Genomic DNA, 72,089 nt, shown 5'->3' on the forward strand with positions numbered 1-72,089 from the left:
TATATAAGTAAACTTGTATGTGAATATATAATATAAACAGCAATATATATATATATATATATATATATATATATATTTATAAAACATGTTGTTTTATATATAGTTTTATGGTTAAAAGTAGTGTTAGGTTTAGGACTATACATGGTTTACATATAAATACTTATATGGTTGGGGCAATATTAAGATAGGACTATGTTTAGGGGTAGGGTCAGGGTATGAGCATATATATTTATTAAAAAAATACATATAGGCATATATATGTGAAAATATATATGAAAACTAATATACCTATATATAATTTAATATATGAAGATGTTTAAGGTTAGTTATATGATTACTGTTTGATTTAAAGATAGAGTATAAATATGGAAATGAATATATATGTGAATTTATATGAGAATATATAAATATAAAAATCAAAATATATATGAATATTATTATAAACATAAAAGGATTTATGTAAAAATAGTTTTGTGGTTAGAGGTAGTGTCAGGATTAGGACTAAGTTTGGGGTTAGAGTTAGGGTATGAATATATACATCCATGTATAAGAATATATGTAGAATATGTAAGTGAAGGGCTAGGTTTGTAGCTCAGTGGTAGAGTGCTTACCTCGCACATGGGAGGCACTAGATTAGATCCTCAGAGCCACATAAAAATGAAAAAAAAAGATATTGTGTCCTTCTACAACTAAAAAATATTAAAAAAAAGAATATATAAGTATATATATATATATAAATATATGGTTTAATATACAGAAAGATTATGTGGTTTTATATATGGATAGTTTAAGTGCTAGGTGATGGTTACAGTTTGGTTTAGAGATAGAATATGAATATATAAATGGATATTTGTGAATATATAAATATATATTTGAATATGTAAGATATATAGGAATATTCATATAAATATATATAATTTGTATAAAAATAGTTTTATGGTGAGGGTTTGTGTTAGGGTTAGGACTAAGGTTAGGGTTAGGGTATCAACATATAGATCCATATGTATGAATATATATATGACATTTGTGGAGCATTCTGAGAACTGATTTAACCCAGTCTTTGTCTGATTAGCTCTGGCATCTGAGGCCAGGACAGTGGATTCCTCACCTGTACAGCTAAAATATGGGATCAGGAGGTTTTCAGCTATCAGTTCTCATTTCAGGTGTGAGAACTTGCTGGCATTAAAAGGGTGATTGAAACCTTGATAAAATCAAAACTGGCCAAATCATGAATTACAGGGAATAGAAACTCCAGTTTTTATCAATAACTTGATGTAACCACACTTTTGAGTTTGAAAATTAAGTTGGCTGTTAAAAGGATTCTGCATATATTTTACACATTAACAAGCATTTTTCTTGGATAACACCAAACATTTTTTATAACTGTACATATTAATTTATTACCAGGATCAATTGTATTGGCATGCTAAATAAATTATCTGATAATTTCAGTTAGAAAAGAATATATATAGGAATATATATGTGAAAATATATATGAAAACCTAGTACATATATAGGGTTCATGTATGGATAAATTTAAGTTTAGTTATATGATTATGGTTTGGTTAAAATATAGGGTATGGCTATATAAAGGAATATATATGAATATATGTGTGAATTTGCATGTGAATACAAAAATATATACATCAAAATGTACATGAATACTAATAAATATATATGAGTTTGTATAAAATTGTTTTATGATTAGGGGTAGTGTCAGGGTTAGGAATAAGTTTAGGGAAAGAATTAGAGTTACAGTTAGGATTAGGGTATGAACATACCTGTTCATACATAAGATTATATATAGGAATATATATGTAAAAATATATTAAAACCTATATAGATATATATGGTTATATATATGGATAGGTTTAAATTTAGTTATATGATACAGTTTGGTCTAAAATTAAGTAAATTTATATAAATGAATATATGAATATATTCATTGATTTATATGTGAATATATAAATATATACATCAAAATAAATATGTATATTTATATAAGCATATAAGGATTTATATAAAATTAGCTTTATGGTTAGAGATTGTGTCAGGGATAGGACTAAGTTTACAGGTAGGATTAGGGTTAAATTATGAACATATGTAATCCATGCAGAAGAATATATATACAAATATATGTGTGTGTATGTATATATGAAAACCTAGATAAATATATATGATATATGACTTTTTATAGAAATAGTTTATATGTTAAATGTATGCTTATGGTGTGGTTAAGAGATAGGATATGAATATATAAATGTATATATATGAGTCTATATTTAAATATATAAATATGTATGTCAAATTTTATAGGAATTTTCACATAAATATATATGGTTTTATATAAAAATATTTTTAGGGTTGGGTAATGTTAGTATTAGTACTAGTGTTAGGGTTAGGATTAGGGTATGAATATATACATACATATGTATGAATATATATAAGAATATATGTAAAAATATATATGAAAACATATAAATATATTTGGTTTTATATACAGATAAGTTAAATGTTAGGTTATAGTTACCATTTAGTTCAGAGATAGGGTTTGAGTATATAATAAATATATATAAACATATTTATATGAATAGGTACTTAAATATATGAATATATAAAATATGAATATTCATATGAATATATATGGTTTTATATAGAAATACTTTTATTGTTGGTAGTGTTAGGTTGGGACTAGGTTTAGGGGTAGAGTTAGAGTTAGGGTTAGAATTAGAGTATGAACATATATATCCGTACATAAGAATATATATAGGAATATATGTTTAAATATATATGAAAACCTGTATACATATATACTATTTTATATAAGGATAGGTTTCAGTTTAGTTATATGATTACAGTTTGTTTTAAAGATAGGGTATGGATATATAAATGAATATATACAAATATATGTGAATTTTTATGTGAATATATATAAATACATTTCAATATTCATATAAGCATATATATATGATATTTTTATATTTGTATAAATATATTTTGCATATGTATTTTTAAATAAAAATAGTTTTATAATTAGGAATAGTGTCAGGGTTAGAACTAAATTCAGTGTAGGTTTAGGATTAGGGTTAGGATATGAACATTTATATTCATATATAAGAATACTTAGACAAATATATATGTGGAAATGTACATGAAACCTATATAAATATATATGATTTCATATATATACATGTTATATATTAGGTGTATGGTTACAGTTTGGTTGAGAAATAGGGTATGAATATATAAATGAATAACTCTGTGAAAATATATATGGAATCCTATATAAGTAAATACAGTTTTATATATGGTTAGGTTTAGTGGTAGTTATGTGATTACAGTTTGGTTTAAAGATGGGGTATGAATATATAAATAAATTTATATGAATATATACATGAATTTATATGTGAATACATAAATACATGTGTCAAAATATACATGAATATTCATGTAAATATACATATAAACAGATACATATATAAATATATATGGTTTTATACACAGATAGGTTAAGTGCTAAATGTATGGTTACAGTTAGGTTTAGAGCTAGGGTATGAATATATAAATTAATATATATGAATAGGTCTTCATATATATTTTCACACACATATATATAATCTTATGTATGTATATATATGTTCATACCCTAACTCTACTCCTAAAATTAGTCTTTATTCTAACAGGATCCCTAACCATAAAAATATTTTTATAAAAAACATATATATATATATATATATATATATATATATATAATTATTAATATATATTAACCTTTTATTTATATATTCACATATAAATTCATCTATATCCTCAGAGAGTGAGTAGCCTCATCTTGGCCTGTGGTTTTAACATTTACAGAGGGAGAGTAGCTTGCAGATGGAGTCAGGGTGGGGTTATGCAATTTCATGCCAGTTTTCCTTGCACATTGCCCTGGCATATTCTAATCATGCTACTTTCTACATTTCATGTCTCATTAGCATCTTAAATTTCTACCCAAGAATGTGGGTCTTACTATTTATAATGAGGCTGGGGTCATTTCTAGGTCTCCAAAGGCTTCAATGTGCATGTTCTTTAAAGGAGTGGTTCCTCAGGATTTCTTGTGGTAATTTTGTGGTTTTGTTGCTTTTCTATCAGCTAGTTGGCAAGCTGCTGTCAGGGATGTGGGCACAAGGACACAGGCTGGGTTGCTCACAAGTAATATGTTCTGCATTCCAATGACTTATGGGTATTTATCTGGAGACTCAGTTAAAAAAAAAAAGTAATGTGGAAAGCAGAAAAGTAACTTTAATAGGTATGACCATCCTGGGAAGACAAAGGGGACCAGCATTTCTAGTCCTTTCTTTGGGGTTACAGACAAGAACTTTCAGATAGTATAGACAAGGGTTGGGAGAGGGGGGAACCAGAAATATGCGTAGTAACCAGTCTTGATCAAATTGTGTCTGGTTGATCATTGTCTCAGGATTGGTCATCTGAAGTGATAAGAAAGTTACCTGGGGGTAGTTTTGACTCATCCCAAAGTGTTTGTCAATGAGACCTGTTGTTCTTGCCATCTGAGGTGACTCAGAGTAAAGGAGTCAAATGCAAAATGGAGACAGAGTTACTAGGTTTTTTACATTTGCAGGCCCAAGAGAAAAGTCAATATGTTTAGCAAAAGTAGCCTCTAAGTCCTTGTTACATGCCCTATGAGGTTCATAAGAGTGTGGCAACATGGTTGCACTGAAGGAGCAGAGGGCTTGTTTACAAACACACAGTTTGGAACTGGAAGCATTATGGAGCCTGCCAAGGCTTTACTCCACTTACATAGCTGATGACTCTCCAGGAGTCTAACCCATCCTACCTGACCAATCTAGTCGCTCTTCCATCAACTCAGCTCCTTTTTGCCACACAGCTCTTTTCATGAGCTCTGACATTGGAGAAAGGTGGGAACTGCAATTGGCCTGGGGACCATAAGCCCTCAAGTTCTCTGACTCCTATGTCCCATTACCTGAGGGCTGAGGAGGCTGACAGGGAAGGCTGGTCATCCTTGGTCACCAAAGGGGCAAGGAGGATCCCAGAGAGATGTGGCAACAGAGAAGCAGGGAAGTCTTTGTTTCTCAGTCTATCAACAGAGCCTTCTGCCAAGCATTCTGATCACCTCAATTCTCCAGAATCTGCTTGGTAGTAGGAAGGGTAGTGGGGGGGAGGGCAAGACACATTGTTTGTTTTTTTTTCCCCTCCTTTGTATTGCCTGTAAGGATTCATCATTTACATCTCATGGATTGTGTAGACTGGGGACTAAGGAAACTTCTAGGGAACAGAGTAAATTATCCTGGCCATATTATAAACAGAGGCTCCCTTGAAGTTGTTCTTTAGTCGAAGAGAAGCCTCACTTGGATGGTTCTATGCAAACAGCAGTTACTGTGTCACCAATTTACACAACCATATGAATTGAGTTGCAGAGCAGTTATATGTCGGTTTGAAAAGAAAATGCTAGAGCTGGGCCCAGGAAATTGAAATCAGTTGAAATGTTCTGGAGAAGACACCCACCCTAACTGATGAAGGACTAGCCCAGCCTGCAGCCTGTCTTATTTCTCTTCCCTATAAAATCCTGTCATGCCCCTGAGACTCCCTAGGGTAAAGCTTTGAAGTGAGCCCCTCTGTCTCCTTCAGGGTCAGCCAAAACTTCCAACAATTCCTGTTTCTTGAATTTTGCTCATTTTGAGTGGCAGTCAGCCTGGTAACAATACTCTGCCTCCAGAAGGCCCTCCCATAGCCCAGAAAGACATCTCCCTACGTGCCTAGTGGGTATCTAGTATCTAGTGTGTATCCTGTATCTAGTGGGTAGATTCTGGATGGAAACTGGAAGTAGGGATCACCTCACTCCACTGCCCCAAACCTTTTGCTCAACAAGATGGGATCACATAGGCTATTATTCTCCTGTCTTCTTTATATGAAATAATCTCCGATCCTTCTATTTTCGTTTGTGACCAAGACAACCTTAGAGTTTTTTTTTTTTTTTAACCTTAGAGTTTTCACTTAATCTTGCCACTAGAGGAAAGAGATTTCCTTCTGGATTCTAGGCTCTTGACCTCTCTTTGAGTATTTACTTTGGAAAACGTATTGCTAAGTCCTTTCTCTGTCCTTTTGAGTTGCAAATATCCTAGCCTCTTTTCAGCTTGACAACACCAAATGTCTTTTTCTAGGACCCTAGAACCTTCTATTTGAAAGGTAAGCATCAAGGAAGATAGAGCCCCAATCTCCCAGATTCGGTAGGAGCCTTGAGTGGGAGCTTGATGGAGTATCCCTCTGAGCTGTAGAACTATCTTCTCTCATGAAGCTAGAAGAAAGTTTATTTTTCCTTTGAATAAGTAAGGTCAATTAGTAAACACATATGGTCTAAAATTACCCTTAGTTCAGCACTTAAAAATTCTCCAGCCCTTTAAGTGCTGTGTCTAGCTACATAGAATTAAACCAAAATTTAGGGAATCTCTAAACTAGAAGTGTTGATTGAACTGTGACAGATGCTAGCCAGAAAAGGACCAGAAAAGAATGAGTTCTGTAATAAACAACAGGCTACTTAAGAGGATTTTTTTAAGGAAAAATTGGGGAAGGAAAGTATGGGTTGTTTACATCGAAACTTCATTGGCTATAAAGAAAAGAGGCCTGATAACATGAAACAGGTCGAGTTTTGGGGTAGGAGGATAGTCCATTAGTTGTTGCTTTCTGATTGACTGATTGAGAATGGCTGTAAGCAGGATGCTATTTTGCCAAGGGGATGGTTACCTGGGGTTCTGAGTAAAGATTTTAACATCCTTTGAAATGTGGACTGTTTTTTGTTGTTGTTGTTTGGACTAAGGTTAACTAATTAGCTCCCTTTCCCCTTCCCTCTTCCATCCTCCCCCTTATAATTAAATTTAGGACATCTCAGAATTTTTCTCTCATCACCAGGTATTCAGACTTAGTCTGTGCTCTCCCCACTATTGATGGCGGTGGTCTTAGAATAAAATAAATCTTCTGCTCATTCATGTCTGTGATTTTTTAAACTTTAGCTCTCATGGTTATGATTTCCTTCAAATTCCCTCAAATTCTTTTCTGCACTTTGCTTTCTTGCAACTTATTGAGCAATGAAGTAAAATGTTACTGAAAACATGTGTCTTGCCACTCCATTCTACTAGAATATTCTTGGAAGAAGAATGTGTTCAAAGTGCTCTATACCACACACTACCTGGCACAACCCTGTCTGTGCTCAATCTTTTTGTGGCTGAAACATATTCCCTCCAAAACAACTCACGACAGTCTACCTTTAAAAAACACAATTAAGAATATTTTTATTCGGATTGTTTTCTGCCAGCAGAAAATTTGCGATTTTTTTTTTTTTTGCAATGGCCAAGAGTAAGAACCCAGAATCCAACTCCTCTGTTTTCCTAGGAAGATACAAAATTTTAGATAGAGGGAGGAGCTGGATTCAAGGGGGAGGTGCCACATAGATCTCATCTGATAAGTCCTCATGAAGAAAAATAGGACTCTGGGGTTGTGGAAAATTTTATGGAAGTTAATTAGGAGCACATAGGGATAAGTGAAGTCCACAGGGAATTCCACTGTGCTTTGTACCAAGGTTTTAAAACCAGAAGGTGGGATTTCTCCTTCTTCTCTTAGCTTGAACCCTTTGAGAACATTTCACTAGCAAACCTTATGCCCCAAACTTAGTCATCCTTAAATCTTCTGCCTTCAGCAATGTCAGAGTTTGGGAGAAAATTATGTCTTTGTCCAGTTTATCACTGTCCATGTCATGTAGCTAAAACCTATCAAGTAGAAAAACCAACGTGCAGAACAATGAAGTTATGTGCCTGGGGTTCTTCTCTGAGCATGAAGTTTGCCACAGCATCAGGATGCAGAGTCCCGATCTCTCAGTGTGGTCTCCTTTCTCGTGCTCCAGCTTGTCTTTCCCCTGCTGAATTCAGGGGTTTGGAGTGCCAGGGAGCAGCGGCTGAATGTTGAGGGCATGGATGTAGAGGGCAAGAAGAGGTGGGAGTTAGGCTCTTCTGAGAAGCTACTGCTGTCGGAGCATGTGCTGCTGTGGTGGTGGAGAAAGCCTGTAGTGAGATTGAAAAGAAACACATGGTCATCTGTGAGACGACTGAGTGTACTGAGGCTGGTAGGTATTTTCATGCCGCACCTGAGGAAATATTTCTCAACATCATAAGTAATATTTAAGGTTATTAGAAGCAGTAGCCACAGCAAAAGATTATGAGACTTAGGGTTTCTGCTCTTCTCACATGAAATGACATTTCTGGAAGAATCAACCCCTTATTCTGTAATACTTATAAAAGTATATGTTTGTACTTGAAAGTATATTATTTTATGCTTATAAAAGCATATGTTTATTCTTTTGTTTTATGCTGCATTTAAATGATTATATTTAAGTGTATGTTTATACTTTTATTCTTATATTTTATCATCTATTTTGGATTGCTGAGCACTGATGGACAAAATCACAAAACTATCTTCAATTTACATTTTACATCATGAGCTGAACCTAACATTATTCACTTATACATCTTCCCTCCCTCCCTCCCTCCTTTCTTTCTTTCTTTTGCTGGGGATTGAACTCAAGGCCTTGCACGTGCTTGGCAAGCACTCTATCACTGTGCTACGATCTCAGCCTTTTTAAAATGTATTTTATTTTGAGATGTGGTCTTACTAAGTTGCCCAGGCTGGCCTTGAACTTGCAATCCTCTGGCTCATCCTCCTGCATAGCTGGTATGCATCATCATGCCTGGTTATATGTTTCTATTAATAAATATTTCTCTTGCCATTTCTCCATGTGACATTCTCAAATATTTACTACCCTTCTCCAATCTCCTGCCTCACACTCTTCAGTCATGCTCCCGTGGGGAAAAGATAAACCAATAGGTAGAAAGTTCTTTGACTTCCTCTCTGGATGACCAATATAATGGTGCTCACACCTATCATTTTTCTTTTTCTCTAATCTCAAAGATCTGTACTACCATTTCATAATTAAACCCTAAGAGTGCTTCAGATCTCAATTCATCCCAGTTCCCAGTGACCTCCACCTTTTGTTCTCCCCTTCCGTTCTAAGCCTTGGTCAAGACATTCTATTGATTCTTTCCCTTCAGCAAATATATGTGATAAACATTTCCTCTCTCAGAACAGCAGCAGCAAACATTCCCTGGAGTCTCTTGAGCCCTGTATCTACTTTCTTTTCATCATTTCCTATTTGCTTTTCACATCAATATTTTAAAGCCCTGCCACACAAATAAAAATACTCTCATCAAGGTTGCAAGTCACTATCAAGTTGTAAATGCATTGGTATCTTTGCATTCTCCTTCCTTACTGGATGTCTTATGACACATTACTGAAGACTATACCGTCCTTCTTGGACCAAATTTCTACTTGCAACTTTATGTTTCTGATCAATTTGGATGCTCCTTTTGTTTTTTCTTGATTGATCCATAAATATTCTAAGGTTTCTTTTTGGCTTCAGTGTCTGACTCTCGTACTTTTCCTGTATGAAATATTTTTTCTTAGGTCATCACTTATTATAATTAAGCCTTGAATTAAAGAAATCTCTATCCTTAAATGCATTTATCTAGTTGCCAAGTGGACTTCTCTGTTGTATTATTTTAGAAGTACTTCAGGTTTAAGGTTTACTGTGTCTAAATCCGAGTGCATCAAGTTGTTTTAAACTTGACAATAGCAAAAAAAAAAAAAAGTGTATCAGGACAGTGTTAGTCTTGACTTTCTATTTATGGGGTTATTTTACAACTCTGTAGGGTCGGAGCTTATATTACAGATTTATGTTGGGTAGAAATACAAATAATTTTTGTCCAGAGCCATCAATATGCTAGAGATTGTAATTTACAATGTTATTGAATATTAAACAGTTATATATCTAACCTGGCATTTTATTAGGTTGTCTTTATATACAAAGTAGCTTATCAAATACACTTTGAATCAGCTCAAATACTTTATTGATACCCTTATTAATGAAATAATTGAATAAAATCTCTGAATACCTTTTTGGAAATTATACTAAAAATATTTGCCTCCCAACTTGTTATTTCTGCTGTATTGTGTTCCTGATAAAAGGACATTAATATCCACTTAGTCATCTGAGATGAAGTCAACGTATTTTGTTTTTTCTTTCCCTCATCCTTTCTTCCTACCTAAACACAAGTTTATTTGACCTTAGGTTTGGCCATTGCTATGGTGTGCATGTGTCCCTTCCAAAATTCATGTTGAAAGTTAGTCTCCCATTGTGGTGGTATTGAGAGATGGGACCCTTTGGGAAGTGATTAAGTCTTGAGGCTTCTACCCCCATCAATGAATTAGTCTTATACAGGACTGGAGGAAACCAGTTTAGGACCCTTTTATTCTTCTGTTCCTTCAGCTCTGTGAGGAGCTATGCAAGAGATTTTTACAGACACCAGCCTGCTGGTGCCTTGATCTTGGATATCCCAGCTTCCAGAACCAGGAGAAATTATTTATAAATTTTTTATAAATTATCCAGTTTGGGGGCTGGGGATGTAGCTTGGGAGTAGAGTCTTTGCCTAGAATTTGTGAGGTCCTGGGTTCAATTCCCAGCACCAGAATGAATGAATGGATGAATGAACAACTTGGTCTCAAGAATTTGTTACAGCAGCACAGATTAAGACAGCCATTTTCTGTTTCAAATATCTCAGAGTCCCCTCTTCCTTCCTCCTGCCTCAGTGCTCCTACCTTACTTCTAATCATCACATTCTCCTCAAGGATCTGTGGTAGGTTCTGAAGTTGTTTTCCTTACTTCATGGCTCCCTACTCAGTTCATCTCTGCCAGAATGATATTTCCAAGACAAATCTAATCATTGACTTCCTTTGTAAAATTTCCAGTGACTTCATATTTTCTCAGACTAAATAAAAACAATTAAAATACAAGATTTTGTTTCAAAAATCTGATTTCTAATCATCTTTCTTATTCTTGATTTTGAATTCTTCCCCAGTAGGCACAAGGGGTATAGCTTCTGAAGAGCCTGAGAAATTCTCTTCCTTTCTGCCTTAGATATTCTCTTCCTCTCTGTCAGAAACATCAATTTTCTGTTTCCTTTTCTACTTCTCCCCAGCTCAGGCTTTACTCAGGTGCCCAGACTCGCCTAGAAAAGCCATCTTCCTGGAAGTGAACTCTGTGTCCCATGGGATTTAATGAATAGTAAATGTTGATTTTCTTGTCATATTATTCCCTACACTATAAGTTCAAAGTATCCTGTGGCTATTTCTGCTCAACCTGTGTGACACTCTTCTTGACAGTTTACAAGTCAAGATCCAGTGGTGATAAAGGTAGTGAGGACATTGCTCTCAGCTCTTAGGGCACAGCCAGGGCACACAGTTAATAAAATTCAGATCCAAGTACAGGTAGAGAGGCTTGCTCTGATCCCAGGAATAGCCTGCACAATCAAGGCCCTGTGCTTGGATGGAAAGAGCACTCACATGGGAGTCAGGAGCTTTGAGTTCAGTTCTGACTTGACTACTAACTGGTTGCACGATCTTGCCAAGTCATTTTCCTTTTCTGAATCTTTTCAAATACAAATACTTGTAACTCTCTGTATGATGATAAGATTTACACAGGATAATATCTCTGAAACTGCTATCTGAAAGATAGTATCTCTGAAAGAACTAGAGGCTCTTTTTTCCAGAAAGGCTGTGTAAGGTAGGAAGGATGGAGCCAGGGCGCTTGCTCTGTACATCTCCAGGAGCAATGCATGCATTGCATTCCATGTTGACACCTGAAGTTCTGTGGCTCGACAGCCTTGGACATCGTGTTGGTGATCCATTTAAACTACATTTAGAAAATGGGCACCATGCAATGTATATAGAGATTACCCTTCTGCCTTCTGCAGCCTACTGAGAAGCAAGCCAGGAGATACAGGTAAAGCTGAGGAAGAAATAAGAGAATACACAGAGGTGTAAAAAATTAAAAATAAGAAATAAAATAAAAATTAAAAATATTTTTTTTCCTGATGCAAAAATAGAAAGATACCTACCCCTCTTTTTCTTGGAACAGCTTCTTCTGAATACTCATAAATTCTTTCTCTGTGTCTTTGAAATGTATGCAAATCTTTTCAAAGGCTAAACAGTCTTGTTCCTCTTTTTTACAACCCAGGAATATCAAACTCTTTCTGTTTTTACTGTGGTAAAAACATTTAACATGATATCTACCCTCTTAATGAAATTTTAAATATATAATGTATTGTTGTTAATTGTAGACAATGTTGAGTAATAGATGACCAGACTGTAATCATCCTGCATAATTGAAATTTAATGTCAGTTGAATAGCAACTCCTGACCATCACTACACCCCAGCTACTGGGGAGCACCATGCTACTCTGTTTCTATGTGTTTGAGTATTTTATACAGCTCATACAGGTGGTATCAAACAGTATCTGTTGTTCTGTGTCTTATTTCACTCAGCTTGATGTTCACAGGGTTCATCTATGGATCACATATCATGGGATTTCCCTCCTTTTTAAAGCCAAATAATATTTCATTTTATATATGTCACATATTTTATTCATTCATTTTTCTATTGATGTGTAGACTGTTTCCACAGTTGATCATTGTGACAAATCTGCAATGAACATACAAGTACTAATATCTGTTTAAGATCTTGACTTTAATTTTTTTGGATAAATTCCCAGAAAAGGGATGGTTGGATTCTTTAGTAGTTTTACTTTTAATTTTTGAGGGATCTTCATACTATTTCTTGTAGCAATGGCACCCTTTTATTTTCCCTTCAACAATATACAGGAGTTCTAATTGCTCCACATCCTTGTCAACTCTCCTCTTTTTAAAAAATAATATTAGCCATCCTATTTTATTGTGATTTTGATTTGCATTTCCCTGTTGATTAGTGAAGTTGAGCCCTTTTTGATATGCCTGCCGGCCATTTGTATGTCTACCTTAGAGAAACAACTATTCAAAAATAAAAAAGAAACTTCTTCAACTTCATAGCTAAAAACCTCAAACAAACAAATTACCTTATTTTAATATGGGCAAATGTCTTGGAAGTATCTCTTTGAAATGGGAAGACAGCACCTCTGTCTCCTGGTCTCTAGTCTCTGTGAGAGCTTAGGAGCCTAACTTATGCAAGTTCCTCCTACTTCCAAAACTATCTCTGTCTTAGTTAAGAGAGTTTGATTTTTCTTTGGAATAAGCCAGTTAGCTAACACAGATGGCCACCCCAATTACCAGGTGAATCTGGGGTGAATCATGTGTTACAAATAGTACTGTCAAATCTTCTTACTTTAGGATCTGCTATTGTTTATTTAGACAATATGTATGTAATGAGTTGTATCTACTTGGTTCTATAAAAGGGAGAGATTCCTTTCTTCCTCCAATTTCTTCAGTAGATTTTCTGTGGTGTACATCAAATTCTAATTTAATGCTTATTCAAAAAAAACTGATTTATTTTTCTTACACATTTGTGGAGAGATTTGCTGGGATAGAAGAAAATTTAAAAATATTTTCACTTTGTGATGGTGTTGCTAAGTTGTTCAGGTTGACCTCGAACTTGTGATCCTCCTGCCTCAACCTCCCAAATAGCTGGTATTGCAAATGTGCGCCACCATGCCCAGCTAAAAATAGTGCTTTGAGTTATCTGCTATTTGTGGCTATCAAATACTAGTTTCCTTCTTTATCCTGTGCTCTGCACCAGCCTTCCCAGCTAATCCCTCTTGTCTCTTCCCACTATTATTAGCAGAGTTGATAGTAAAATGAAACCTCCCATCGCTAGATATGGCTACTTCATGAATAGAATGTATATATATATTGGCCTGATTATTTATATATATTTATATTTAGATTACATATATATATATATATATATTTATATTTAGATTACATATATATATATTTATATTTAGATTACATATATATTTATATTTAGAGTACATATATATATTTAGATTTAGATTTTATATATATATATATATATATATATATATATATATATATATATGCCTCAGATCTGGTAAAAGAAACAGAACAACAAAAACTAAACATGTTCCTTGGCCCTGTTTCTTATTTATGTGGTAAAGAACAGATAGTTTACATTTTAGCCATAGGGCATCAATAGAAAGGGCTGGAATGTGAAATTCTTGGGCAGGGTGGAGAATAGGAGGAATGATGAGAATCATGAGGAGTCTCAGGAACTTGGAGGAAGATTAAGACCTCTTCCTTGGCAAGGACTAAATGAGAAGGTGGAGAGGCTGGCTGGGGGATCAGGTCCTCTTTTAACAGACAAGCAATCCCTGTGCTGATTATAAAAAAGGCATTTACTTTATGTAGATGAATAAGAAAAAAGGAATTCCTTCTTAGAAGATGAAGTCCCTTGATTTCTTGTATGGCAAGCTCAGTAGGGCTGGATTCTAACCCCCATTCTCCTCCCAACCTGGGTATCTTTGGGCAATCACTGGGTATCTTTTGTCCAATTGAACACAGTGGCCAGTTTAAGGCTGCTACCATTTCCTACCCAAGCTCATACCCCTCCTACAGCTGATTGCAAGTCATACATCAATTACTGGGACTGGCACTATCACAGGAAATCATTAATTTTTAGCAGATAATTGCAGACTCCTGAAGAGGCAGATGCAGGGCTGCTTCTTCCCAGCCCCAGATACTACTTTTTGATGGAGTGTCAAAGTCATATTGTACAAGGGCATATGGAATGGATGGGATGTTGTGACCATATCTGAGGAACCCTCCCATCGAGCTCTGCCTCTGCAGCTCTGCCTTTGGAGCTGGTGAGTGAATTTCCCTCTTGTACCTTTAACACAGAGGTGCTAATTAGGGCAGCTGCTGAGATGTTTTCATAACTATCCCACCCTATTGTGGGATGATAGAGGAACTGGGTTGAGCAAGACAGTTTTCATCTTTGTGGGAAGATGGCAGACACACACACAGAACACTGAAGAGGCCTGGGAACCATTGGGATTCAAAGACTCAGCCAAAGACGGTATTAAAATAGATCTCTCATTCTCCTAGGTAATATTAGGAGGGAGAGCTACCAAATCGTTTGCTCATTTACTTGAGATACTAAGTGAATTTCACTTCTAAAGTTACTATATTTCGTTGAATCTGGTGAACTGCATTTTGTAAGGCTCATACTTATTTTATATTCCATGTAAGGAGGAAAAAAGATAACTCAATTGTCTGACACTATCAATTGTAAGACAAATGCTGATTCCAAGCATGTTAAAATGTGGAAAACTGTGTGCCTGAGAATCTCTGCAGAGATGAAATCTCATTACCTTGGCAGAAAATTAAATCTAGTATTTTACTTGAAATGTATAATTCTCTCATAAGTCAATTCTAATATTCTTAGATGCTGAAATTTAGTCGGAGTGGGGACAGGTTTATGAGGGGAACTGGTGCTCTGGGTGTTGCGTGGATTGCCTGGGAGGTACTCACACATGTCCTGCTCAGGGCCTGCTTTGGTGACCATCTTGGCATTTTTTTGTGTGATGCTGACATCTGCTGGACAAACAACACTTACGCAAAGCTCTGCATTTCCAAGTAAATTCAGTTCTTGGTATGGTTTGGTAACCTAGCCATGGGGTAGATAGTACACATTTTTATTTGAATTTGATGGGTCTGGGAGTTAATTTCCTTTTCAAATTTTGTATGCCATGTCTAAGTTTGAATGAGCTTTAGAATGAGAGCTTGCTCTCCGAGAGTCTTTAATATGTGAAGCATAATGCCCTTTAATTAAACTGATGGTTCTTATTGTCATTGCTAGACTGCTTATCAAGATGGTCACAACAGCCCATCCATTCCATATGCCCTTGTACAATATGACTTTGTTATTCCATTAAAAAGTAGTGTCTGGGACTGGAAATGTGGCTCAGTGATAGAGTGCCTGTCTCATGTGCAAAGCCCTAGGTGTGATCCTTAGCACTGTAGAAAAGAAAAAGAAAAAATAAGATACTAGAAAAATGTTAGGTAATGAAAATGTTGGAAAAAAAAATGCTTGTGTGTGGTACACACCTATAATCCCATCTACTCAGGAGGCTGAAGCAGGAAGATAGCGAGTTCGAGGCCAGCCTGGGCAACTTAGTGAGGCTCTGTCTCAAAATAAAATGAAAAGGCCTGGGAATATAACTCAATGGCGGAGCACTTGCCTAGCATGTGCAAGACCCTGGGATGGATTTCCAGTACCAAGGAAGAAAATAAAACAAAAACCAAATAGCATACATATTTTCCATCCCTTTGAATTTAGATTGGGTTTATTATTTGCCTTGACCAATACTTTGTAGAAGAGGGAATTTAGTACAAGTTTCAAAAGAATCATTGCAGCTTCATTTTTTGGGGGTCCAATTTGCATGTAAGAAACACAGGCTAGAAAATCTGTGTTTCTTATATGTAAATTTCAAGTTGTGCTGCATTTGTGTATAATGAATCAAAATGCATTCTGCTGTCATATATACCTAATTAGAATAAATAAATAAATAAATAAATAAATAAAATAAAAAAAGAAACACAGGCTAGATACTGAAAGACAACACATCCCATGGAGAGAGCATCTAACTGACATTTAGGATCCCACACATATGGGTGAGCCCATTTGACCTTCCAATCCAGACACTGGCCAAATGCTGTAACTGTGTAAATGAATCTAAGTGAGAGGAGGGGAAAAAAAAAGAAAGAAAGAAAAAAAGAAACCAACCTATTAGTCAATCCAGAAAACAATGTTTTCTTTAACACACTACAGTTCTGGGGGCTGTAAGTAACAATAGGTAGGAAGCACATGAGCAAAGCTTCAAAAGAACCAACAGCACGGCCCAGATCTTGACCTAACAGATTTGTATTTAATTCTACTGGGTCAACCTCATGGAATAGTTATTTTTAAAAAAAAGCTCACCAGGACTGAGAACTACTGACCAAAGTATTTTATGCCCATGATTACTTTCATAAAATTCAGTACAATCAGCAACATCATTATATTTATTCCAAGATGTTACATTTCCTTCACACACTCATTATAGGGGTTTAAAGTGCAGTGAATGTATAATCCATATACAGGTACTTGTGCATACATAGAAACTGTCACTATTCTCCTTTTACATAGGACAAAACTGAAGTGATTTTCCCAAGATCACTGAATTAGTACAGAGTAGGTAACTTGACTGCACATCATAAACTCTTTTAATAAAGTACATTTATTTTTTAGAGAAGTTTTATGTTCACTGCAAAGTTGAGCAGAGGGACTGAGGTGTCCTGTGAATACTCTGCCTCCACAATGGTGCAGTTCTCCCCGTTGTGAACAACTCCCACAGGAGCTGTACATTTGTTTTTATGATGAACCTGCATGGTCATGTTGAAGTCAGAATTAGACAGGCAGTCAGTATAGATAGGTAAATTGAATCAGGTCTGATCCAGGAGGCCAATTTGAGTGAGTCCTGGATGTTGGAGACTGCCCTCTGAGGGACTGAAATGTTACTTCCTTCAGAGCCCTTCCTCCACTTTTATCAAAAACCTGTCCCTGCTCCAACCTGTTGCCAAGGTAACCTGTCCCAGGAATTGCCCCTCCCTACAGGGAACTATAAGGTTGTTTCTTAATGTGTGCTGTGCTGCTCCATCCTCCCCTTACCCCTTCAGCTCACCTGTTTCCCACCTTTTGGCCGTCCCACCTAGCATTCTTGGGCCTATGGGGGAAGGAGAGAGATAAGGGGAAGAGAGCAGGAGAACAAAGGAAGCCTAGGACATATAAAAGGACAGAACACCTCGCTTCTTGGGATATAAGGATACCAGCTACGGCCCCCTTCTCTCTCCTGGGACAAGTCTATGTTACCCCTTTTTAAATAAACCCTGATTTATATGCTTGCCTTGGCTTGCTTCTCTAATGTTATACTTTAACATGTGAGGGAGCAGAACTTGTCACCAATAACCAGAGATGTCAACATCATCCCCCAGAGTCCAGAGTTTATATTAGGGTCCACTCTGGGAGCTGACCTCTGTGGGTGTGGACAAATGTATGATGATATGTATCCACCACTGTGGTACAACTCAGAGTAATTTCACAGCCATAGATATCCTCTGTGCTCCGCCTGTTCATCACTCCCTCCCCTCTGTCCCCTTTTTACTGTCTCATAATAATTTATTTTCCAGAATGTCATAAAAATGGAATCATACAGCATGTGGCCTTTTCAGATTGACTTCTTTCATTTAGTAATATATACTTAAGTCTCCTCCTTAATAACTTATTTCTCCTTAATACTAAATAAGATTCAGCTGTCTGATGTTCCGGTTTCTTAATCCATTCATCTACTGAAGGACATCTTGGTTGCTTTCAAGTTTTGGTAATTATGAATGAAGATGCTGTCAACATCCATGTGCAGGTTTTTGTATGTACATTAAGTCTTCAGTTCTTGGGGGTGAACAGGTAAGAGTTTGTTTAGATTTTTAAGAAACTGCCAAGCTGTCTTCCAGGGTGGCTATACCATTTTTTGTTTCCACCAGCAACAAATGAAGAGTTCTTACTGTTTTATGTCCTCACCTCATTTAGTGGGGTAAGTGCTCCAGATTTTGGTCATTATAAAAGATGTATGGGGCATCTCACTGTGTTGATTTGCATTTCCCTGGTGACATATGATACGGAGCATTTTGTCATATCCTTATTTTCTATTTATCTTTGATGAGGTGTCTGTTAAGGTTGTTGATCTTCTTCTTATTCTTTGCCTCCTTCTCCTCCCCACCCCCCTTCTCCTTCTTCTTTTTTGGTGATTGAACCTAGGGCTTTGTGCATGTTGGGTGTGTGTCACCATTCCCAGCTTCCTTTGTTTCTAATTTAGCATTTTATATCATTCCATTTTCTTTTTTTTGGGGGGGTGGGGTGGGGCGTGAGTTATATCTCATTTTTTCACTTTATAGCAGTTTCCCTAGATTGTATGATATACATTTGTAATGAATCCAACTCCATTCAAGAAACACTCTATTACTTAAAGGGTAGTGTAAGTACCCCATTATAATAAAATAATCCTAATTCTTCTCTGCTGCCCCTTGTACAATTTCTGTCATTCATTTCACTTACATGTAATATATATAATATACACTATTAGATTATTACTTCGAATAAACCATTATCTGTTAGATGAATCAAGAATAAAAAAAAATGAAAGCTTTTTATTTTACCTCCATTTATTCTTTCTCTGATGATCTTCCCCTATGTAGATTTGAGTTTCTGACCTTTATCATTTTCCTTCACTCTAAAGAATTTCTTTAGCATTTCTTACAGGGAAGGTCTATTAGCACCAAATTTATGTTTGTCCGAGATGTTTTTATTTCCTTTTCCCTTTTGGAGAACAATTTTGCAGGGAACAGGATTCTATGTTGTTGTTTTTATTTTTCTCTCAACATTTTAAATATTTCACACCACACTCTTCTTGCTTGCATGGTTTCTGAGAAGTTGGATGTGGTTCTTATCTTTGCATCTCTATAAGTAAGGTGTATTGTCTATGGTCCTCCCCTAGCTTCTTGAAGTATTTTTTTTTTTTTTTTTTAGTTTTGACATTTTGTACTTCAATAATAATATGGATTGTTGTTTTTATTTTTGTTTTGCATTTATCCTGCTTAATGTTCTCTGAGCTTCCTGGGTCTGTGATTTGGTGTCTGACATTCATTTGGGAGAAATATTCATTATTGTTTCAAATATTTTTTTTCTGTTCTTTTATCTCTTCTTCTTTTTTCAGCCATGTCCAGTCCATTAAGAAGCCCCTCAAAGGCATTCTTTATTTTTGTTACAGTGCTTCTGTTTGCTAACATTTATTTTTAAAATTCTTTTTCAGGATTTTTGTCTTCTATTTACATTGCTCATCTATTCTTCCTTGCTGTCTACTTTATCTTTAGAGTCTTTAGCATTAAAATCATAGTTGTTTGAAATTTCCAGTCTGATAATCATGTCTGACTTTGGTTCTGATGTTTGTATTATCTATTCAATCTGTGCCTTTTTTTTTCTTGCCTTTGAGTATGTCTTATAATTTCTTCTTGACAACCAGACATGGGCTCGGTGCTAAAATTAGGTCTTTAGTAATGTAGTGGTGAGCTATGAGGGGGAGGGGAAGTCTCCTATAGTCCTAGTTGTACCTCTGGACTAGGAATTCCACATATGCTTCTCTGCCTCTTCTCCCCACTTTGGGGGGACAGGATGTCTACAGGGAACAGGAATTAGGTGCTTTCCTTCCCCCAGGGTCAGCTAGTTTTTGATAAAACCCCAGCAGTTTATACTTTGGTTAATTAGTTTTTCTTGAGGGCAAACCTTCTTCCTTCTTCTGCCAGAAGTCATAGGGGATTTTTCTTTGTTATTTACTGTAAGAACCTGGTTGAGTTCCTGGAGGCAAAACTCACCAAGTGTGGGGTGCCCCTGGAGTTTTCATCTCTTAGTCCTGTCCATGCTGAACCTCCAGCAATTGCCACAGGATCCTGGAGGGGTTTCTGCTTGGGAGTTTTCTAGTCTGGCAAGTCATGAATCTCTGCATTAGCCCATCAATCTCTCCAGCATCAGAGGCAATGATTTGCCCTGTGACACCACTTTTCTCATGAATCTAAGAAGAATGATTAGGTTTTTCTGTCCCTTGGGCTTTTTACTTGTTTGAATGTAGGGGTAACTTCTAACTTCTTACATTCCAGACTGGAACCTGAAAGCCTCTTAAACTTTTTTTTTTAATTAGTTGTAGATGGACACAATACCTTTATTTATTTTTATGTGGTACTGAGGATCGAACCCAATGCCTCACATATGCAAGGCATGCACTCTACCACTGAGCCACAACCCCAGCCCCCTTCTTAAACTTTTTATACTACATATAACACATTGTTGCCTTCTAATATTTGCCTCTTTTGCAACTAAGTGTATACATACCACCTACATACCCAGAGGTGTAGATGATAGGTAAAAGAGAAAGAAGAGTGATTCATTCAGATCCTAAAACCACAGGGAATTACCATCAAAAGAGAATCAAAGATCTTTATGTGTCTGGGCATATATCATTGAGATTTTAGAGTATTAACAATAACAGCAACAAAAACTATTGGGACAGAAAGTGCAGTAGATAGTACCAAGATGTCCAAAATAGAGGGATCTCTGACCAAAATTCATTTACTTAATCGAAGAAAAATTTCAATTCCTACTATCCTAGGAAAAAAAAAACTCCATGATCCCTCATGCCATTTTCTTTGTGGCTGTAGTACAGAGGAGGTTAAAACTATCAGAGATTAATTTTTTCTTAGTTCACATAATAAATTTCTACTCACACTACAGCAGAGTCCCTTTAAAATTAAAAGCCCCAATCTCCCCCAAAATCATTTTTTCTGCAACTGAGTTTGCTCATGCTGAGAGTGGAAACTGAAGAACTGACCCCAAAGTCTAGGCAGGTGCCAGGAAGGACTGAAAAATTGGAATTGTAACATATCTTTGGCTAGTGCAGCCTGGCTGAATCTACATATTTCCTGGCTTTTATTCCTGTAAACTCTAATGTTCCTATACGATGAGCAGGGGAAGGTTCTCTACCTTCCCATCTCTGGCCAAACTGTGATTAAATTCATTTTTTCCTTTTAACATCATTTGCTAATTTATTCTGTGGGCGAGGGGGCATTCAGTCTCTGGGGATCCCAGCAAGGTCTCTTGCCTAGGGTGTGGTAGTAAACCTGTTCAAAGGTAAAAGGAATACCTCTGAAAGAGTTAGTGTGGAAAAAAAAACTCATCTCTGGAGGAAAGAAATTTCAACTGCAATAACTAGGTGTGTTAAGTTCATTATCCTGCTCTAGGAAGGGGGTGGAGAGTTGTGTTTATCAGACTCTAGCTGCAGAAATGCCCTCAGACCCTAAATGAACATAGCTGTGAGATACACTGTGGAATCTGCCCTGAGTCCTATGAGGTGGGCTGGTTTAGAACATGGCCACAAGCAGGGTGTCAAACAAATCATCAAGGATGTCTCTACCTGATAGACAACTTCTACAGCAATAGTTCTTAAACTTCAGTGAGTAAATGAATTACCTAACCTAAGGATCTTGATAGTAGATTGAATCAGACATTATCACCGTGTGTGTGTGTGTGTGTGTGTGTGTGTGTAGTGACAATGTATATAACTGTATAACATAACTATGACTGGTGGGATTCTACATCATGTGTAATCAGAAGAATGAGAAATTATACTCCATTATATATGATGTATCAAAGTGCATTCTACTGTCATGTATGACTAATTAAAACAAATTTTTAAAAAAGATGACAGTAGACATAAAGTCAGGATGGAGACAGAATAGAGTCCACTGAATAAAATATGAGAACATTGCAAAAAAAAAAAAAAAAAAGAATGTCATATAGTTGGAACAATACAGTATATAGCCTTTTCAGATTGGCTTTTTCACTCCATGTTTATAGTTTCCTCAATGTTTTTTCACAGCTTTATAGTTCACTTCCTTTTAGTGCTGAATAATTATTTCATTGTCTGAATGTAACCACAGTTATTTATCCATTCATTTACTGAAAGACTTCTTGGTTGCTTCCCAGTTTTGTTTTAAATAAGAAAAAGAGTCCAAATATTTTAGACATGTGTGCAGAAATCATGTGATGACCAGGATTTCCTTCAAAATAATACCAGAAAAGGGAGTAATAGGGGAAACATGAATTGTTATCAGCTGGGAGTGGGTGAGGAGTATATAGGGATTCATTATTATATTACTTTCTCTATTTATACATATGTTTGAACTTTTCTATAATAAAAACATTTCAAATGCAAAAAAAATTGTGACTCAGTAAGTCTGGGATGGAGACTGAGATTCTGTGTTTCTAACAATGCTGATGCTGTTGGTTGTGGACTGTATTTTGAATGTTAAGATTATGCAGAATTTCCTCTGAAATAGTCGCTCTCCATTACTGACCGCCAGACAAGCAGCAGCATCACCTGCAAACCTGTTAGAAAGGGGAATTCTTGGGCCCTGTTGGAACCTACTCAATCAGAGACTCAGCGAGTTGGGGACCAGCCATTTGTATTTTAATTTTAACAAGCCGTCCAGGTGACTCTGATGTCTGATAAAGTCTGAGTGCTACTGATCTAGAAAAGTATTTTCCAGCCTCCTCTGGGGAGCTTAAAAACAAGTCAGCCATGGTTTCCACACCATACCAATGAAATGAGAACTGTAGCACGTGGGGCCTTTCCATCATGGATATTAAAAAAAAAAAATCTCCCCAGGTGATTAAAATGTGTAGCCAAATTTGAGAACCATTGCTGGAGAGACAAGCTCACTTACTTCTTGAGTTTTTGCCAGGGAAAGTCTGGTAGAGGTCAGAGTGTCTGGGTCTGCTGGGCCAGTGGCTCTCCTCCTCCTCTTCCTCACTGTTGCTTTGAACCTGTAACCAAGATCCCAGCAGAATACGGTCAGAGCCAATGGGACACAGGGGCAAGAAAAGGTGCAGGGTGGCACCTACCTGTGGGGGAAAGAGGTTGAGTGTTTGGGAGACTTGGATAGGAATCTTGGATAGGAGATAGGAGAGGAGTATAGCTCTACATTTGATGAGAGGTGACAAACATGGAAATGATATTGCAAATAAACACAGCCTCTCTCTGTGGCAAGGATTTGAGAGATTTTTTTCTAAAGAATACAAATAATCAATGGCAGTAATACCTGTAGACCCAGGTAAGAGGACTGCTCAGTTTTAGAGGGTCCACAGGGTGAAGTGTTGGTAGACTTAGATGATGTACCCACCTGCTAGTCATGTGGCCCTGAGCTGGCTCCAGGGACCTGCATTGGTTTTGCCTGGTGTCTATTCTCTCAGAGGAGACTTATTTGCTAGTGTGTGCAATCCCAGGTCTGAGTGGTTAAGGGATTGTGGCATTTGGATATACATGCACATGGGTGTGCAAAGCTTCTTATACATAGGACAGACATATCCAGATATAGGCAGGGGAGGGGACAGATCAGAGGCTAGGGGGACGCTCATACTATCCTCTCCTAGCACAGAAGTCCTTAGTATAAAACTTCTAGACTTAGAAACTGGACTTTTAGGTCTTAATGGTTACACATTTCTTATGGTAGGAGAGAACATATTTTAGTTAATAGTTTCTAGCTTTGCGCATGCCTAACTTCCTTTTGCACTTTCATGAGGATCCCAGCAAATGATAAAGGCAGGTGTGTTTCATGAGAATCTTCAACGGGGATCAGATCAGATAAGAATAACAAAAGCAGCTTTGAAATCTGAATGCTCTTAAGAAACAAGGCCTGTTTCTCTTTCTCCCTGTATATTAATCCATTCTCAAAAGTTTCTGAATTTAATTCAAGAAGTGACACATCTAGGGAGGATAGAAACCCTGGATCTTCTATCCTTCTTACCCAGAAGGACTCCCTCATCTTCTGGGTAAGAATCCACAGATTTTCTCTGCCATTCTCTCCTTCACCTCCAACCCACTTACCTTCTCTAAGTACAAAGTGTGTTGAGGCTGCTGGGTTAGAGATCGGTGCAGTTCTGGTCTGTTTTGGTTCTGCCTCCATTTTTGCTGGATGATTGACAAGTCCAATGACTTAACCTTCTTGTCCAAGGAACTCTTTTGAAATAGGCTCTTTCTTGCTTTGCTCTTTCTTTTCCAGACTATCTCATTCGTGGCTGAATGAGCTTCCTTATTGGTAGCCTGTAGACCCCACAGCTCTCTCCTTACCTGTGCAGAGTTTGTGCTCCATTGTGGATTCGCTCTGGTTAGAGAATATATGCAACAGGGTGTCTCGGGGTTAGAATCCAGATCTTGTGATGGGGCCATAACTGTGGACATCCGTTGCTGTGTTTCCTCTTTAGGGTAGAAGACACATGGAGAGGAAGCAGGAAGCTGTGAATCCCTTGTAGGGCCGGCAGTCTCTTCCTGTGGACCTTCCTCAAACCCAGGGCCTTTCTGGAGAACCAGCTTCTCTTCTCTCACTCTGTCCATTACTTCCCACACTACTTGGTCCAAACTGTTTCTTTTGGGGGTGTTGCGGGGTGGAGACAACCGATCCCGGGAACCTGTGTACAGGCACATTTTGGAGATAGCTTTCCGGAGGCGTTCTCTGGGTGAGTGGGGCTCAGACTCTGGGGCCAGAATCCTGATGGATGGCACATCCGTTGGGTTGCAATTCCAGAACATATGGGATGGTGTGAATTTTTGGACAGGTGTCTTAGACACGTAGGAGTAGAGACAGAAGAAGGCATCAGCAGTGACAGCCAGGGTTTGCACCTGCTTGAACCTGCCTGGGTAAAGGGTTAAAGATGGTGATTCAGGAGCACATCAGCAAATTCTTTCTTAAATATCTCCCTTCAAAAGGCTTCCTAAAGCTCAAACTTCAAAGAAAGCTACCAATTTCCCCACTAGTGTTTTTCCCCTTTAGATTTTGTATACTCAGGGTACCTTTTCTGGACTTTCTTGAGTCTCCATACTCAGAGGATATCCCAAATAGGAAATAGAAAATGGGTTAAGATTTAAAGACATTGTACTGATTTGATTCAGCTGAACAAGAGAAGGTCTAAAGGAAGCAATAGTGGTCTGAGATCTCTTGAAGACTATTTCTTCAAGAGAAAGAAGCAAACATCAAAGTTATCCATCTTCCCAAACAACATAAGGGGAAATGGAAGAGACAAAGGGTCAAGTGAATCTAACCAAGAGAGTGTAGGATTTGGGGCCATTAGGCCCCTTTGTGAACAACCGAGGCTGGCAGAGAAGTGGAACACGCATCCATGGTAACACTCACTGGCTAACATGAGGCAGGGGTCCTCCATTTCAATCCTCCGCACCTGAGCCTTCAGGAAGAGCTGGAAATCGATGCCCTTGGCCTGAGAGGGGTTGGTGAAAAATCTTGCAGGGATCCGAGAAGTGTCTTTGTGGTCCTCTTGGCCAAAGCCCAGACTAAAGAGGACATCTTCTGCATCTTCTTGCACCTGGTCCAGAATCTCTGAGATGCTGAAATGAGGGAGTTTGGATAAACAGGAAACAACTTTGAGACCTAGGAAAATCCAGGATATCTAATAAAAGTATCAGGAGACATTTCTTTCTGGCCATTTCTCCACCTTCCTCTGTGACTTTGAGAAAAGCTTTCACTTCTTAGAACCTAAATTCTCTGTCTGAAACATGGGAATTGCAATCTGGTTCTAAAACTGAATAAAATCTCAGCACAGTACTGTGAGCAACTTATTACAGATGAAAAAATTTAAATAAATAAGAAAACATTTTGAAAAATGAAAAGCAGTGTAGATGCAAAGAAATTATGTGGTTGCATTATGAACTACTTATGCATTATTAATTAGATATGCTGTGACATATCTGGCTTTTGCTTTGCAACTTGCCACTCAACTTGCCCTAGTAGTTGTATGTGGAACAGTTAAACGATGAGTGCTTAAGAAACATAGGCCTGCTTTTATTCTCACTCTGAAGGCAAAAACAAATCAGTAGGTACATTCAAATCCTGATTATGGAAAATATACCTCTTACTAGCACTATTTTCAGGAGAGAAGCCCTGGGTCACAGAAGATCAAGTGCTCACTCACTCTTTCTTTCTCTCCGGCACCAACCTGTACCTACATTCAAATCTGAGTCCTACTGGTGACACCAGTGGTCAATAAATGCATTTCAGGCAATGGGGATGGGGTAGTTATAGATTATTAGAGGTTTTTAGATAAACATCATCACTCTTTTCAGAAATGATGCTGGGTTTTTTGATCCAAATAGGGATGGTCTTGCTTAATTAATAGCTGAAGAGTTAGAATCCCGAATCTACTCTGTGCTCGCCAACTAAGTGCTCATTTTATCTCCATGGTCCTGAGTGTCCCTATCTGTGAGTTGCAGACATATGACTGGAGAGTGATTCACAGCCATGGCTGCATGTGGGCCTTTAAAAAAATAATGCAGATACCTGAATCCTCTTTCCTGACATTCTCATTGAGTTGAACTGGGTATAGCTCAAGCTATACAGCTCAGGGAGGATGAATCTCTAAACATAGTCATGTGACAAAGTTTAAGTCTCAGAACCAGGTCTCGAATTAAAAATTTGACTCCAATTTTCAATATTCTCATCACTTTTCTCTTGTTTAAGATCTGTGCGTATGTTTTGTCCACCCTATAGCATTGTTGAGCCCCTCAGAGTCAGTCTGTCTCCTTCGGTTTTTTAAATTCTATAGTGATTGAATGACCAGCATTAACTGATATTTTATTGCTTCATTCAATCAACAAATTAGTTGATGGATCAATACACTGTTTATTGAGTACTTACTGTGAGTCTCAGCACTGTGACGTAACATCACTACACCTCCTGGAGTAGAATGTTCGGTGGGAGAAGATACCTGTATTTTATATATAGGATCCAGTTCCCTGCATCCCCCACTGTTCGTAAAGCAAAAATGGTCATATTTTTCAAGTGTTCATAAAAGCTCCAGTGAGACAGCCCAGAAAAAAAGGGAAATAGCTCTTAGGTCCATTCTCCTCTGCCTCTTATCTTCCTCACCCGCCCAGTCCTACTGAACTTAGTATTTACCTTGAACTAGTCTTGTTGGTCCCACCAGTCATGCTGCTGGATGCCAAACTACAGCCAAGATCAAGTAGCTGTCCAGGCCTGGGTGTGTGGAGAAAACTCCTGCAGAGATCAAAGCTGATGTCATACAAACCTCATTGCCAGCCTGCACCCTGGCACCAAGCATCCCCCACTGGGTATATCCACCCTCTGCTGGATGCCTTTGAACTATTTGTGGAAGAAACTCAGTCTATGTCCTCACTGCTGCTTAGAAAATTTCAGTCTCTATTATGAATCGGTTTTTAATTTCTTTGATTCTGGTCTTACTCTAGTTTTCCGTCTCCTAAAGGAGACATCATTTACCCTGACTGACCCTAATACTTACTTTGGGAAGAGTTTTCCATTGGCGGCCAGCAGTGTGGCTGGACAGGAACAGAAAGACAAAGAACATGTTAAAGGGAAAATGAAAATCACTGGAGTTGCTCCTCTGAACTTAAAACAGCCCTTCTATTCCCCTACACCAGTGCTACAGGCTAGCTGGACCACAAGAATTCCGCTCTTAGTGGGTCTTAAGATGATTTAGCATAGTTTAGAAGGGGGACAGGTAAGGCAAAAGACACCTGACCTCTGAACTTTTAACCCATGACTGATGTCTAGGTAAGAACCCCCCAACCCCCATCCTGAGGTGGACAGTCATTCTGCTCTCAAGGCTCCTGTTCCTGACCCACCACAAGACTCTCTATAGGTCCAGGAGAAATGGTAGATGGTTGGGCCTTCCTGCTGCACTCAAGTCCCTTCTTCCTGCAGAACAATCTCTCTTAAACCCAGGACTCAGTCTTTTCCGGGCTTTCTATAGAGAAAACAGTCTTGAAGATGTCTGGGCAACAAATATTACATTGATTTTTATGTTATCTTCCTAGGAGCCAAAGCCAAGCTCCAGGGAGAGACCTTTAGGAGTCATGATAGGCTGGCGAGGAAGCGTTTCTGAGCATTCCCGCTTTCTGTTTTTGCATGAGAATAACGAGACCATTCTTTCTCTACAGAAAGAACCCCAGGGAGAGCCTGCTTCTTTCTCAAGTTTCCCCCTTCCATACTTTCCTTAATTCATCCAATGTGTAGCTTCTTCCCTTGTCTCAACCTCAGAGAGCTGTGTCACTTACCCTCTGCTCCAAGGGTCAAGTCATCCTCAAAGCTGGCCCCATGGCTGTAGCACTCTGTCAAATAATCAGGTGAGGGTCACGTAAAATTAGTCTGGAACACACACACACACACACATACACACACACACAAAGACACAATTGCATATTTGAACATCTACACAATCCTTAGATTTGCACAACCACATATGACATTAGGCATCCACATGTTTCCAGAGCTACCCTGGGGAATTTCACTCATGTTTTGATTCAGAATCACACATACACTCACATATACTAACCCGTGTTTTATATCACACAGTACCTTGCCAAACGGAAAACACATGAGGGTGTACACCCTCACACACAGACACACACATATATAAATGCACACGTTTTATAAAGCGCTTTCCCCATAGCAGTGGTCCTTGGCTGAGCACCACTAACAGAAGATAATTTTTGAGTATTGGTGAGCTTGTGGGCTCCGAGCTGGCACTTTCTTTTGGGCCTTCTGGACTGCCTTGTAACAACGAAAAGGTGTTTTGCAGACACTTTAGAGATATGCAAGCATTGTTATGTGTGTATACCCCGCCCCCAACAGCTGTATTGCTCTTCAGGTAGAAGAGCAGAACAGAGTCCATACTTACCATTGTAGATGGATTGTCCTGCTTCTTCACAAAGCCCCTCTTCAGAGTCTCTAAAATCCAAAAATCATCTTACACATTGAAATCACTACAGTTTTTATTGGACTTTTCGTGAATGATTTCTCACATATTCATATTATTTTCCAACGGGAGTCAGCAGTACTTAATTTGCTTTTCTTTTGGAGAAAGCTAAGACGGTGGTTACTTGATGGACAAATTTATAGAAGTGTCAATGAGGAGCTGGGATTGGAATGCACTATATTTTGATGGTACTGCCATTGTCCTGGCGACATTGTTTAAGGCCAGGTTTGGAATGATTCTTCAGTCTTTAGGTAAAATACAAAATAGGGAATAAAGAAGAAAAACTACATGCATTTATAGAAGAGGGGTTTTGGTGCCATATTTTCCAAATCACAAACATCATTTTTTTTCCTTAAAGATTTTAGGAAATCACCTTATCTACCCACACCTCCTTTTTCTTGGAACCACCATCTTGCTCAGTATCATGTCTTTCAGGAAACAGCAGAACTGCACCCTGGTTATTTTTAAGATTTTGAGATATGGTCTTATCAAACATTTACCATCTCTACCAGAAGAACAAACGGAAATCAGCATAAGTGGTGGTAAGAAACAACTCGGTTTTATAAACAAGGAAGGAATTTGCTCTCTTTCAAAACAGGTGATTGAAGTAATCTGTGAAAAAGCTTTGAACTGGGACTAGCACATCTGGTTCCAGACTTGGCCTCTTGTTGCTAGAGTGTTCTCAAACACTGTGTAAGGGCCTCAGATCTCTAGATTTTATCATGAGCTAAGTCCACTTCAGGCACCGGTATGTAGTGAGATTTGTAGAGTTTGCTTTCCTGAAAGTTTTTAAAACAGCAGTTGTGCACGATGCTTTGAATGTAATCTCAAGTGGCGGCTAGAGAGGAAAAAGGTTCGAATGATGAGTTAGCAGGGAAAAAGTCTGGAGCTGGCCCTAAACAAGCCTCCCCTTTTATCCATCTCCAGCAATTCAGATACCTCTCAGGCTCTTGGAGTATTACTTGACAGGATGTTTAACAACAGCAATGGGATTAATTAATCAAATCAAGTGAGATCAAGTGGCACTTACATTTTACAAGATAAATCATTACATATCTAGACAACTTTTGCTTGTACCTTCAATACTGAAAGGTATTGAAGCTTAAGCTAATTAAGAACAAGTAACTCTAATAATACAACTAGAAGTACAAATATATACTTTTGTCCTTTCACATAATTACACAAAAATGTGTTGTAATGTAATACTACAAACGTGTATATATATTAAAATATTTTAAAAATTCATAAACATTAATATTTACTATGAGTGCTAAAATGCTACGTAATTAATATAGTCATCTAATACTAGAATATTAGATTTATATTGCATTTTATGCTTGTGTTATTGCTATACGCTATAGGTTGAGAATCTTTTATCCAAAATGCTTGAGATCAGAATTTGGGTTTTTAAAATTTTAGAATATTTGCATATACATAATGAGATATCTTGGGGGATGGGGCCTAATTCTAAGCATGAAACTCATTTATGTTTTATATACACTCTGTACACATAGCCTGAAGGGAATTTTATGTGATATTTTTAGTGTACTGCATTTTGACTGTGACCTATCCCATAAGGTCAGATGTGGAATTTTCCACTAATGGTTTCATGTCAGCCCTCAAAACATTTCAGATTTTGAAGTATTTGGATTTTAGGATTAGAGATGAAATTCCTAAGGCATACTATTACCAGAACTACAATTAAAACAGACTACTATCCCACTTCTAGGTTGTACCCAATGGAAATGATGGTGCATATTTTCTCTCTCTCTCTCTCTCTCTCTCTCTCTCTCTCACACACACACACACACACACTCTAGTCATTAATAATCCAAAAAGGAAACCCCCGAATCTCTACTTAGTGTAAAATGGAAAAACTTATAATGATAATTATGTAATTTAATACTACTGAAGGATAAAAAAGAATGATCTACTGCTACATGTAAATGCATGGATAAACATCACAAATATAATGCTAAACAAATAAACAGATAAAATAGTATATATTGCACGATTCTGTTACATAAAGTTTAAAAATTCTAAAACTTGTCTATAATATTATAAATCAAGATATTGATTACCCTGGTAGGCGGGGTAGTAAATAGAGGGAGACAGAAAGGGGTTTTTGGAGTGCTGGTAATGGTCTTCTTCAGGTTTCTGGGTTGCGTTCCTTTTGTGAAAATTCACTGAGCTCTATACTTAATGCTCACTGATTTTCCATAAAGTATATTATACTTCAATATAATTTGTATTGAAATCAAACATGTGCTGGGTGCAGTGGTGCACAACTGTAATCCCAGTGACTTTGGAGATGGAGGCAGGAGGATTGCAAGACCCGGTCTTAAAAAACACACACACACACACACACACACAAAACAGGACTGGGGATGTAGCTCAGTAATAAAGCACTCCTGAGTTCAATCCTCAGTAGGCCCAAAAGCAAAGCAAAACAAAACACAAACAAACAAAAACTGATGATATGTATACTTCAATAAAATTTGCTATTCAGTAGACACAGTCTTTATTGGGTACTCATCCTACAGTTCTCTAGTCATGCCCTTCTCTAGTTGCAGTCATTTTGTATTCTCTTTTGGGGGACCAGCTTGGGGCAGTGAGCTTTCCTGTGTGTGTGGTGGGGGGAATCTAACACAGAGTATGAACATGAGCTGGATCTATTGATGCCTTCTTACTGAGCATGATGATTTGAAACTTCATGGCCTACACCCAGGTCCCACACATTCATAAGTCATTGTGTAGACAAGAAAATCAATGACTGGGGACTAGATCCATAGCTGCTCCCCTCTTCTCATTCTTGTGTTGAAAGGTCCCTTAGCATCATTTCAACTGTGAATTAGAGGAGCCAAGGTACTGTTCTTCCTGTAGATCCAATTCATAAACAAATAGTTGTGTGTGGAATCGGATTGTGAGAAGAAGCATGTGGCTATTTTGAGCTCCTTTCAGCAGTTTACATAGATGTCTGCCTGCAGAGATTTAAGTCGAAGCCCTCATGATGATTTCTGGGCTCTGAACTCTTACTCCTGATGATTCATGAGCAAGATTTTTTTGTCCCAGAAAATTCCTTGACAGTGTAAGGGGAGAAAGAAAACAGGAGAGCCATGATTTGTAAAGATGTGCATGTTCTAATCCTGTAGCAGAAAGGAGTGCCACTAGATTTCAGTTGCACTGAGAGACTGACACTAAATTGTCCAAGAAGGTGGTGGATTTTCTTAGAGAACTTGGAGAAAAGAAAGCCTTCTTGCTACCAGAGGATATTTGGTATTGAAAATGGAAAGAAAATGGAAACTTTGGGTCTTGGAATCAAATTTGCAAAGTGCCTCCAGGGCAACCAAGTGGACAGATAAACAGTGAATGTATGTACCTGGTGCATCTGTGGCTGTGGCTGCCTAAGAATTGAAGACCATGGCACCTCAGAATGTCATGCTTAGAGTGTGCTTTTCCTGTCTTCTTCCTATCTGCTTACCAAAGGCCAAGTGTTCTCTCACCATCATCAATCATTCTCATCATTATTATCCTTTAATTTCTTTAATTTTCCCATTACAACTAAAAAGTGCAATCATGCATATCCTTGTTCTGAGAAACATGCCATTAGATGATATCATCAGTGTGCAAACATCATAGAGTGTACTTACACAACCCAGATCAGCTATAATGTCACTTGGTGATAGAATCTTAGGGGACTACTGTTGTACATGCAGTTTGTCACTGACTAAAGTGTCAATAAGAGGTGCATGACTCTATTACATACGTACTAAAGAGAATTAGAAAATCAGAAAATTGGAAATGTTTTCTAAATCTAACAAATCCCTTTCCAGAGACAAATGTGAGCATGTCAATAGATTTATGGCCTTTTTGAGTTTAAATATTGAAAGTTTTTCAAAATATAGAAAAGAACTATGACAGGTACCCCTGTCTCACCACCTGGCTTTCACATTTGAACCATATGCCATATATTAGCTTCAGGAAGAAATATAATGTTAAATAATCAATAACAGAATCTTAAATAAATAATAAAACATTAAAAGTTTAACTAAAGTCTCATTGATTATCATTGTATCTACTCTTTCGATTTCTAGTGGTAATCACTTTCCAATAGTTGGTGTATATTATTTCTGATCATACTTTTTCCTAATAGAGGTAGATAGAAAGACAGATAGATCAGTAGGCCAATAGATAGATTTTATGAAATTACAAGTAGGTATAAAACTCCTTTTAAATCAGACCATTTGTACGCCATTCTAGAGTACAAAGCATGTACCTATATATCATCTCATTTAAACATCACACTTTATTATTTGACACTTCATTATTCAAGGGTTATACTTTATAGGGAAGGAATCTACCACGGAATTTCACTTATTTGCTACACAGGTAGTAGCACAAGAATTGGGCTCGACTCTTGGAGGCTTTTCACTCACCAGACCATCTTTTTTTAAGTTTTAGATGAGAGTTTATCTTTGTAGAACATAGATTTTCTTGAGCTTACAATTTTGTAGAACATATTTCTTGAGCTTACAATTTTGTATTTCCGTGAATTTATTCATTTCAACTAGAATGTAGTATATTTGAAATTAAGGAGCATATTTGAAAATATGTGGCACCTTGTCAGACAATTGGACATTCATCAAATGCACACGTAAATTGATAAGACTCAAGAGTAGTTAATGAGATAAAGACAGTAGCTGAGCCAAGGGTTTCTCCTGTTCACACCTGTACAGCACTTTAAAACCCAGTAACCTGCAAAACATTCCTATTATCATCATCTTTTATCTTCCATTATGTTGAGGATGACTAGTTGGCTTTGAAGTCAATGAACTGTGAGTAAAATTAGAATAACAAGGACAACACATTTTATAAACTATAAAAACAAGCACAAAATAAATCCTCCTTACATTGCCTTCTAGGGCAGAGTTCTCAATGACTAGGGACTAGACCCATAGCTGTTTCCCTCTTCTCATTCTTGTGTTGAAAGGTCCCTTAGCATCATTTCATCTGTGAATTAGAGGAGCCAAGGTACTGTTCTTCCTGTAGGTCCAATTCATAAACAAATAGTTGTGTGTGGAATCAGATTATGAGAAAAAGCATGTGACTATTTTTAGTCAACCTTGGATTATTTGGTGCTATTTGTTTCTTACTGAATAAAGAGTGGGTTATTGATATCATTAATAGATGAATTTAGATTAAAATCTACATAAAGCTTGAGACATTCCTGCCTTCCTGGAGAGAGAATAAGGATGCGCAGGAGCTAATACATTCTGAGAATTCATTCTCACAAAAGCGATCAGGCTTAAGTAGGTCACTAGCTTCAGCTTTGTGTCTGGGTAGACTGAACCTAAGACGATAGAGGCTGAAGGAGTGTGGGTTTCCTATTCCAATGTTTCTGAGCAAAGAGATGGCATACTTTGCTTTGAAAGGCCTGAACTCTTCACTGCTTTGAATGACAGTGGTGACCCTGAGCCCTCCTCCTGATCTGCAGCAGAGACAGAACAATGGTGCACTGCTCCTTGGCAAGAATGATCCTCTTTCTAACTCCTGTTTTGTCACACAGTGTGGGACTCCAGTCTGAAGGGGGAAGTAGTGGAGTGGGAGTCTGGAACTCAGTCCCGCCATGTCCCATAGATACCCATTTCTGCCTATTCTTTAGTTCACATCCACCTAATTCCCAAGCCTTCAGCCTCACTCCAGGGTTACATTTGCTTCCCATCCTGGATTAGCAGCTGACGCCAAATCCTTTCAACACCCTGTCAATCACTGTCAACCTCATCACCTCGGGTCTGGTTCAAACCCATTGGCCTCTCCGAGTTCCTGAGGAGCATGCCCATTAACATAGCCGACCCCCAACCACATCCTATGCCATAGTCTGTCTAGCACTCACCCGCAGTCCTGCAGCCAGTCTTCAATCTTATGGATCGGATTCCCTAGAAAAGTCACACATCACATTATTGTGAGGCCTGAAGGGAACCAGACCTCTTCCCTGCAACTCAACCCATTCCACAGTTTTATCCTCATTTAAGCCATATCACGATTCATTTTTTTCCCCCCAAATAAGCAAGAATAGGTTTATTTATATCAGAAGTTTTGTTTCCTCTGTGTGGTCTCATCTGAACCTCCAAGAAGCTATGAGGCATGTAGGAAAGAAACTACTGTTTCAACTGGACCAGCACGTCTCAGGTAAGTGACTTCTCAAAGGTCACACAGCTTGTTAGTGACAGAGTTGCAGCCAGAGTCCAGGCACAGCTTGAGCATAGTCTGTTACATAGACAAAGTCAAAACCTCCCAAAGCCTTCATTCACAGACTACCCCTGCTTCCCACAGAAGCTTCTCAGGATGACACAGAATGTGCCCCTTTCTAATCTTACGACTGCCTCTTTCTTGCATAATTTATATCTTGAATTTCTTTTTGCCCTTTCCCTTAAACTCATTTAGATCTGTTGAAAGGAGCCTCTCTGAGGTCCTAGTCTAAATAAAGGGGCCATGCCCCCTGTCTGTGGGCCTGTGTCACACCAGACTATGTGGGAGTCTGTGTGATGTCTAACTGCCTCTTACCTTCCTGGAAAACATCATCCAGGCTGGAAGGCTCAGGATCTGGGACATCCTGCAGGGCGGCTGCTGCTTCCTCTTCCAGGACCTGGGTCTGCCAGTTTCGGCTCTGACGGAGCCAGGCCCGCCGTTTCTCCCAGGACGTGGGGCTCAGGACAGAGGCCTCCATGGCCCAGGCTCACACTTCAGGGCCTCTCAGCGCCGTATTGCTCTCCTGAGGGTAGAAATAGCTATGTTCCTCATCTGTTCAGAAACCACTCCTTCCCATCTCCACAGGGAGGAGCTTGATCTCTGCCCATGCAGGGGGAGGGAGGAGATGCCTTGCTCATCTTCTACCCCATGCAAAAAAGAAATTCTCTGTCACATCTAAACACCAGAGCAAGCCTTTGAAATCAGTAAGTCCAAAAGCTCCAAACATTACAGGATTTAAGGGACATTGAGAAGGCTCTTCTGACTTCAAGTATTTGTATTTTTATGGTAACTGAAATGGATATTAAAGAACAGTCTTCTTTAATCCTCAAGGATTTTGTCTCCAAGAATCTTCCATTGACACCAAAATATCTTTATAGTAACAATTCACAAAATTCTCTTAATTCTATCCTCATCCAGATATATAAAAAAATTTAGGTTTTCAGAAGTCAAACAGCTTTTCTAAGGTCCCACAGCCAGATGTCACCCCACCTACAGTAATTTTGGATTTTGTTTGTTGGTTTCTCTTGATCTGTTTTGTTTCCTTTTGATATATTAGGGGTCCACATAGGATTTATCTCAGGAAAATCAAAGCTGTGATAGAAACAAGGAGATTCTGCTTTAAAGCAATTAGCAGATCGCACCTTTGAGATAATTACTTTCTGATCTGTCAACTTGTGTTTCTGCGTAACTGTGGGTTACTTACCCAGTTTATCAGTGCAATAACTGATTCAAATGCATTGATTTCATTTAACATTATCTAATCAACACCTCTGAATTCTAAAAAAATACATAACGATGGCTATAGGCACAGATTCAAAGAGGAAGAAAGAAAGACAGAATTATTCAATTGTCCAGATAGAGCTCAGAGAGGCTGCTCTGTCCTCTGTCTCTTCCAGGCCAGCCCCACTAGTGTCCCTCCTCAGTGAGGAAGTAGATGTGGGACCAGGGCTCTCTGTCTTCCCCCCATTTCCTTGAGCCGCCATGAACTATTTTATCTTCAGAGCTACACTTTTAATTGCTGGAGTCAGGAAAAAGAAAAAGAAAAAAGAAATAAGAGTGACAGTTTCCAGAGACTTCCGTTCTTTCAAGACTTAAAAACAAAATCATTAGTGAGACAGTCAATGATTTAGGAACTAAAATAGCTATTTTTGAAGAGAACATCCTGAACATAAAATGTATTCCTGGGGCAATAAAATTGTTTTAGATGCCTCTGCTTGCTGCAGACAAAATATATCCAGAGAAAAAATAATACAGAATGACGGCTGTCTGATCCAGATTCTTTTGTGTCAGGTCCAATCCAAGGCATTTTTCCCCCCAGGGGAGACAGCAGTTAGCACCATGAGGCTTTGTGTTTACTCTGGGCAACTGGTCCTTTGTGCCTTTTAGGGAAAAATTAAATCATTGAATTAAGCTTGTGTCAGAGGGAAGCCACATGGTGGGTAGCAGGCAGGACTTGCTGTCCTTGGGCGATAAAGAAAGGATGAAGCTGCCAACAGAAAGAACTTAACAAGAGAGTCTGAAAAACCTTGATCACGGTGCGTTTTCCTAGTCCTGACCTCCAAAATATTTAATAGGTTGGCTCCAGCCAGCCCAGAGAAGAAAATATCAAAGACTGACTTGCCTATTGTCCTTAATCCCTGCAAGAAGTGGATGTCACGTGATCATAGGGACTCTTCAGTGCATGAGAAGAACATTTTTGGTGCTTAGAAGAATTTGAAAGGAAGGCTGGAGGACAGGAAGGAAAGAACGGAAAGAAGGAGAGGAAGAGAGGGAGGGCAGGGTAGCTGACTTCCACACTCTGCCAATCACTAATGGCAAACCTTGGGAAATTCAATCCTTTTCTCTGGTCTCGGTTTATCAGTGAGGACATTATGGCTTTAAGATTTGCTGTCTCTACTACTATAAGCTTCTGGATGTCTCATGTTAGAGCAAAATCCCCATAATGCCTAGTGTGGTGCTGGCATCTCGCTAATTGAGATGATAGATAGAGGGTTTCAACATCCCCTGTGATATGAATCTATTCTATATTCCTCTAAGATGTCTGAAACTGCCTCACAGTCATACAGATGAATTTCTTCTCCAATTCCTTTAAGTCCCCAATTTTCTTGTCCCCTTCCTTCTTCCTCTCCCTCAGTCTTGGCCACACTCTCCCTGCAAATCCCAGCTCTTAACTGACTTCCCCCAGGAAGCCAAGCTGGGCTTTCCCCAGCCTACCCTGTCACCAAGGCCCTTTCCTTCTTAGCCTTTTCTTCTTAGTTATCATCACTAATATACTTTATATATTTATTGATTGATTGTTTACCCTTCAGATTAGAATATGAGCTCCAAGAGGACAGAGATATTTGTTCAGGTTGCTCACTGCTGTGTTCTAATGCCTACACAGAATCTAATACATAGTAGTTGCTTAATAAATACTAAATGTTTAGTAGATGACCATTCTCCATGGGAACTCAATGCTTTCTATAGACATCCCAGACACATGCAGCTTCAAAACTGTGATAATAAGATTTCACTATGTGCTTACTAAGAATATAAAAAAAATATTTTGAGCTAAAAATTGAAGAGAAGAGGGAAGACTCTTTTATAACTTGTTTTTGCCCTAGGAGTTCCTATAATTGAGGACAGAAGTTGTATTTGCATGCCTATTACTATTTGCTATCTGTCTTTATGGCCTATATATAGTAGTTTTATTTATGTAAAGATTTAAGATAAAATGCTTATGGAAACAGAATCCTTAATGCTCAAGGGGAGTTCCAGACAAAGACTTAGGAATAAATGGCAAGAAACAGACTAAGAGAGGTTGCATGCTCTATGGCCCACTGAGAAGGACCACCAAATTCCAGGCAATTCTGGTGAGAAGGGAATAATTTGTTCACTTGAAATGTCAACAGTGGTCTTGGGTATGAGAGAAAAGATGCAGGGTCTTCACAACTGTGATACACTGGACATGGTGTGGGCAACTAAATTAATTTCCCCCAGTCTTTGGCACCCTTGGGTTGCAGACAACTACAAATACTATAAGAACAGCAGTGTTAGGAGGCAGGGGAAAGCAGAACTGTCTTGTTTATGGTAATGGGAGGAAGCTATACTGCTGGGAGATAAGAAACGGGCATTCTTTGCGGAAATCTGGAGGAAGTGACCCATGGTCATCAGAAAAGCACATCAGTATTGTTGTAGAGAATTGAAAGACAGATACACTTAGATGTCAAAATAGGAGTTTTGAAGTCCTTGGGGCCCCTTGTCATATGGAGAAGGGCACAGACACACTTCCTCCGAATAAGCCAATCAAAAGCACATTCTTAGAATACAATGTAAAGTGAAAAGAGCACTGGCTGCCAGCATTGCTGAATTTATTTTCACACATTGCATTTGAGTTTGAAATACCCGCAGTTATCTTTTCTCCCACTTCCCCACTAACCCAAGAAGCCCCACCCTGGGTTTAATTACTTCTTGCTTGGATTGCTCTAAGCCTTATCCTTTCCCTTTGCTATCATGTTCTGCACTTTCCCTCTCCACTTCCCTCTATTTCTCTAATGCATTTATATATTTTTCCCATTAAAACATAGGAAATGATTCAGTGGCCTCTGGAGTTACTTCCCACTTTACAAATCTCCTTTTAAATGCACACTGAGTTGTGGGGATCCCGGACTTGCAGATTTCACTGACCCAGGGAAGTTTGGGCCCCGACAAGGGAGGCCCAGCTGGACTCCAGAGGAATGAGTTTCTGTTAGGGGTTGCTCACCAACGCCCAGCACTTCTTGGATTTTCTGCTTCTTTGTTTCAGCTTACACAGTGCCATTCATCTTCTATTTCCCTGTTATAGGCCAACTTAAAGGATCTTTCTTTGATCAATCTCTAGCAACTGGCATGCATGCCATATTGTGTTATACTCAACATGACAGCAAGAGGCTACCTTTCTTGTCATTATGTCCCACTCTTTCTCATCTTTCCCCAATCCCTATCTCATGACATAGGAGTGCTTTTCAGTGGGCATGGCTCAGTCATTGCTATAGGGGCAGAGAAGCAAGAATCAGGTTGGTGTTAGAAAATGATCCTCAGCTGGTGTGTATCATAGGACAGGTGCTCCTGATTTTCCTCCTGGTCTCAGATCCTATGTATACCTGCTGCCTCCCTCATAGTGAAAAAGAGAGAGGCTTGGGCATGGTCTTCCCAGTCCTTGGTTGGTACAACATAAGGATCCCTCAAGTCTAATGAAATTTATAAAGTTTAAGCTAACAAATTATTCTATCTTCAAAAACTAGTTTCCATTTATTTTGATTATTCTAAGAATAGTCAAAAATTCCTTTGAAGGTGAAATCTATCACCTTCTTGGTTCTGGATTATACTATATTTTTGTATTTAACCTCCTCTATGAGGGTAGAAGTCTGAAGCCTGCAGGTATCTTTTCTCCCACTTCCCCACTAACCCAAGAAGCCCCACCCTGGGTTTCATTATTTCTTGCTTGAATTACTCTAAGCCTTATCCTTTCCCTCTGCTATCATATTCTGCACTTGTCCTCTACACTTCCCTCGATTTCTCTAGAGATTTGTTCCCTGAAACCTTTTCCACAATCTGTTTATAGAGTTCTGCAATCTGACTACAACCAACTAGGGGAAGAGAGAATTCTCCCTGTTCTGAGCATGCTGTGGTTAAAATGGAAATTGTAGCACTCAGAATGGAGGCAAGACAAGAGAAATCGCCTCTAGTGGTTTGAGATTTGGGAACTGTGTAAGAGCTGTGAACTTCTAACAAAGGATCATCATCAGAAGCAGAAACTGCAGCAGCAGCAGCAGCAGACCTTTAGCAGTATGTCACTATTGCTGAACTGAGGACACCACCTGACTTTCAGTTTCTGTTCATTGACATGCAACAGTCGAAGCGATGGGGACTCACAATAGCTGATATGTCTAATATTTATCTGTCCTGTAAACTACTTCACTTGATCTTGACAAACACTTTAGGGCTAATCATCATCACCTGCAGCTCAGAGGGAGACCTATCTTGTCCAAGGTCACATTTAGGAGAAGATTGTAGAGCTATTCACTATTCACCTTCTATTTGAGATTTAGACTCAAGTTGACCTGATTCCATGCTGTACACAGTCTTTCCACTAATTATAGAATAAGAAAATAGACTAATGTCACCATCCAAGTGTCAGTGGTGGATGTAATCAGGGATAAAGGAAAGGAGAAACTGTTTTAGTAAATTCTGTATTTTACATGGCTGTGTAAACTCTCCATCTTATAGTCTCATATGGAAGAGGCAACATAAACCCAATGTAATTTGTACTTGACTTTGTGATAATCTTTAGTGAAGTAAGTATTACTTGCTTTGTTTGTGTTATTCGTATAATTTTCCCTCTTGACTCCTACTAGAGATTATGAAGCAGTTTTTATCCTTTCTGAGGCTTATAAAGCAGTTTTTTTTTTTTTAAATTTTTGCAAGGATCTAGTTAGGTTCCACTTGCAAGGAGAAATTCTAGAATTCTCTATAGCTTTCAGTTTTTTTTTCCTGAGCAATATCCCCAGTCCTTTTTATTTTTTATTTGAGAAAGGGTTTTGCTGAGTCGCTTAGGGCCTCATTAAGTTTTTGAACTTGTGATCCTCCTGTCTCAGCCTCCCATGTTGCTGGGATTGCAGGTATGTACCCAGCTGCTTTCTGGTTGTTGTGGCAGTCAGAACATTTAACAATGGCCATGTGGTGGCACTGAGCAATCAGAGCTGATAACTGTCACAGTCCTGTAGGTGGGCCAAGTAAGTGACTGGCTGATGTGGCACTGAATTTTGGGAACTAGGCTGGGAAATCTTTTGGGAAGAAATGGGATAACTGAGTTGATGAGCACTCAGAAGTCTTGGAGCAATGGGTATTTATCATAATTTGCTATGGACACATTTAATATTTCAATATGCATGGACCTACCAATTTGTATCTGCCAAATATCAGCTCTGCTGATGGGTGCTTCAAAATGGGGCTTTTGTGGGGGCCCAGTAAGAATAGCCAATGCTGTTTTTTCTTTAAAGTTCAGAGTTTTATTTAGAAACTCATAAGAAGAAAAACTTAGAAAGAACTTGGATCTTGGAATCGAAGTAAAGTAGGGATTAAAGTTCTGTCTATTGGGGGACCAACACATAAAATTTGGGGGTGCACACTTAAATTTTATCTAAACCATAGCATTCATGAGGTTTATTCTGGTACACAATTAAGTTCTCTAGAAATGGTTCGATTCTTTGGGCTTTGGATTTTAAGGTTTTCTGGGTAGGACTAGAGCTGCATTCATTCAAGAGCTTTTCTGCTCCTCCTTTAAGACATGGTGGTTAATCCTGTCCAGGCTACTCCATCTTTGGCTAGAGTGGAAGTCAGCTGTTTGAAAACATTTGGTTTTAAACTGCCATGAGGTGAGCAGTTTTCCTTCTCCATGTGCTCCCTGCCATCATATACTCCCCCACCACAGGCCCAAAGGCAGCTGAAGGATTTCAAAAGCCTGGTGAAAGTAACATGATGCTTGAATGATGAGTGGGAGAACAGGAAAAGCAGCCATTTCTGGAAACTTCTGATGCCCCGCACGACGCCTGACTATCACAGATCCAGACAGAATGCCTGGGCTCCACCAGAGACCCTGTGCTGCTGCCCTTTCTCCTAAACAGATCTGAAACTTCTGCAAGCGGGCATCTAAATCAGCTTCTGTTGAAATGAGTATAGGTCGGCTCTGAGGCAGCTCTGTCCAGGGCTACGGTAAAAAAGATAGTGATCACCTTTTACCCCACAAATGAAATATCTATTCTAAAATGTGCTGATTTAACCATGAAACAATGGTTATGGATTGAACTGTCTCTGCACCCCCCAATGATATTTTTAAGTCCCAAATCCTGGCACCTGAAATAGGGTCATAGCCATTGGGTGAGGTTATACTGGAGTAGAGTTTGTCCTTGTAAAGAAAGAAGAGACTCAGCACCGAGGGAAGATGACTTGAAATGATGGTGACTGAGATCCCTGTATGCTGCCACAAGCCACGGTCCCTGGATCTACCAGAAACTGGAAGAAGATGAGGAAGCCAGCAGGGAAACCCTGATGGGAATGTGCAATGGGGAGACATGTTTGCATAGAAGTAAAACAAACCCTGTAAGCAGCCAAAAAAAAAAAAAAAAGTTCTGTCTACTTACACAAATTTTCCTTGATAAAATTATTAGTTCCCTCTATACCTAAGATTTTCATACATTAAACCGATAATGTGCCAATTTCTTTCTTTTTTTTTCTTTTTGGTTATTGGAGGGTAAAATTAGGCAATGTATAATAATGATAGCTATGATTATTTTTAATCTGCCTTCATCTAACACAGTCACTAAAGTTGGGACATTTTTGGCGATAAGGAAAGAAGGAAGCTGGAGAGATGAACAGTTAAGTGTATCTAATCCAGAAAGTTAAAGAGGGGTGTTGCTGGCAGGCAGAGAGGAACAATGAACAGGGAAAAACCCCTTGTTCTTATCTAATGTCAAAGGGATGGGAGGGATCATCTAACTTTGCTTGCTTGTTTTCTGGGACAGGAAACTGGAGAGAGACAGAGACAGACAGAAGACTTATCTGGAGTCACAAAGGAAAATGGTTAGAAGTAGGATTCAAACTCACAGGTTCTGTGGCCCAGATGTGTGTGCTCTCCCTTGACAACCTTCCTTGTGCTATTCTTGGTCCAGGCCTAGCCAGGCCTCCAGTGCTTTGGGCCTCTGCCCAGGGACCTGGATGGTGTAGGCCTCCCTCCTCCCCTGACTGCATTCTATCAATGCCCCAAGCAGAGCCCACGAATTGGCCCTGAGAGCGAGAACACGCGTAGGATGAGAGAAAAAGGAAGTGGAGTTTCCATAATGGCCAGAGACCTTCCGCATCCACAGTGGAGACGCACTTCCCTACTCAAAGGGCTGCGGGGAATTCCAGAACGGCTGACAGTTCCGTCTGTGGTCAGGATGATCTCCGCCTCCAGCCAGGTTGGCTGTCCCCAGTCTCCATGCCCCCAATCTGCAATAGGCTCTCACACCCTTTCATCTTCTTGGCTTCTAACCCCTTTCCGTGTCACTTTAATTTGAAAGATCATCAGAACAAAACTTACCTGAGTAGAGCACTTGAGTGTTCCCAGACTTCTGGGGTCTAAAGGAGTGCTTTAGTCTAATTCAGGGAAAAAGAAGGATGTTATTTGGTAAAGAGCAACCAGAACAATGCCAACGAAGCAATGCAACTAATTTCCCTCCTTCCCACAAATCATTTTAGTTGAATAAATACTGAAGGAAGACCATTGAAGACCTCTTTTTTTCTCCTTCCTGTTCTTCCTTATTTCCACTTTCAGAAAGTTGGGTGAGTTTTATGGAAGGGTTACAAACTACTACAGGAACTATTAAAGCTCTGTATTTGGGAAAAGCAATCCTGTACTTTCATTGAGAGAGACACCATTCTTTTTTTTCCATCTGGATGGGCTGAAAAAGACTCCCAGAAGAAGACACAGTGGTTCATCTGGCCTGGTTTCCAGAGGGTTTGGTGGAGAGAAGGTAGGAAGAAGAATAAGCAGATTTCTTGATGGTTGAATTAGCTCTGTGAATTTATATCGTCAATCTGGCCCCATCTTCTTGGTGATGAAGCTCTTTCTCTCATGTATTCAGTGTTATTCTTCCCCATGTTTCCCCCCCCCCCCTTCGTAGGATACATGCTCTTCTTTTCAGTACTTGGCTCGTTTGCTTGAACTTTATTCTCAACCCAAATCTGGGTTCCAGCCGTTCTGCATTAGGCCCACGCAGGGTGGGGCCAGAGCGCTGTGGAACTGGGTTAGCCGCTTTGGCCTTGTCTCAGGTGGAAAACAGAACAGCTGTCAGTTTTCAAGTGGAAATGCGTATTTGATCTTTTCCCCCTTTACTGTAGCCTAGAGTGAAGCCTGTGGTTGTGACACAGGCGGAGACCAAACCTCTTCTGCGTAGTTTATTAGAATCTGAATCATTAACCTTGAACTGACAATGACTGTTGGGTCTCTGTGGCCACAGATTATGCCTAATCTCGGGATTCGATCTTAACTGCCAGAGGATCAAAGGATTCATGAGAATGTGTTATTATTATGGTGATAAATAGTCTCTAAACTGCCTGGGGTGCCTGTGAATAAGAAATCACATGTTAGACCCACTCTTTCCCTTTGGTTATATCTTCAGTTTGTGATCTCTCTTAAGGTTCTCAGTAGAGACAGACAATAAGCCCCGTTTCCTCCTTCCCACTAATGCTTCATGTTATGGGAGAAACCAGATCTGTGGCTCTAACCACCCAGGCTGAACAACTGGTGACCCTGAAGCTTGGACACACTTCATAAGCCACAAACCTGCGGCGGCTGATCCTAGGCCCTGTGCTGAATAGTTTAGGAATTGTTGCCCCTCTACCTGGGATATTTGTGGTAGACAATCACGAGTGCTTTTCAGGACATCTCTTCTAAACCCTCATCATCCTATCAAACTGCTTCTATGGGACTCTCTTGTCTTGACCATGCTCTGCCCTGAGACCCACCTCTTCTTTTTCACCCACTGGTGAGCTGGGTGGCACTGTAGGGTGTGGGAAAACCCCAGTGTAGAGGATCTTTCCACTTCTCCACCCTACCCAAATGTCATGTAGGTGGTGACGCCCTCAGCCTGGCTTCCACTGAGACAGGTGGTATTGAAGGTCACCCCCACCCCCCACCCCAGCATTATGGAGGTCATTGAGAAACCAACATATCCATTTCTGAGGTGTGGAGTCTGTCAACAAATCCAGACAGGACATTAACTATCTTGAGCGCCCAGTTCATTTGGCCTGGCATCGTCCGCCTGCGTAGTCCTGCTGGTGTATCTTGCTGAAGTTTACCCCGCAGCAGCTTTCTTCTGCAGCTTCTGAAGAGGTCTTGCCCGTAGAAGGTCGAGTTCAGTCAGGCCGGGTGTGCCCAATAGTTGGAGTTATGGACACCAGAACAGGACCTTCAGTGAGACTGGGAGATGTCTCCTGGGGAGCTTTTCAAATTTGGAATTAGACTGAAATGACCACAAAAGTAAATTCAGCAAGATGCAGAGAGGAACTCGGGTGAGAAAGATGAAAAATTCTCAAATACTAACTCAGGCCATCAAAGAAACCCATGTCTTGTGACCCTAGATGATTAACCTCTCTGGTAACAGGGAAGAGGGGGATAAAAGTGACAGGATCTCCTTGATCCTAGAGCATGATGATAAAGTTTGCAGGTTTAAAGCCAGGGAGGTGGGAGATTTTCTCCCTGATTTTCCCTTTTCTTGGCAGCTTGATTTTTCTCTGACCTGTTTCCATCTCCTGCTATCATCCTAGATTAGTGCACCTTAAAATTGAGGTTAATGCTGTACTTACCCCTCTGCTAGTAGAGAGTTGAATCTGAGGCAAAGCAGTTCTCACAGCTGGGCTGAGCCCTCCCCAGGTGTGGGGACATAGGTGAGGCCCGCGAAAGAGTCTCATGTTGTAGACTGTGCTTTCTCTCTATTCTCATTCAACTGCAGCTGCCCGCTCAAAAGGGGAAGCGGAAATGAGAGAGCACAACTACATAGCACCGCACAGTCCCCGCCTCCTACCCCAGCCACATCCTTTGCTTTGGCTCAAGAGACTGAAGAACAAAACATCTGTAGTCCTTGGGCTCATCGGGAGCCCTTCCTCTCAGAGAGCCGCCTGGCTCTCCCCAAGACAATGCAAAGTCTTTTCCTGTTGAAAAAAGGGCACAGTCCATGGAGAGATGTGAGCTTGAACCCATGGCTGTCCCTATCAGGAGAGGTGTCTAAAAGGAGAACTTTCTCAAAAATTGTCTGGGACAAGATGCTTACTGCTGTAGCTGAGCCAAAGCCTATCTGTTTTTGCCACTCTTTAAAAAATTCGCCAGAAGCTTGTTTTCGAATTCTGTGTACCATTAAAAGATACTTTTTCTGTGCTAATTTGTTAACACTTTGTTTTCATGTTTAAACCACTTTGAAGTTTTGCTTTTTTTTTTTTTTTTTAAGTAAATGACTACTTTCCCAAGGAATGTTGGAAGCTGAATTTTGAAAATTGCACCCTCAGGATGTCTTCGGTTCTTAACTTTCAGTTCCAGGAAGCCTAATTCATCTCCAAAAGGTTTCTCCCATCCTTACTTTCACCCTTAGGTGGCTCAGTGTTGTCATCCAGGGCTCCCCAACCTCTCCAGTGATTCCAGATGTGCCTTCCTCTTTTCCTCTTTGTGGGTTTGATAGCTCTTATCTCTTTCCTACCTTTATTCCATTACTTTCTTTGCATTATTTGTATACAAATATTTATCACAAAATGTATTAGACAAGGCACTCCTTTAATATGCTAAATGGGGCTGCTTTTTCTCTTATTCATTCTTATCTTTCTTTTTCATAGTTGGATCTCTTTTTACCTTGTCCCCAAATCCCATTTCCAATCACCAATAGGACAATGTTGTTGAATATCCGCAGAATAGCTATAATATGGTGGAAAGAAGTCTAAATAAAATTTCTGCTCAGCAGATTAAGTTCTATAGCTATTATTTCCTGAGTATAATGTAGGAAAATGATAATTATATTCTGTTTCTTTTTTTCTCTCAAACTCCCACCTATCCTCTGACCACATTCCTTTATATATAGGGATGAAAATGTCTAAAAAATTTTCTATTATATAGTAGATGCTAAATAAATACAAGTAAAAAGCCCAAACCTGTCATTCTCTGGTTCTCATTTTACTATTTTTTTTCCTGTAATAATTAACTGTTAAAAACTAGACTAATGGAACTCTTAAAATTCTTTTTAACCTTAAGTTTCTGGAATTCAATATTATTGTTGTTGTATTTTGTACCTGGGGTTGAACCACTGAGCCACATCCCAGCTCTTTTTTTGGGGGGAGGGTACCAGGGATTGAACTCAGGGGCACTCTACCACTGAGCCATGTTTCAAGTCCTATATTTGTATTTTATTTAGAGACAGGGTCTCACTGAGTGCTTAGCGCCTCGCTTTTGCTGAGGTTGTCTTTGAACTTAACCATCCTGTCTCAGCCACCTGAGCAGTTGGGATTATAGGCATGTGCCACGGGGCCTACCCTAGGCCTTTTTTATTTTACATTTTATTTAGAGACAGGGACTTATTGAGTTGCTTAGGGTCTTGCTAATATGCTGCGGCTGGCTTTGAACTTGCCTTCTTCCTGCTTCGGCCTCTTGAGCTACTGGGATTACAGGCATGAGCCACTGTGCTTGGCTCAATGTTATTTTCTTTTAATAGTTGTTTTGATAGGTTTTGGACATGGAGAGTACCACCTCCATGGGTGGGAGGATGGAACTATGTGAAGGAATTTTCATTTTCATAGTGATGGAAAGCTGATACTGGTATTTAATGCCTGGAGACAAAAGATGCCGAGTGTCTTTTAAAGCATGGGATCATATAGCACAAGGAATAGTTGTCCTGACCAAAATGTCAACATTTTGTCAACACTGATAATTTTATGGTTAGGAGAACAGGCTTTGGAGTCAGACTGGCTCTGAGTGGTTCTTTAATCCTGGACACATAATATCTCCAAGTCTCAGTGTTCCTGGCTGCAAAATGGGGAGAATCATCCTAAATGAGTAGTTGCAAGGCTATAGGAATAAAGGAATATACACTTCTTAGTTCAGTCCTGTTTCAAAGAAAATGTTCAACAAATCACAGCTATTTTTTAAGACTCCTGGAATATAAATAAATTATATATATATATATATATATATATATATATATATATATATATCCTTATCCATTTTTAATTTTGAGACAGAGTCTTACCAAATTGCCTAGGCTGGCCTCAAAGTTGCTATCCTCCCACCTCAGCCCCAGCTCTGACTAGCTGGGATTGATTAATCCCAGCTGAAATATGTTTTTCAATTTTCCCAGCATGCTGTGTATATTATATTTTGCAAGCAATGTTGAGATATTTTGTTAATAAAAAATAAAATTGTAGGGCTGGGAATGTAGCTCAGTGATAGAGTAATTGCCTCACACCTGAGAGGTACTGGGTTCGATCCTCAGCACCACATAAAAGTAAATAAATAAAGATATTGTGTCCACCTACAACTAAAAAAAATTTTAAGTAAATAAATAAAATGTTATTTATGATTTTTTTAAAGAAGCATCTTCTTCTATAAGTAGTTGCTATAACACAAGGATGGAGAATATGATTCTGAGGTAGAGACGAAGGCCTAGTGTATCCCTCTGTTTTGTTTATCTTCTTCCATTGTATAAGCTCTCTCTTTCTCATTTCCTTTCCTTTGAAAACCTTATGCATCTCTGTATCTTTCACACCACAAACTTCTATGATCATAGTGTCCATGTGCTTCATGAAAACATAACCACTCGTCATTTTTTTTTAAAATGTATTTTTTTAGTTGTAGGTGGACACAATACCTTTATTTTATTTATGTGGTGCTGAGGATCGAACCCAGGGCCTCACACAAGCCCCAGCCCAGCCCACCACTTGTGCTTTTTGTACCAGGTGTACTTCAGGATTTCACAAGATTTTTATGTGATTTTGTTTATTTCTTCCCCTTTGTTAGAAAATGAAAACTCCTATACCAACTGAGATAACAAATTACCTCTCTATTAACTATGTGATTCAGCAGTTCACAGAGGTCCCTTGCTTTGGGCCTGAGGTGAGGTAGAACACCATGGCGGAAGGGGGTAGCAGAGGGAAGCTCAGCTTATGGCATCCAGGAAGCAGAGAAAGAGTGAGTGAATATGTGCAGGCCCTGGAGGAGCCAGGGACAAGATAAAATTCCCAAGGGCATGCCCCCAGTGACCTATTTCCTCCAGCCACGCCTCAACTGCCAATAGTTACCACCTAGTACTATTCAAATTATAAATCCATCAAATAAATAAATTAATCCCATGACAAGGTTACAGCTCTTATAAGCATTTTCATTTCTGAACATTCCTGCATTGCCTAACACATGAGCTTTTCTGGGGACACCTCATAACAGAACACATAACAGAAATCATTGTAAAAATAATAGAAATTATATTAACAGACTCTTGCCCATTGCAAATCCAAGTAAAAATCGCTTTTGAATGATATTATCCTTCAGACATGTAACCTGAGAACTCTGATAAGTCTGAACAGTTTCTGAACACTGATGTGCCCATCAAACAGATGGACGGGGCTGGGTGCTGTTTTGAAGTGGCAGAACTGAGAGCTCAGCTGGCAGGTTGCCCAGACCTGGGGCAGAGCCAGGACAGCTGCCCACAAAGGCTGTCCCAGGATAGAGAGGCTGCGGCACGGAGCCTCCGCTCTGCTGAGCAGCTGGGCCCCTCTGAGCAGGCCCAGATGCAGGTCATCTGCTCCCATTCAGCTTGCGGATTCTGGGGTTTGAAAATGCCCATTTTAAATAAAGGACTCTGTTCTTCCAAACTGCTGATGTGGGGTTTTTGGTGAATCTGTTTCCTCCCTGTACCAAAGGCTTAAAAGTGGGGAGTGGTGAGAGTCCTAGGGGAGAAAGCAATAGTTCAACTCATGAAAGGTTTCCTGAACGTTCTCCAGGCAGAGAAGGGTCCCCTCAGGGCATCTTGTCCTTTGCTCTATGTCTAGGTTATGGATATGAAGGACCCTAAGAATGGGGATTCTCTCACGTTCCCACACACTCTTCTCTCTAATCAACCTCTCAATGCCGGAAGTTCCCCCTTCCCTCTGGCTGTATTTTCCCCATTGGTAAGTCCAGCAGAACTCAGGAGCAAGCTGCTGTAGGCCCCACGAAGGCGTTCTTTCAGAGATCTGGATTATGATTCACTTGTTTTAGTCTGCTTTGTCACTGCCCCGAGAAGGAGACCCAACAAGAACAATTTTAAAGGAGGAAAAGTTTATTTGGGGGCTCATGGTTTCACAAGTCTCAGTCCATAGAAAGTCGCTCCATTCCTGGGGGCTCGAGGTGAGACAGAACATCACTGTGGAAGAGTGTGGTGGAGAAAAGCCACCCAGAACATCACCTCAGGAAGCAGAGAAAGAGCTCCTCTCACAAGGACAAAATACATACCCAAGGGCACCTCTGGGACCTACCTCCTCCAGCCACACCCTACCTGCCTGCTGTACAACCCAGGTAATCTTATCAGGGATGAACACCTTATAGGGTTAAGACTCTCCTAACCCAATCATTTCACCTCTAAACCTTCTTTCCCTGTCTCACACATGAACTTTTGGGGGACACCACATATCTGAACCATAACGCCACTCAAACTGTGTTCTACGAGGTATGCTCTAAGTGCCTGGTGTGTGTGTGTGTGTGTGTATGTGTGTGTGTATGTGGTATGGTGGTAGATGTAAAGAGAGACAATAGAAAATACTATTACTTAGACAGATTTCCCTTTAGTGTAAGTAAATATTTTTGGGAAATGTAGGATTAACAAAAGACAAACTTGTTTTTTTACAGCACCACTTCTGGGGGATTTTCATAAGCTGATATGAATTGTGACCGTCCTAGAATGAAGGAGTGTTATATTCTGTAAATGATTTTTTTTTTGAGGTTCATTCTGAAAAAGTGACTTTTGGGGAAATTGTCCTCCTCTATAACCACTTCAGTTCTGTCTTTTCTAGATTAAATAATGACGTTCCCATCTTTCACCATACACAGATGGTTGTGAACACACATCAAGCTCCATCTTTCTTCTGATCAAGATGGTTTAAATCAGAGGCAGAGGACTTGAGTGCTCAGATGGTGGGTACCCAGTGTTTCATGAGCCCATGAGGGAGGCAGAGTCTGGGGTGCCAGAACAAAGCTGGGGATTTAGTAGAATGGGAGTCGGGGGCCTTCAGGGGCTAGGAAGAGATCTATCTAGGACCACCCCATGCACTTGAGGAATAAGAAATGTGGACTGGTTCTCAGCTCCATCTTTTTACCTAGAAGAAAAGGGGGCTTCCAGGAAGGTTCCTGTCTAAACCCAGGACCTGGTGTAAACACTCATAGCAGTGATAGAGCTGGTGACAGGAAAAGAGAGGACTGAAAAGAAGTCTGAATTTGGGGCTAAAAGAGCATTTAAAGTTGGTTGAACCTTTGTCTTAGTCTACTTGGGCTGCTGTAACAAAAATACAATAAATGGGGTGGTCTATAAACAGCAGAAAACTATTTCTCCCAGTTCGGAAAGCTGGGAAGTCCAAGATCAAGGTGCTAGTGGATTCAGTGTCTGGTGAGGGCTGAAGGGAGAGCTAACTTTCTGGGGTGTCTTTCCTGGGGGTGCTAACTCCATCACAAGGGCTCTGTGCTCATGACCTAACTGTCTCCCAAGGTCCCCACCTCCTACTCCCATCACCGTGGGGGTGAGGATTTCAACATGTAAATGGGGCTGGAGGCATGAACATTCAGACAGCAGCTGCCTTGGAGAAACCACAGAGCTAGAGTGGGAGGCTTAGTGACCTCAGGGATTTGAGCAACTTTTAAGACTAGGATCTTTAGGCCCAGCATTCTGAAATTTTGAAAATAATAGGTATTAAAAAGCAAAACAGCATGCAGAACCTAGGGGCTGTTGTAGATACAGTATCAGAGAAAAAGGACAGCCAGTATGGGGTTGAATTGAGGGGCAGAGCCTGAGCACTTGGGAGATGGAGACAGGGAGGAGATCACAGGTTGCAGGAAGCCTCAGCTTTTTTCTAAGTCAAGGTTCTTCTCATTCTTTTACTTAAAAAAAAAAAGACAAAACAAAAACAGAAACCCTGAGATTCTTCCGCCAGAGCTGGACTAGCTTCCCCCCACCACAGGGGACTGGAGACTCTGGTGGGCAAAGGGACATAGCTAGGGGTAGGAGAGAGCTTGGGCAGAACCCAGTGAGGGAGGGAAAAGAAGACACTCCGGCTTCTGCAAAGACATGCAGCATTTCCTGAGTGATGTCGGTTAATCTCAGGAAGTGAGACAGCTGTGACTTGATCAGAGGGATAACTGCAGGAGTGGGCTCCAAGGAGAGTTCTTGTCAAGCTTTGAGAAAGAGGAGGAGGAAGGGGTGGAGGAGGAGAGAAGAGAAACCACCTCTGAGAGGAGCACACAGAACCCATCTGAAAGAAAGTGATTCTCAAATAGGAAAAAAGTGAAAGTGAAATGCAACCACCCACCCAAAGAGCAAAAGGCAAGCTCCTCTGTCACCCCAGAGATGTCTCATCTTCCTCAGGCACCTGTCCCTGCCCCAACCAACTGCCTCCTGGCAGAGCTTGCCCTGCCCCCCTTAGAAGAGAGGGTGGGTGTGAAAGGGACTTAAACTTCTTAAAGCATCCTACAACTATGTACTCTGGTTCTTCAATATTTGTATTGAATTTGTTTTTTTCCTGATGTATGTATGGTAAAGGGGAGAGGCATAAAACTGCTGCCCTTCAGGCCTTCCTCTTCTGGATTTCAGATTCCTCAATTGTAAAATGATGATATGAAAATAAATGGTCTTAAGGGTTTTTTCAGTATATTTTGTTTTCAGTAATACCACCTATCATTTATAGAATGAATATTCTGTGAAAAAATAATTAGCATGTTATCTCGAATTCATAAAATAATCTGTGAAGTGGGTACACAGATGAATTGTGGTCAACAGATGAATTAAATGAGCCTTTGGGCCTCAGTTTCTGACTTCTCATCCTGCAAACTGTATTCAAAAACTCCAGATTGATGTGCACCTAGACGCCACCAGGTGGCAGCCTGTACCCACTTTTGAACTCAGTTTGCAGGCGGAAAATCTGACTGCTCCATAAATCAGAAAGTTGATCTAATCCAAACTGAGAATTCACCAGTTATGGAGCATATGAACAACTTCTCTTTACCTAATTGAGATCACAGGATATTGAACGAATTTAGAGGCTAAATGGACAATTGATATTTTTTTTTTCCTTGAATGACTCATTTTTAATTTAAAGATGTCCAGTGTAGGATTTCAAAAGAGTAAGGAGCAAAAAGAAGACTGTCTTCTAAGAGATTGAAGATGGGAAAGTATGAGTTTTTTTTGGAAAAATCGAGTAAGACAGTGTGAACTGTAATGCGAGTTGTATGAATAATGGCAGGAAAGGAGAGGAACCTAAGATTATTAATGCAAGTTAAGTTTAGATCTAAGAAATACTTGAATGCCATATTTCAGGATTTGAACTTCAGTTGAATTTTTAAGTATTTATTTTGAAATAATTCTAAACTTAATGAAAAGTTGTAAGATAAGTAAATAAAAATTCTGCACACTTGCTGCTCCAATTTATAATTATTAATATTTTGCTTTATCATATTCTTTTTTCCTGTACCTTTTGAGAATATGTTGTAGATATTATGTCTCTTTACCATTTACCTAAAAACAAGGAGAGTGATTTTCATAACTACACTATAATTATCAAAATCAAGTTAAACTTAACATTTATACAACACTATTATCCAATTTCACTTACATTTTATTATTTTCCGAGTCATGTGGAGTTTCACACATTTCCCATAGTTTTCATTTCTCTTTTCTCTCCTTCAATCTGGAATGGTTTCGAAGTGTTTCTTTCTTTCATGACACTGACATTTTTGAAGAGTATAGTGATTCTATTCTGTAGTGGCCCTTAGTGTGCTTTGTCTACAGTTTGGGTGACCAAATCTGGATGGGTGACTGTGTTGGGATTTCTATATGTGAGGCTGTATCATGGTCCGTGCATCACGCCAGGAAGCACATGGCACTACAGAAATATAACATGGTGTTGTTTCTTTTTACTATAAAGTTATAGTTTCCCTTTTAAAATTATTAAGTATTTTAAAACTATATAAATACCTTATTCCTTATCGAACTTTAAACCTGCACCTCCTAGTTGGGATATTTTATTTTCTTAACAATGGGGCGTCATCAAAAATATGTCAAATGGCTGGGCGTGGTGGTACACTCCTGTAATCCCAGTGGCTCAGGAGGCTGAGGCAGGAGGATTGCGAGTTCAAAGCCAGCCTTAGCAGAAGTGAGGCACTAAGCAACTCAGTGAGACCCTGTCTCTAAATAAAATACAACAATGGGACTGGGAATGGCTCAATGGCCAAGTGTCCTGAGTTCAATCCCTGGTACCAAAAAAAAACAAAAAACAAAAAACAAAAAACCAAACCAAAACAAAAAACAAAAACAAAACAAACAAACAAAAAACACCAAAAAACAAAAACAAAACACAAAGTTGAACTGAGCAGAATAAAATCAGAGCATGTTTAGAAAAAGCACTCTGGCTAGATGCCGGGGTATACACCTGTAATCCCAGTAACTTGGGAAGCTGAGACAGGAGATCACAGGTTTGAGGTCAGCCTCAGTAAGTTAGCAAGATCCTAAGCAATTTAGACTGTGTCTCAAAATAAAAAATAAAAAGGGATGGGGATGTGGCTCAGTGGTAAAGTGTCCCTAGGTTCAATCTCCAGTACCAATAAACAAAAACAAAACAAAACAAACACTCCAGAGGCTCTGTGTGTGTGATTTTACCATCTCTAACTCCTATGTCACTCTTCCTTCTGCCCCAGAGGCTGGTACTGGAGTACTAACTTGATGCAGGATTTCTTTTAATCTTGAGTTTAACACATAACAATCTTGGTAGATTATAGGGGGAAAAGATGGTCTTTCCCAGGCTGATGCAGTCCAGTCTCCATCAGACCTTTTGGTTGTATTTCTCCCTTGGTCAGGTACCTTGTGCCAGGTCTAACCAGCCCAACCATAGGCCTGAACACAGCCCCTCTCAGTTGAATTTAGGGAACTTTAGAATCTGAGAGAGAACATTTACTGAGCTCAACTGCCTCTTTTTTAGTCACCTTTTTTTGCTGTTGTAACCAAAAGATTTGACAAGAGCAATGTAGAAGATAAAAGTTTATTTAGGGCTCACTGTTTCAGAGGTCTTGGTCCATAGATGGCCAACTCCATTGCTCTGGGCCTGATGTGAGATAGACCATCAGGGTAGAAGAATGTGGCAGAGGAAAGCAGCTCAGGACATGGCAAAAAGGAGGACAAAATACATATCCCAAAGGCACCCGCCTAGGGACCATCCTCCTCCAGCCATACCCTACCTGCCTATAGTTACTGCCCAGTTAATCCCTATCAGTAGATTAATGCACTGATTAGGTTAAGGGTCTCATAGCCCAATCACTTTGCTTCTGAACTTTCTTGCATTGTCTCACATATGAGCTTTTGGGAAACACCTAATACCTAAACCATAATGATCTCCCTACCTCTCTTCCAGCTGTTTCGCTGTAAGCCCTTTCATTTAAATCTCAGCAGCAATCCTTTAGGGCAGACATTAGGATTTCAGTTGTATAGACGAAGAAACTGAGGTCCAATGGTGAGAGTGGAAGGTCAGGATTCTGAAGCCTGTATCTTTTCTGCTGTGGTACAACCCCATCGATGGCATTGACGATACTAAGGACAACCCTGCCATCATCTCATAACTAACATAGCCAGCTTTTTAAGATACAATTTCCTCGTATTCTCATAGCAACCAGAGAGAAATACAGAGCAGATGCCATGTGAAGGTAAGTGCCCCCCCACACACAGCAAGTGGGAAAACCAAGCCTTTTGTCTTTCAGTCAAAGATTCTGAGTTTAGTGTGTGTCCTCTTTTGAGGAGAGGGGAGAAGACTGTGGGGAGAGAGGGAGCAGAGATGCTGGACGTCAGGGTTGAGACCCGTGAAATCAAGATGCCTCTTCTGGCTGTTTGGACGTGGCCTATGGAGCTTCCAATGGTTTCCACAGGCTTCAGGATACGGGACACATCTGCGCCCTTTTTGGTTCTTCTTGCCAGAGCCCAGGAGATTGGCAGTGACCCTAGAGAAGACCCAATCCTGGGTGCAGGGCAGATGCCCAGCAGCTGAGCAAGCGGGACAGGCAACGGGGGGAGGGGAGGCCGGCTCCTCAGACTCCCTCCATTTTCAGAGACTCTGAGAGTATAACCTCCTCCCTCTCTCTCTACTGTGGGGAGCAAAGCTGGTTGGCCTTCCCTCTGAGTCCTATGGCTCTCAAGGCCTCAGAGGAAATCTTCTCATGGGAAAAAGATGAAGGAGTAACAGAATCTCAAAATAAAAAAAGAAAAGGAGAAACTGGACTTCTCTATTTTTTCCTTTTTCTTTTTTAAATTTAATTTTATTTTGAGACAGGGTCTTGCTAAGTCAGAAGCTGGCCTCAAACTCTTGATCCTCCTGTCTCAGCCTCCCAATACCTGGGATTGCAGGCATAGGCCTCTGTGACCAGCTTTCTCTGTTTTGTTTTTTTTTCTCTCATAAACCAAGAGGCAGCTAGAGCAGGGCAGATAATGATTTTGCAGGACATTTCAGAGGAGGGAAAGGTTGAAAGTCTCAGGGAATGTTATCTCTGAATGCAAAGGGTAAAGAAAATGACCTCCAACATATCTCTACATGTTTTCCCACTCCTCAAAATAGTAGGCAGACATTTGGGTGGGATTGGTTTAGACTCAACGTAAAGAGAGTTTTTTGTTGTTGTTGTTGTTTACTGGGAGTTGAGCCCAGTGGTGTTCTACCACTGAGCCACATCCCCAGCCCATTTTATTTTAGTTAACTTTTTTGAGGCAGAGTCTTGCTGAGTTGCCTAGGCTGGCCTCAAGTTTGTAATCCTCAGCCTCTCTAGGAGCTGGGATTACAGGTGTGCACCCCCATGCCTGGTGCCTTCAAGGTCTTCAGTCATTTCATGGGATAGATGAACTTGCAGGTCCATTTGGATGTCATGGGAAGCCTGCAACGATGCCTAAAGGGGCAGAGTGCCTTCCCAGGAGTAGTGGTGAGAGAATGGGTGGTAGATTTGGGTCCATGTGCTGGACCCAAATTAAGCAGCTTTTTGCGTCTGGGCAAGCTGAATAGCCATGAAGCCTTAGTCTTCCCATATAACATGGGACAATGACAGTGTCCATCTCAAAGTGATGTATGAGTGAAACAAGGGGATGTGTAAAGTTATTTAGCATATCCACCTGGTCTATGGCATATGTGCCAAGAATTCACACTTGTCATTTACACATAGTGCCAAGAGCCTTGGGATAAGAGTGGGGAGATATGGCTTCCCTTTGTTTCTTTTTAGATACCCAGCTTTCCCTGGCAAAAGCCTTGAAGGCGCCAGGCATGGTGGTGCACACCTGTAATCCCAGCTCCTAGGGAGGCTGAGGATTACAAACAATATCCTCTCCTTCTCCTCCATAAGAGGAGAATTCTGTGAGATTCAAGTCTATTTCCAGTTCTGATAATAACTTATACTTTGAGTGAAGGTAGATTTTACCACTCTGAGTCTTAGTTTCCCTACACATAAGCGGAAAAGGTAATACCTATTACTGATGAAGAGGCATTATGGAATAATAGGCTGCTTAATAGCGTGGTGTTTAGAATCAGACTGGCCTGGATTTGAATTATACCTTGAACTTTACTAACTATAGGACTGCATAGGCATTTAATAAAATGCCTCTGAATCTCAGTTTCCATAGTTGTTAAACAAATGGGGACTTAACAATACTTAATACTTTGTTTAGATTTGTAAAGACTATTTAAGATAGTAAGGGTAAGCTGCTTAACCAGAGCTGGAAAAAGTAAGTGTCGGAAGTCAATTAGCAGCTGGTGGCTTTTCTGTGTGAATGGAACCACCTCAGGAGTGTTCTTTTAATCACAATTCTACCTTAAACAAAAAGGAGATAATGGGTATGCAAAGTTCAAACCCTTAATCTGTTATCCCCATTCAGACTGATCTGGCAAAAGAGTATCTAAGAATAGTTTCCCCAAATTCAGCCCAAACCTGCTCCAACAGCCCTTAGTTTTTCCCTCCAGGGTAATCCACCAGCCCATCCATCAACTCTCAAACTCACCTTTGTCATGCAGAGTGGACTAGCCCCTGGCTGCAAATTCCCTTCCCCAACACACACACACACACACACACACACACACACACACACACACACCTGCACACAATTTCTCAAAAGCCAAATTAAAGTCACTGTCCACCCACCACCAGAAGTCCCTCTACTTTTCGCTTCTCCCAAGGGAATCATCTCCCTCCATTGACACCACCCTCCTCCCCCACTCCATCCTCTGACACAAGCACACACTGGTCACCGTCCCACTTCTCCTCCCCTTCTCTATTGCTTCATAATTATATTCTCCGCCTTCCAGTGTCATGCTAATACAAGCTCCTGGCACAGCTGCCCAGATTAAATTAGAGCTCAAACCAGCAGGCTGACTAATTATATTTTCTGGGTTAGAATTGTCTTCCCCCACCTTTGGGGTACTGGGCCAATAAAGAATAAATGAGCACTGCCAATATTTGCTGAGGATATTTGACTCTTCTTGCCTGGATGGTTTTGTCCTCCCTGACCAATCTGGGCCCCTTGAATTAGATTAGACCAGAATGAGAGAAGAGAGTTTTACTCAAAGGACATTCTCAATCCTATCCATTTTCCTTTCGGTCAGCTCAGCTGGGCCTGACCACCACTGTCAGGCCACAGAAGAGGGAAAGGCAGGGGACTCTTTCTCAAGAATGAGATTATACTGCCATTTTGGTGGGTTCTTTCTTTCTTCCCAACCCCACAGTCTTTCCTCCAAATATTCATGGCTACTTGTCCTGCAATGATTATTGCTGAATTCTTTAACTCACACGGAAAACAATGCTACTTTCTTTATGGGACATTGTTTCAGAGTCAGTATCTCAGCTGTTTTCTCCTTCTCCTTCTCCTCTCCCTCTTCCTTCTCCTTTTCCTCCTCTTCCTCCTCCTCCCCACTCTTCCTGCCTCCTTCTCCCTCTTCTGACTTTTGCATTACTAGGGATTGAACCCAGGGCCTCACATATGCTCCTAGGTAGGCACTGTGCCTCTGAGCTATATCCTCAGCCTTTTTATTTTGAGATTGGTCTTGCTAAATTGCTCAGATTGGCCTTGATTTTGAGATCTTCACTTCAGCCTCTTGAGTAGCTGAAGTACAGGCCTGTACCACTGTGTCTGGTCTATCTCCCTGTTTATCTTTCCTTATTCATGGCTGGAACATAGTAAGTTTCAATTTGCCTAGAGAGACTGAGCATTCTTCACTTCTTAATTCCATAAAAATTTCTGGTGCACTAACAATTAGAGAATGTGAAGGCATAATTTTGTTTTCCAGAAGATCAGGGCCTTGTGATGGATTTAAATATGTGTACATGGGCAGAAATCAGGAAATCCGTGTATGGTACAGCATAGGCACAAGACACTTGGGATAGGACTTAGCCATTATTGAAGAGGTGATCCTTGATAAAATCTTGAGAAATTGTGAGGACATGAATTCTGGGCAGAGAGACTAAAGCTATAGAGGCAAGAAAGGCGTAGCAACTTTATGACCTGCAAGCACAAGGGATAAGACAGGGGAGTGGCCAGAGAGAAGTCTCAGGAAGCAGAAGAATATTTCATTTCTGGAGCTCTCTAAATCCTAGATCCATGTTTTCCTAGCCCAGGGAGATCAGATCAGCTTGTTAAAAACCCAATCTACTCCAGGTAGTGACTTTTCATTTGATGCTAATTTTCCTTCCCTGTAATAACTCTTCCCATAAATAATTGTCTGGTGTGACTCTTTCCTTTGGAGGTGCATTTTAAGAGGAAGCTAAGAAGTTCAAAACTTGAAGGGACAACTTCTAGCAATAGAGTTTCTAAAAAAAGAAACCAAACCTCTGCCTGATCTTTGCGTTGTCCTATAAGTAATTGGGAAAGTTTTCCACTGATCTGTTCATTCAGCCCTATATCAAGCCCTGCTCTAGAGATGACTCAGTCTAGAGGAATAGGTGAATCCTTACTCCTGAGGAACTCGGTCTAGACTAGGAGAGACTAATATACATAGATAATTAAAGGTTGGGTGCTATTTGACCACAGAGCAGGGGCAGGTAGGGCTGGCCTAACAAAGCGCTGACAACTGCATGGTTAGTGTGTTGCAGGCTAGGAGTACGAAGGAGACTCTCAGCTGGACACACTTCCTCTGAAGCTTGTGGAGAAATACTCCCTTGTCTCTTCCTAGTTTCTTGTAGTTGTCTTCAATCTCTGGCATTCCTTGGCTGGTGGATGCACCTCTCCAATCCTCTGTCCTTACAAATCATTCTCCCAGTGTGTCTCCGTCTTCATATGGTGGTTTTCTTATGAGACTATCATTCATACTGAATTAGAATGATCCCCCTCTAATCAATACCACCTCATTTAACTGTAACTGCAACAACCCTATTTCCTAATAAGGTCATATTCTGAGATACTGAGATACTAAGGGTTAGGACTTCAGTTACCTTTTTTTTGGGGGGGGGAGTAGTGGGGTTCATGATTCAACTCACAGCAGGTAACTCTTTCTAGGTGCATCAGGATGGTTGTTAGAGGTAGGAGTGATTAAGGTTTTTTTTTTTTTTGGTATTAGGTCTTGAACACAGGGGCACTTAACCACTAAGCCACCTTCTTATCCTTTTTAAAATTTTTTTTTTTTTTTTGAGACAGGATATTGCTAAGTTGTTGAGGCTGGCTTTGAACTTGTGATCATTCTGCCTCAGCCTCCCCAGCCACTGGGATTACAAGCATGTGCCACCATGCCCAGCAGGAGTGATTAAATTTTAATCCAGAAAACTAAATAAGAATTATCTAAAAGGGTTATATAGGGGAGACGTTTTTATAGAGGGAATAACATAGGAAAAGACACGAAGGTAAAGAAAGACCTGCTAGCATAAGGGATAAGAGAAGACCCTTCACTAGAAAGGAGAAATCATATGTCTCTCATAATAAGACGAGTCTATGACTGGGTGAAACCAAGGTAGAACCACCTGGCTTTATGTGTTAGGTTTCACCCCCTCCCTCCATGTTTAAAGAACAGCTGTGAAATTTAGTTTTCTAATTCCCAAGGAGCTTGTCAACCCAATTTCCACTAGATCCTGTGTGCTTGGAACAGACTCTGGCCAGCATGGGTACTTAGATATTATATAAACAGTGTGGGTCTTGTTGAGATTACTGTGATGCTTCCTGCATGTAAGCAGCATACTGTGTTTTGTGTTGCAGAGACTTCCCTGAGAAGTAAGAGGAGTTTTCAATATGAGAAGTGCTTTCATTCCACAGAAGAGATGAAACCATGGTGTTGTGATTATGGAGCCTGCAACAAGTGCTATCAGAGAAAAAAGTGAAAGCTTCTTTTATTTTTTTGGAAGGACAGAAGACTGATTCAGTCCAGGAAGAAAAATCATTGAGGAAGTGGCATGAATGAAACACAGGGATAGTATTTTAGTAAACAGGGAAAATTATTTAAATATGCAGAATAATTTAATCAGAATATAATTTGCATATGTATAAGAGTTATAAGAGATGAGAGAGGGAGCATGTGAATATCTAGGGTAAGAGCACTGCTAACTGAGAAAGCAAATGCCAGAGCCCAGAGACAGAATCAGGGCTCCCGAAGAATGGCCAGGAAATCAGTGGTCCTGGAGTGGAGTGCATAAGCCAAAGTGGTCTAAGATCACAGCAGAGAGATGGGAGGGGAGGGGCTTATGAGTCACTGGAAGCATTCTGGCTTTTACTTTGAGTAAAATGTGAAGCCATTAAGAAGTTTCTGAGCAAAAATAAGTCATAAATATCACTCTCATTGCTGCGTTGTGAGCCCATTGAAAGGATTAAGGGCATAAGCCAAAAAGACCAATTAGGAGGTGATGACAATATTGCAGGTGAAAAAAATTATGGTAGCTTAGGCAAAGAGGGTAGGAAAACTGGTGGAAGTCTTAAATCTTGAAGGTAAGGCCAACACAACAGCTGATAGATTATAAGTATCAGAGAAAGAGCACAGGAATGATGTCAAGTTCTTGGCTGGAGGAGTTGCTGGTAGTAACTAAGATGTAGATGCTTGGAGGAGGAGTAGATTTGGGGGAAGGCCAGAAGCTTGGCTTTGCAGGTGCTAAGCTCTAGACACCACTTAGTCATGCTTGGTCGTCCAAGTTGGCAGCTGGAGCTATGGGTCTGGATTCTAGGATGTGGCTTATTTGAAAAGGTATTTGGGAATCATCACTTTTTGTCCAGATGGCTTGAGTGTGTGATCAGTTAGAGACAGACTCAGGAGACTGCTACTGGTAAATTTAGTGTGGAGTTAGAAATGTAAATTATATATAGAAGTAAGATATTATTGGGATTTCAAAGTCTTTGATTTGAACCACCATGTTGCATTGCTTTTAAAATGATTTTAATGTTCTCTGTGTCCTAATGGTGTGGAATGTATTTTAAGAAAACTGTAGGGAGTTCATTGGAATTATACATTGACCATGAAACTAGTAAAAGATACTTTTGAAAATAAAATAAAGAAAGTTCAAAAATCATACAGAGCCTACTGCTTAAGTGATAACCATTGTCAAAAATCTTATATTTATTTCCTGCCTTTTTCTTTGAATATTTCCCAATGTGAATTTCCCAAAAATGCTACCAAAATAGCTTGTTGATAAGACAAAACTGAGTTTCTTGCTTCCTCTGCCAAGAGAGATCATTATCTTGTTAGACAGCTCCCTCTCTCCCTGTCCCCCATCTTTCTCTCTGTTGGGAGGAGTTGGGAATTGAACTCAGGCCCTCATGCATGCTAGGAAAGCACCCTTCATTCTCAACACTGCCCCTCCCCTCTTTTTTGAGACAGAAGAGAGTCAAGATATTTACAAGATCGGCAATTTTAGTGTAAGAAAGTCTTTTCCATGTGAGGAACAAATAAGATTGAGTAAGGATAATAATATAATTATTTGCAATGGACAAGAGGAAGAAAGACCAAAGTTATGAGGTAAAGACTTTTGAAGAGTCTTGGATGATAAACGGTCATTTAATATTCATTTAATGTTTTTTTTTTCTTTTTGGGTAATTCCTAAAATAAAAATATCTAAGACATATCCTGTGTAGGAGTTTCTAGAATAGGGAAAACATATTCCTATAGTAGGTAAGCTAAATGGGTCTATAAAGTTCTCCATTCTTATTATTTGTTGTAGATAATTGAGATCATATTGTTTTAAAAACTTTGCATATTATATTATTTTATTCATTGTATGCCATTTTTCTATGCTGCACATATCTGCTATAAACATTATGGTTAAAAGCTGCAAAGTTTCACTTCATAAACTCTCAAGGATGATTATGAGTATGGATTGTTTCTTTCAGACAAAAGCATGTGAAGTTATGAAATCAAAGGATTGTAGGCACATCTTAACTTTAAAGTGACCATAATTATTTTTTGTTTGGTTGTGTTTGTTTTCAGATAGACTCCAGTCATATAAGTAAGGCCATCTTAGTGAGTAACCTTAATTCAAGTTACTATGGGTATTTTATCGTTTTATTTTTTTTTCCATCCACAAAATAATTCAGACTTTCTGCTAAAGGGAGGAAAAATACGTATACAGCAGATATTTAGAGCTCTTTGTAAACATGGTTTTGTTATTCTCTGTGGCTCCAAATGGCTAGAGTTCACAAAGCTAGCACTATTACACAATACTTTTCCTAGAAAATAAGTGACTGAATTTTCAACACCAGTCAAATATGACAGAACAAGGAAATCTGCTGGTTTCACTAGCTCTCACAACTTCCTATACCAAAAACCAAAAATGAAAGCAGCCAACCAACAAAAACAAACTCCCTAAGCATTTCATCTTAAATAAAACCCTGCAATTTCACTTACACATAATATATAGCATGGGTTACTACAGAGAAAAATGCATGCAGCCGGGCACTGTGATGCATGACTATAATCCTAGAAGCTCCAGAGGCTGAAGCAGGAGGATCATGAGTTCAAGGTCAGCCTCAGCAATTTAGCAAGGCCTAAGCAATTTGGTGAGACCCTGTCTTTAAAAAAAAAAAAAAAAAAGGCACATCAAGTGCTCAATTTACACTGGGTGCAAAGTTAATGGGAATAAAGTCTGAAGCTGTCTCAAAGCACAGTTCAAATTCCACCTTCTACTGTATTGGCTCCTGAACCACAAGACACTTTCTCCTAAAGTCCTAGAGCATATTTTGCTCTCATGATGGTTTTTCCCACTTAAGAGTCATTTATGTTTTAGTCTCCATTGCACCCAAACTCTGGAACAGTGTAGCTATGTTATTCATGTTGGTGTCCTCTGCACCTCACAGAATTCCAACAACTAGATCTTTGTTCAACGAGACATAATTACATAATTTTTGATTATCTGCCAATCGATCGGTATTTTCTGGACTGCTGCTCCCTATTGTCGGTGTACCTAATCCTGAGTTTACCCAGGACAAGTGGTCCTATTAGATCAGTAAGTCTTAGTTGTATAGCATCAGGCATCCCAGGAGGGGAGGGGACACAAAGCCACTTCCCTGGACTGTATGTCTCAAAGACTTTTCTTGAGAGGATAGCAGTAGTCAGGTTGAGTGAGGGTGGGGGCGAGCAGGGGAAATAGAGGCCTCCAGTGAGGGATGAGATGAGGTGAAGTGGGGAAGTTCACCTAAATCTTCCACAGCTGCCTTAGAAACTGTCCACAGGGAAGGGGCAAGGGGAGGGGCGATGGCTGCGGGCCAGGGAGGGGCTGGTGAAGGGCTGACAGATGGAGGGCTCCCTTTGAGGGCTCTCTGAGGACCGGCCGTTGCAAAGCCACACAATGTACAGAAGTAAATCAAATTGAGGAACATGTGCACTAAAAGGAGGGGAAAGAAAGGAGGGGGAAGAGGGCACACAGTAGGGAGGGGGCTGAGAGGGAGGTGGTGAGCCCCTTAAAACCAGAGGAAGAGAGTTAGGCAGAGGAAAAGGAAGCGCCATCTTGGGAGGCCTACTCTTTTCTGGAGCAGTTGGGGAGTGAGGGGGGTCAGAGTTGGACGGGGAGGGGCGGAGATCCACAGTGTCCTAAGGCCTCAGGGAGACTGGCTGGTGTTCATTCATTCTCAGTAGTCTGGGCAAGACCAAATTCTCAGTGTTCCAAACATATAACTGTGGGGAAGAGGAGCAAAATACAGGCAGAGACTCCACCAGCATCTTTAATAATAGGTGGCAACATCTCCCCCAGAATCCTGTAGGAGGTTCCTAGAGGATAGTGCAGGGATTTAAGCCAGGTCTCAGCAGGCACCCACAGAAAATATTCAGAGCCCTAATTTAGCCTTTAAAGAGGGTAAATCCCTTCTAGCCTTGGGAGTGGTGGGGAACAGCTCTTGCCCTTAAAATGGGATTTGGGCTCTAACTTCTGGATGCATCTGGGTGGAGGTAGAGAGATGGATGGGGGATGGAGAGCCAGAGGCTGATTCTGTGGATGTGTTTTCACTGAGTCCCTGGATGAGGTCAAGGGAAATTTTGTTTATGTCTTTGCCTTTTCCCCTCCTCTTTCTCACCTTGTCTTTCTCTGTTCTCATTTAAATCACTTTTTACTTATAAGGGTCCCAAGCCCCCAGTATCTGTGCATCCTTCCAAACCCCTTCAACACAATCCTTTCCAGCCCATGGAGGGTGAGGTAGACTTTTTTCTTTTAACAATGGAGTAAACTAGGATGAACCAGGGAGGGCCGATGTCCCAAAGTCCAGGAATGGGCAACTTTGGTACCTCAGTGATGACCACACAATGTGCAACACGCCAGGTGAAAGAGGCTCTAAAATAATTAATTGGCACTAATTGGTCTGTAACAGGTGCAAACTGTGGCTGTACGGGCAAACCAGAAACTAAGGTTCCCCTAGGCATGACTAAATTGGTGTGTTGTCTGTGTGAGTTTATTTAGGGAGGAGGGCAGGTAGGATACAGAAACTACTCAACTAGCCACAGGAAATTCCTCTTTATGGTAACTACCTAGGTCCATTACTTCCCTTTATCTAACTAGTTACTTCTTGGAGGAGGTGGGATTCTGGAATGGCCTATTTACTTACTCCATTTTCATTTGAATCTATCCTCCAGGGCTCAGGGATAAAAAGAATAGAATAGAATCAAAATAAACAAAAGGGGCATGAAAATAAGCAGGTGTTCAAAGCACAGCATTCACTCCCTGGCTATTTGATCTTGGACAGGTTAGTCATCTTTCTGTTTTGCTCACGGATATATATCCCCAGTTCCTACTGCATATAGGAAGCACTCAAATATTTCTTGAATGAATAAATTAATGGGCCTTATTTTCCTCATCCATTAAACAAGTGACAGGGATTGGGGATGTGGCTCAGTGGCAGAGTGCTTGCCTAGCATGTGCAAAGTCCTGAGTTTGATTGCCAGCACTACATTAAAAAAAAAGTGATATTAATAGCACCCATCCCAAAGAGCTTTTGCAGCAATGCAGGTAAAGCTCTCAACTTAATGTAAAAATTCAGAAAATGCTGGCTATATGTGTTTCTAAAGGAGATGATCCATGCAGATTACTGATGAAATTACATTTTGGCAAATGTTAGTCCTCATTTATCTTTACCCTTCCCCCTACTCTCTAATTTTTTTTTGGGGGGTGGGTACCAGGGATTGAACTCAGGGGCACTTGGCCACTGAGCCACATCCCCAGCCTTATTTTGTATTTTATTTAGAGACAGGATCTCACTAAGTTACTTAGCGCCTCACTTTTGCTGAGTCTGGCTTTGAACTCGCGATCCTCCGTTCTCAGCCTTCTATAATTTTGATACCTTAAAATACTCCCTTTTCACCCACAAAGGGCAGCACAGCATGGTGTTCTTTGTGTTGTCTGACCCCCTACCTTTGCTCATTGATCCCTATCCAGCATCAGTGTGCCCAGAAATTAAAGTAGTTCTAACTGAGAGAACGGGAGAATAGAGAGAGGGGCAAAAAGTTCAACTAGATATTTGTGGTTGAGGAATTACTTATTGGAGATGCAGAATGCCAGAGTGTGGCAGCTGGTGCAAATAGGTGGCTCTTATATTCTTTTGCTATTTTTGTTTCCTTAAAATTAGTGGGAGAATGGGAAAACCCTCTGTGGAGGATGAGTCTCAGGCTGATGAACAGAAGCTGGCCTGCTTCTGCAGCCTGTTTCCACAATGGTGACCTTTTAACACTCTACTTGGCTGGAATTTTAAAATGCTTCATATTTTATTTTCATAAGAGATGTTATTCTTTATGCTATATATATTCACAAAACACTCTCTTAAAACTTCAGGTTTAGGGTAAGGTGGGGCTTGGGAAGGCCAGACGGATGGGAGGGTACTTTCGTATTGGAAGAACTTATAGAGACCAGGGTACTAGCATTCACCCCACGTTGTCTTATCAGATGTAGTGGAAGAAAGACCTTACTGAAGTCGAATCTCAGGTAAGTGAGCACTGTGAGCAAAATTAGCTTCTTCTGAACATATCCTGGACAGTGGACCACTAGATGAGGATTCTGCCTCATTAGCTACTTCAGACTGAGTCACCAGACAGACAAAATTCACCATTTTACTTTCACTGTTCCTCCTCAAGCATCCAGAGAATGGATTCTGGATTTAGAGTCAACCAGCTTCAGGATGGCAGCACTGTGTAGCAGCAATAGATTGTTTGTATCCAAATCCCATCGCTGTCACACAGGATGGTGGCAAATGATTTATCCTCTCTGTGGTTCATTATTTCGCTTGTAAAACAACAACAACTGTCTCATAAGGTTGTCGTGATACAGTAAGTTAAGGTATGCAAAACATTTAAAATGGTGCTTGACATTGGTAAGTGGTCTATAAGAATTAGCTGGAATTATTACAGATAGTAACTAGTTTCTTCTCATTGGCTTTTGCCTCACTCATCTGATAATGCCTAGGAGAAGTAACATGACCAGAGCATGAGCAGCCTGGTGGAGCAGACCACTTAAAGCCAGCAGAGATTCAAAGCAATTGTCCTCAGAATGCCAGAGTTTTCAGTGGGTGCAATAGAGCTTTGATTTTTATCTCCGAGTGCCCTTACCAGTGCTCTGTTTGGTTCTCCCAGAAGACTGAATGCACTCTGAGTGTAGGACTTGGTTTTATTCATGTCTTTATCCTAATTTCTTTGTATTATAAATGAAGTCTGGATTCTCAGGAAATCTCCACTGTCCTACACCAGATTCTTCTGGTTTGAAGAACCACAGCATTGAAGCCTCTTAACTTCAGCTTAAAATTTGTGCCTAAGATTAGGCAAATGCTCCTGGGGCCAGCAGAGAAGGGAAGATTTGGTGGAGAGATGGCTTATATACTGCAGTGTTTGGTGTTGTAGGCTGTGGCTATGAGATCCTTTTCTGAAAACTAATTTGGGTATGAGTGGAGGTTGGGATGTTGAAGATAGCACACTTTTGTTGTGTTATAAAATCAATTTCACTCTCACAAGTTGTATATGAACAGATTCTATGTGTACAAAAGAAAACAGTCTTCTTTGAATATTACCCAGTCTGAAACTACTTTATGCCAGAAATGAGATAACCTGAGATAAAGACACATTGTTATCACTTTGCATATGTGTGCATGGACATATAAAATGTATGTATTATTTAATATAAATGTGTACAGTTTAAAAACTAAGTACCTTATATTGAACTTATGGTTCTACAAATTGACCTACATTTCTCCCATACTATGTTAGCATGTGTAGTACATTTCTTATTAGTATATATAGAACAACACATGCAAATTAAATTGTATTTCCTTGTTTGGCTGGACCATTGGTGACTTAAGGTATTGATAATATTTTTTTTTCACTATTAACAGCAATACTGCTGGGCATGGTGGTGCAGAACTTTAATCCCAGTGGTTTGGGAGGTGGAGGCAGGAGGATTCCAAGCTTAAAGCCAGCCTTAGCCACTTGGCAAAACTCTGAGTAACTTAATGAGACCCTGTCTCAAAATAAAATATAGAAAGGCCCTGGGGTTGTGGCTCAGTGGTTAAGTACCCCTGAGTTTAATCCTAGTATTAAACAAACAAACAAACAAACAAATAAATAAATAAACAAAAGAGGAGGAGGAGGAGGAGAAAAAAAGCAATGCTCTGCTTAACACCTCTGTTCCATAATGACTCCTTGGGCACACATAGGATTATGTTAGAAAGACACAAGAAATGAAGTATTTTGGGCTATATTTATATGTTTAGTTTTTTACCTCTGCCACTATACTGAAATGAATAAGAAGGTTAGGAATAGGAAGTCTTCTTTATCTCTATATTCTTAGAATATTGCATAGTGCTTGGGGTTTTATATATACATAAAACACATTTTGGCTAAATTAATATAGTGTGACCTTTATTATAATAAAAGGATACTTGTATTGAGATAGTATCTCCATATCTCTATAAAGAAATATGATATTAGCTTTTTCTTGATTTCTAAAGAATGAAAAAAATCAGACCTAGATATTTGAGGTAAACAATAACTACTACTTAGGGATCATTTGGTAACTTTCAAACACTATCCTAGGTACTTTGCATATGTTATCTGATATACACTCCTTAGAGCAGGTTATTGGCTATGCATTATTACCTCCAACTTACAGATGATAAAACTGAGGCTCAGAGAGGTAAATAACTTGTCAGAAGTTACATCATTAGTAAATGGCAATTTTTGGTTTCAACTGGTTCCTAAATGGCTTTGTTCTTAGGAACTGGGTATAGCAACTGAAGAGAAGGATGATGGGACACATGCCACAGAGCTTTTCAAAGGTATAGAAATTTCTCAGAGATACATAAATGCAGGTAGTTTTGTGTAGCTGGAGTAAGTCACTCTGCACACTTTGTGAATGCCCAAATGCACAGACCTTGAATGAATGGAATGAGAGAAGGTTGAATCAAGTGTCCACCCCAACAAGGACCAGTAATCTAGGTGGAAATAGGACACCCACATTTATTACCAGTTTCTATACTTGCTTTTGTCACTAACTTATTTTATTGCCTTGTTCAAACCTGGGACTCAGTCTGTGTACCTTTGAAAAGACCAGTATTATTTACTCTCAAAGGGTAATTGTGACATTTAGCCGTGTCACCATCACTGAATGTTAGATTTGGGAGGAACCTGAGAGATCAAAGCCCAACCTGATCCCTGACTAATGGGGAACACGAAGCCTAGAGAAGTTAGGCCACTCATCACAAATGCAGGTTTCCTTACTCCCAAGCCTTTTCTTTCTTTTTTTCTTTGACTGTACTGCTGCATCACAAGTTTTGAAAAGAATGAAGGACTTTGCAGTTATAAGAGAGGGTTACTGTATCTCCCCATCATTCTCTAGACTATTCAGAAACTCAGCTGGTAGCTCTGTATTTCCCTCCAGTCTTTATTTGGGAGAGTCATGTCACAAATCACTTTGTTTTAACCTGTTTCACAACAATTGCTTTTGAACCTGTATCATTTTGCTACTGGAGTAGTGAACTGCTTGAAGCAAGGACTGTGTTTCCTTTATTTTTGCCCCCAACCCTTTTCACCCAGCCCTGTCCCAACTCGCAGTGCCTAATCTTTGAAGAGCAGTTTCAGGATCTGCTTAAGTTTTATTATGAATAATACAGTAGACTAATCATTTCTTTCTTGGAAGTTCACTTTTCTACCATCTATAGTTCCTGATTTGTATCTCCGGGTCCCATTTGTTTGGCAGCATTGGTTTTAATTCAGCAAAAGTGAGTGGTCTCCCAAGGGAAGGTGAGAAGGAGGGACATCTGGGGACCGTTAGCAACAGGATCTGTGGCTTGCAGCTTAGCACCCTGGGGCCTAATGTCAGACATTGGTCCCAGGTCTTCAGCGTCTGGCCAAAGAAGGCAGCTTCTCCCCCCTTAGGGGCCCACGGGCAGGTCTCCTTTGGGGGTCAGGATTACTGGGAATACTAATTAATTCATTAGTGGGGTTGATGGATTATCAGGCTGTCTCCTGGCAGAGGGGCCTTGGGGGGGGGGAACAGATTGCTGCCCATAAATCTGCCTGTTGCCTCCCTTCTCTCTGCTTCAATGGCTCCCAGCATCAGGCCTGTGGGCCAGCAACCGAGTGCTGGTCTCATTTTCCCCACTTAGCAGATGGTTCTAACAGGTTAGCTCAGAGCTTTACAAAACGCAGCAGAGAAAGAGGAAAGGGCTGGGGATTGGCCCTCTGGCCCAAGAACCATGTGGGGGAGGAGAATGAATGCAAATGGCCTTCTTTCTCTTTTCCTAAGGCAGTCACCACCCCTTTTCCTTTGCTGACA

At 39.9% G+C, this 72,089-nt stretch overlaps 1 protein-coding gene across 2 annotated transcripts; it reads right to left on the reverse strand.

The window, feature by feature from the left end:
• Nucleotides 1-7,281: 7,281 nt before the first annotated feature.
• Nucleotides 7,282-46,622, reverse strand: Tespa1 (thymocyte expressed, positive selection associated 1). 2 transcript variants are annotated; one of them, XM_046436032.2, is made up of 12 exons: nucleotides 46,469-46,622; nucleotides 44,202-44,257; nucleotides 35,918-36,125; nucleotides 35,247-35,289; nucleotides 29,276-29,325; nucleotides 28,653-28,706; nucleotides 27,878-27,914; nucleotides 27,517-27,615; nucleotides 25,741-25,949; nucleotides 24,438-25,243; nucleotides 23,278-23,377; nucleotides 7,282-8,072 (listed from the first exon to the last, which is right to left on the reverse strand). In XM_046436032.2, the coding sequence occupies exons 3-12, from the start codon at nucleotides 36,078-36,080 to the stop codon at nucleotides 7,864-7,866; spliced, it is 1,770 nt and encodes a 589-aa protein (XP_046291988.1). In that variant the 5' UTR covers nucleotides 36,081-36,125; nucleotides 44,202-44,257; nucleotides 46,469-46,622; the 3' UTR covers nucleotides 7,282-7,863. The 2 variants fall into 2 exon arrangements, with proteins under 2 accessions (XP_046291988.1, XP_058432249.1); XM_058576266.1 differs by lacking the exons at nucleotides 35,918-36,125; nucleotides 44,202-44,257; nucleotides 46,469-46,622 and having other exon boundaries at nucleotides 29,276-34,396; nucleotides 35,247-35,265.
• Between the last annotated feature and the right edge of the window lie 25,467 nt (nucleotides 46,623-72,089).

This window comes from Marmota monax, unplaced genomic scaffold, assembly GCF_021218885.2.
Source record: "Marmota monax isolate L192 unplaced genomic scaffold, Marmota_monax_Labrador192_F-V1.1 WCK01_AAM20220418_F8-fsc00012, whole genome shotgun sequence".
In the NCBI taxonomy this organism is placed as follows: Eukaryota; Metazoa; Chordata; class Mammalia; order Rodentia; family Sciuridae; genus Marmota; species Marmota monax.

Excerpts from the sequence above, each read along its gene's own strand:
- Tespa1 (XM_046436032.2), bottom strand. The coding sequence starts at position 36,080 with ATGGAGGCCTCTGTCCTGAGCCCCACGTCCTGGGAGAAACGGCGGGCC. Across the intron at positions 25,950-27,516 it reads ACCAACAAGACTAGTTCAAG|CATCTCAGAGATTCTGGACC; the intron begins GTAAATACTAAG and ends CCCTCATTTCAG. Across the intron at positions 25,244-25,740 it reads CCCCTGCCTCATGTTAGCCA|GCAGGTTCAAGCAGGTGCAA; the intron begins GTGAGTGTTACC and ends CCCTTTACCCAG.